General features: G+C 36.5%; 4 protein-coding genes across 7 annotated transcripts in view; all 4 read left to right on the top strand.

The window, feature by feature from the left end:
• The window catches only part of si:dkeyp-72g9.4 (uncharacterized), a 7,563-nt gene extending 7,236 nt beyond the window's left edge, over positions 1-327 (top strand). For both annotated transcript variants that reach the window (XM_051876689.1, XM_051876688.1), the window contains exon 2: positions 1-327. This exon is cut by the window's left edge and continues 1,713 nt beyond it. The gene's annotated coding sequence lies outside the window, so the exon portion shown is untranslated.
• Positions 328-5,839: 5,512 nt separating this feature from the next.
• On the top strand, positions 5,840-14,620 carry kiaa1191 (KIAA1191 ortholog). 3 transcript variants are annotated; one of them, XM_051876686.1, is made up of 9 exons: positions 5,840-6,049; positions 6,545-6,666; positions 10,064-10,172; positions 10,373-10,566; positions 11,300-11,411; positions 11,776-11,900; positions 12,014-12,117; positions 12,201-12,361; positions 13,632-14,620. In XM_051876686.1, exons 3-9 carry the CDS (start codon positions 10,145-10,147, stop codon positions 13,841-13,843), a joined length of 936 nt encoding a protein of 311 aa, XP_051732646.1. In that variant the 5' UTR covers positions 5,840-6,049; positions 6,545-6,666; positions 10,064-10,144; the 3' UTR covers positions 13,844-14,620. The 3 variants fall into 3 exon arrangements, with proteins under 3 accessions (XP_051732646.1, XP_051732644.1, XP_051732645.1); XM_051876684.1 differs by having other exon boundaries at positions 12,201-12,382; XM_051876685.1 differs by lacking the exon at positions 6,545-6,666 and having other exon boundaries at positions 5,870-6,049; positions 12,201-12,382.
• Positions 14,621-29,626: 15,006 nt separating this feature from the next.
• Positions 29,627-54,130, top strand: gfpt2 (glutamine-fructose-6-phosphate transaminase 2). Its single transcript, XM_051876653.1, has 19 exons — positions 29,627-30,200; positions 31,232-31,339; positions 31,688-31,783; positions 31,900-32,025; positions 33,978-34,036; positions 36,007-36,141; positions 38,153-38,214; positions 44,103-44,182; positions 45,844-45,961; positions 46,223-46,386; positions 46,662-46,757; positions 47,133-47,230; positions 48,648-48,768; positions 50,404-50,561; positions 50,677-50,791; positions 50,896-51,023; positions 51,127-51,294; positions 51,908-52,069; positions 52,978-54,130. Exons 1-19 carry the CDS (start codon positions 30,194-30,196, stop codon positions 53,020-53,022), a joined length of 2,046 nt encoding a protein of 681 aa, XP_051732613.1. The 5' UTR covers positions 29,627-30,193; the 3' UTR covers positions 53,023-54,130.
• An 11,843-nt stretch (positions 54,131-65,973) lies between these two features.
• mapk9 (mitogen-activated protein kinase 9) overlaps positions 65,974-72,089 on the top strand; it is a 23,888-nt gene continuing 17,772 nt past the window's right edge. Inside the window, exon 1 of the mRNA XM_051876678.1 lies at positions 65,974-66,250. The gene's annotated coding sequence lies outside the window, so the exon portion shown is untranslated. The remainder of the gene's footprint in view (positions 66,251-72,089) is intronic.

Below are 72,089 nucleotides of genomic sequence, written 5' to 3'. Positions count from 1 at the left end.
AAAAGGCCAACGTAGAACTGCACTATTATCCTGTTAGACTGTTTGTACACATCCAGAAAATCTTGTTTTCTCTGCATTAATTTGGTGTTTCAGTATTTTGAGATTGTCTTACTGTTAAAAGATTAATTAGTACGGTTGCATGTGAATTTGTACATTATTTTGTATTCATGCATAAGAAATTTCTTTAAATTATTATTATGGATGTGATGATTTGAGAGAAACTGTATATTACACTATATGAGAAAAGAAAATCTGTTGTTTGTAAATTTTCAGCAACCTTTTACTTTTTTTCCCACTTTTTTAAATTAATAAAATGTCTGTGTTTTATGTATGAATTTTGTGTTTTTTTTCTCTGTTCCATCAACTAGATTAAAATTACAGTGAGTCTTCTGAGACAATTAGTAGTCTATTCCATTAGCTATAATATTGATCAGACAAACCTGTTAAACTGATGATTTTTATAACCTATTATTTATATCAATACATTTAAATCAATTTTATTGATCAACAGAAAAAGTCAATGAGCATTATGGTTTAGCAACCCATCAGCAATACCATAATGCAACCACAATATGATGTTTAATACTAATTATTGTATTAGTATATCTAACTTATTGTAAACTGCTAAAACACAGCAGTGAGCTGTTTCTTTTAATTACAAGATAGTATGACAATGCTGTGGCAAAACTATCCTTACTGGTGCAATAAATTAAAAATTATTTTTAAAGCACATTTAAATACAACACACGTTGTTCCAAAGTGCTGCCAGCTTTAGTTGCAGTAAAGGTGATAAAATGGATCTAAATGCAGCAGTTTTTATTTTATTAACCAAAAACTCAAAACAAAACACTTAAGATACTGGTACATAACAACGGTTAAATCAGAACAGAGAGTGCACTAAAAGAAACACGGGACTTAAATAGCCAGGCAAACTAATCAATGAAATGATCAACAGGTGCACATGATAATCAAATAAAAAAGAAACCATAGAAACAAATACAAACCCAGGAAACAGTACTAGAATATGTGCAAAGCCAATACAGGCAAGATAACACATGACAAAACCAGAACTCAGGAATCCATTACAGCTGCACAGATGCAATAAACCAATAAATCCACACAACATCAATCAATGATAAAATTCAAGAGTAATAGTAAAGGAACAGATGAGCTAACGTGTAACAGAAGACTGTTCCACAAACTTAGAGCTGTAACTGCAAAAGCTCAATCTCACTTAGATTTGTATTTAGACTAACAGAAGATGAGCACATCCTAGCCTAGACAAAGCCTTATGCAAACAACAGAATCTTAAAATCAGTTCAAAACTTCAGTTAAAGGAGGCAAGAACTAATGTGCTCCCTCTTTTTGTCCCTGTTAGGACTCTAGCAACAGCATTTTGCACCAGCTGTAACCAGGCCAAGAGATTAAACAAAAAATGTATTGCAGTAGTCAAGCCTTGATGTAATAAGGGAGTGAATCACTATTTCCAAGTTCTTCCTGGATAAGAAAGTGATAGCCCTAAGATGGCTAAAAAAGCTCCCTCTAAGCACTACACTGATTTGCTTTTTAAAATAATAAGGTGTTGAACAAGACACTAAGGCTTTTTACATGGGACTGAGCACTAGATGAGAGGGCTTTTAAAGGGTTAATTCACCCAAAAATGAAAATTCTGTCATTAATTTCTCACCCTCATGTCGTTCCACACCCGTAAGACTTTTGTTCATCTTCAGAACACAAATGAAGACATTTTTGATGAAATAAGAGAGCTTTCAGTCCCTCCATTGGGAGCAATGCAACTTACACATTCAAGGCCCAGAGCGATAGGAAAGACATCATTAAAGTAAACCATGTGACTCCAGTGGTTTAAAGGATTAGTCAACTTTCAAATAAACATTTCCTGATAATTTACTCACCCCCATGTCATCCAAGATGTCCATGTCCTTCTTTCTTCAGTCGAAAAGAAATTAAGGTTTTTGATGAAAACATTCCAGGATTATTCTCCTTATAGTGGACTTCAATTGGCCCCAAACGGGTGAAGGTCAAAATTACAGTTTCAGTGCAGCTTCAAAGGACTTTAAACGATACCAGACGAGGAATAAGGGTCTTATCTATAGAAACGATCAGTCATTTTCTAAAAAAATATAAAATTATATACGTTTTAACCATAGACGCTCGTCTTGAACTAGCTCTCTTCTTCTCTTCTTCTTCTTCTCTATTAGAAGTGTATTACTGCCCTCCACAGGTCAAAGTTTGAACTAAATTGTCATCTACAAACCCGATTTCAAAAAAGTTGGGACACTGTACAAATTGTGAATAAAAAAGGAATGCAATAATTTACAAATCTCATAAACTTATATTTTATTCACAATAGAATATAGATAACATATCAAATGTTGAAAGTGAGACATTTTGTCATGCCAAATATTGGCCCATTTTGGATTTCATGAGAGCTACACATTCCAAAAAAGTTGGGACAGGTAGCAATAAGAGGCCGGAAAAGTTAAATGTACATATAAGGAACAGCTGGAGGACCAATTTGCAACTTATTAGGTCAACTGGCAGCATGATTGGGTATAAAAAGAGCCTGTCAAGGACAAAGACTCTCAGAAGTCAAGATGGGCAGAGGATCACCAATCCCCCAATGCTGCGGCGAAAAATAGTGGAGCAATATCAGAAAGGAGTTTCTCAGAGAAAAATTGCAAAGAGTTTGAAGTTATCATCATCTACAGTGCATAATATCATCCAAAGATTCAGAGAATCTGGAACAATCTCTGTGCGTAAGGGTCAAGGCCGGAAAACCATACTGGATGCCCGTGATCTTCGGGCCCTTAGACGGCACTGCATCACATACAGGAATGCTACTGTAATGGAAATCACAACATGGGCTCAGGAATACTTCCAGAAAACATTGTCGGTGAACACAATCCACCGTGCCATTCGCCGTTGCCAGCTAAAACTCTATAGGTCAAAAAAGAAGCCATGTCTAAACATGATCCAGAAGCGCAGGCGTTTTCTCTGGGCCAAGGCTCATTTAAAATGGACTGTGGCAAAGTGGAAAACTGTTCTGTGGTCAGACGAATCAAAATTTGAAGTTCTTTTTGGAAAACTGGGACGGCATGTCATCCGGACTAAAGAGGACAAGGACAACCCAAGTTGTTATCAGCGCTCAGTTCAGAAGCCTGCATCTCTGATGGTATGGGGTTGCATGAGTGCGTGTGGCATGGGCAGCTTACACATCTGGAAAGGCACCATCAATGCTGAAAGGTATATCCAAGTTCTAGAACAACATATACTCCCATCCAGACATCGTCTCTTTCAGGGAAGACCTTGCATTTTCCAACATGACAATGCCAGACCACATACTGCATCAATTACAACATCATGGCTGCGTAGAAGAAGGATCCGGATACTGAAATGGCCAGCCTGCAGTCCAGATCTTTCACCCACAGAAAACATTTGGCGCATCATAAAGAGGAAGATGCGACAAAGAAGACCTAAGACAGTTGAGCAACTAGAAGCCTGTATTAGACAAGAATGGGACAACATTCCTATTCCTAAACTTGAGCAACTTGTCTCCTCAGTCCCCAGACGTTTGCAGACTGTTATAAAAAGAAGACGGGATGTCACACAGTGGTAAACATGGCCTTGTCCCAACTTTTTTGAGATGTGTTGATGCCATGAAATTTAAAATTAACTTATTTTTCCCTTAAAATGATACATTTTCTCAGTTTAAACATTTGATATGTCATCTATGTTGTATTCTGAATAAAATATTGAAATTTGAAACTTCCACATCATTGCATTCCTTTTTTATTCATAATTTGTACAGTGTCCCAACTTTTTTGGAATCGGGTTTATACAATATGCTAGTGCAAGTATTTAACAATTAGTTCAAACTTTGACCTGTGGAGGGCAGTAATACACTTAGCAGCATCTACACTGCCGGAATTCTATTAGAGAAGAAGAAGAAGAGAGCTAGTTCAAGATGAGCGTCTATAGTTAAAACGTATATTATTTTTTATTTTTTTTTAGAAAATGACAGATCGTTTTGCTAGATAAAACCCTTATTCCTTGTCTGGTATCGTTTAAAGCCCTTTGAAGCAGCACCAAAACTGTAATTTTGACCTTCAACCGTTTGGGGCCAATTGAAGTCCACTATAAGGAGAATGGTTAATAAAGTGGTAAATTATGTTTTTTGTGCAAACAAAGCACTCGCGTCACTTCATAAAATTGAAGTCAAACTACTGGACACAAATGGATTACTTTTATGATGTCTTTACTACCTTTCTGGACCTAGAATGTGTGAGTTGCATTGCTCCTAATGAGGGACAGAAAGCTTTCAGATTTCATCAAAAATATCTTCATTTGTGTTCTTCATTTTAAGGTCTCGTGGATTTGGAACGACATGAGTGTGAGTAATTAATGACAGAATTTTCATTTTTGGGTGAACTAACCCTTTACCTGAGCTTTAAAAAAAGCTGAGGCAGAGCTACCCTGTTGAAAAAAACAGCATAAGGTGGTTAGGTACGTTTTGACACATGGCAGCTGGTTTGAGCTGGTTTAAGCTGGTCCTTAGTTGGTCATGAGCTGGTTTAAGCTGGTCAAGTGCTGGTCCTAAGCTGGTCCTAAGCAACTAGCTCCAGCCCAGGACCAGCTTATAACTATCTCAATACCAGCTTAAACCAGCTCAAACCAGCCGCCATGCTTCAAAAAATACCTAACCATCATGTGCTGGTTTTTTTTCAACAGGGTGAGCAGAGCCTAGAATCAGCATTTTGGTTTTGGATTTATTAAGCTGCAAAAAAGTTACTAGCCATCAAGGTTTTAATTTCCTCAAAGCAATCCAGCATACCAGTTACAGCGGCATTACTATTTAAAGGGATAGTTCACCCAAAAATGGAAATTCTGTCATAATTTACGCACCCTCAGGTTGTTCCAAACCTGTATAAATTTCTTTGTTCTGTTGAACACAAAGGAAGATATTTTGAAGAAAGTTTGTAACCAGGCTGCTTTGGGGCACCATTGACTTCCATAGTAGATAAAAAATACTATGGAAGTCAATGGTGCCCAGAACTGTTCAGTTTCCCACATTCTTCAAAAGAAACGGATCCCTGATGTACTGCGAAGCACACTCAGATATGAGGCAACGACACAAGGATCATACCATATCCGTTCTGTTATTTTATTATGCCATTAAATATATTTGGAATTATTAATGTTCTTTGTAAATTACTGAACTGTTTTATTATGTTATGGCATAATTTTAAGAAATGTATGTTCTTTGTTATTTTGAATGTGTTGTTGTGTTTTTTTTTTTTTAACTTAGGTTTATAGCAGGTGCTAACAGTAACAGCTTCACTTGGTTCCTTGGGGGTCCTTTCTTATGTGAGTAAATGAGGCTCTATAACTCCACAGGGTGTGCGTGAAGCCGGATGCCAATGGAAAGGAAAGCTTCTTATTAACTAATCACTGAAGAATCACACACAATTTGTCTAGTTTGGTGCCATTACTGAATTTTGGCGATGATGTGTGTGTATGCTCATATATACAGTAACAATCTGCTAATTCATTAAAAGCAAAAACAGAGGGAAAACAGAGTTCAGTGTTTGTCTCTTCATACAGCTTACTGTTGAAGGTATTGTATTAAATGAGAGAAAGTCGTGTAATGCTGAAAAAGTACAAAACTACGTTACTACGTCATGAACGTAAGAAAATGATAACTAACATTTATGTTTGGGTGAATGATCTGGCACAACAGCTGTGTATTTAGGTCTTTTACTGCCCCGTGCGGCTAGCTGAAGTACTGCAGCAGTTGCTGTGATAATAACAAACCAAAGCATCGCGAGATTGGGGAATTGCAGCTCCAGTTGTGCTGTCTGGTGGTTGGTTATTGTCAGAGACCTAAAGGAAGGGGAAGTGATGGCGGATACAAAGGCCAACTTTTGTCAAACATATGTGATGTGTAATTTAACCATTCGGTTAAAAGTGTCCTCAGTACTTCGGCTGGACTGTTAGCTGCTGTAGGGGAGGCGCGGGAACACTTCAGCAGGTAAAAACAACTGATTTCCGCTCTCTTTAGCTCGCCAGCGCGAGCGCATCCCTCAAACCGGTTTCAGGTCGCCGAAACTGGATTGAACAGCTAGTCCTCTCATTTACATACCATTCAACAAATATTGTCGTATTTGTTAAAATGGTAGGTGTTATTCATTGTTTCAGTTATTGTTCCTTTTCTACTTTCAAACTTATTCGAAATAATATTTGATAACAAACGCGGGTTGTTGTGTTTAACGCTAGTGAGTTGGCTTTTGACGTAGCGGAAACTGAATATCATTACATAACATCATCCGGACAGTGTAGTCCCATTCCCACTTCCCAGCATGCTCGGATTCTCACGACACTGCTGCTCAGTGTTGCGCTATCACTTAAATAACAGTATTATAGACCGTGTTCAGATGCACATGTGGTATCTTTTCAGACAAAAGGTTTGTCTTGCAGTTAGTCATACGTTCCTCATGTTTTAAAGTCACTGTTGGTTCTTCTCCAGCTTTTTCTGCCTTATACTGGCTGTGCTTGTCCTGGTGTCCCACAATGCTGATTGAGCAAACTTCAGCTTGTCAGCAAGATCAACCTGTGCTATAGCAGTGGTGCTTCAGCCGCCCTTTGCTGGTAAGAGATCGCCACATTTCATTTAATATAATGAAACACGCGTGTGTAGATATGAAAATAAAAAAATGCGTTTGATATAAACATATATGTTACGCACTCAGCTAGAAAAGACGTTTGTTTATAAGAAGTTTGATTTTTATAATGCTAAATTAAAGCCATATTGTCTCAGATAGATTCATAGTACCTCCTCCATATGATCTACATCTGTTCATTTAGCAGATAGCTTTATGCAAAGGCTTTGTCATTGAAAAAGTCATTAAAAGGAAGATATAAATAGTGTCTTAAATAAGGTATCATTATCTTGGGCATGGTAAGAGTTACCATATGGTTAAATAGTGGACAGCACATGCAAATGTTTTGCATGTGGTGTCCCATGTTATTCTATATGCATTTTTGCACAGTTCAGTTTCAAGCTTCAAGAAAGGTTTTTAAAAAATCTAGTGTAATGCATATTTTTGAGTCATGAACAATGTGTTTAAAAAAGTTTCAGTTGTTAAATAACATTTCAAAGTGTTTAAATTATAATTTTTTTTTTTTTTACTTTTTATGTCAGGCGGTACAACCAAATTAGTTGTATGTATATACTGTAGTTGTGCCACCTGACATGGAAGGTGTGCCACCTGACATGGAAGGTGTACCAACCTGCCCAGTACCCATACTTGAAATGAGCAGTTTTTACCAGTGATGGGAATAACTGCGTTATAAATAAACGGTGTTACTAACGGCGTTACTTTTTTCAGTAACGAGTAATCAAAGGAATTACTTTTTCCCCCGTTACAACGCCGTTACCGTTACTGACAAAAAAATGCCGCGTTACTATAATTGAGCTCACTGAAGCGGTTTTGAGTAGGCTCTCTCTCAGCCATAGGACCTGCAAAGTTTTTTTTTTCTGGTGTGTGTGTTGGGGCGGGACACATGCTAACTGATGACGATTGGTGTGTGACTAGAGATGATAGACCTGCAAAGCGTTTTGTTGTAAAGAAATAGTAGAGGTTAGTCATACACAAATATAATTTTAAACTGATAGCCTAATAATGTACGATGCTCTGTATGTGTGTGTGTGTGTGTCTGTGTCAGAGCATGCGAGCAGAGTGCGAGCTCAAACCAGAATACCCTTTGTGACATGCTGGATCAAAAATATGTGAAATGTTTTTTCTAGTCGACTAGTAGTTTATTTAAGCCATTAGTTGACTAATCACATTTATATTAATTTAATTTCTTAAATACTGGAGAGATTAAACCAAAATAATGAGTGGTTACGTAATATAGGCTATATAGCACTCAAGCGTAAAGCTTGCCATAAACTGGCAAAAGTAACGATTATGAATGTGACAAAAACAGCAAGGAGACATTTTAATTGTTTATTAATAAAGTAATGTTTTCTGAATCAGTGTCGGCTGCAAAGATGAAGTTGACATTGCCGACTCTCATCAGCTCCGCATACTGGGCGCGCCTAAGAGAGAGAATGCACATTTCATTCGGATTACATAATCAGGGTAGCCTATTTCTTTTCATTTTGAATTATTTAGTTTAAAAAGTAGACATTTTAAGCTTTCTATAGATAAATTTCTCATGTCTGTGAGGCAAGCAGCCTATACGCTAAGTTTCGGTTCATTTAGTCTATAAGACGCGTTCCAGTTCACGTGCAAGTGATCGCGCCGGCACCTCCATGTCATGATTATATTGTCTGCTATATTTGCTTCTTATTTATTAAATCCAGGCAAGTGGTTGATGAAACATTGATTAAAATTAAGAATACAATTTGTACAAAACAAAATTCACTTTAAAGTAAGGCTTTCTAAAAAACAAAACTTAATGAAGTGGTCAAAATCATGTCTGACCCACTCCATGTCTCCCGATATATTGCGCATCTTATGATGTATTCGATCTTACTCGTGCTGTTCACTTTTCATAATTCAATAGATAAATTTAAAACATAACATAGGCCTATTTAAACATAAATATGAAACTACGTTTTCTTTAATGGCTACCAACACCTAGTACAGTACAGAGAAATTTCTTGTCGTGAGCAAGAGCGGATCATGAGTCACGAGTCGGATCAAGCATAATTTATTTTTTGACTTCTATTTAATATTGGGGCATCCAAGTTATTTTGCATATTTGAATGTTTTTTTTTTTTGTTTTGTTTGTTTTTTTAAAGTAACGCAATAGTTACTTTCCCTGGTAATTAGTTACTTTTATAATGATGTAACTCAGTTACTATTTTTGAGAAGTAACTAGTAACTATAACTAATTACTTTTTTAAAGTAACGTGCCCAACACTGGTTTTTACCAGTATTTGCGAGAGATCTACAAACCTTTTTACTCTGCCACAAGGATCAGTTGGGGTCCTCTGAATTTAATTTAACCATTTTAAATAGTTTTCTCATCTGTTCATTTGTTCGTACAGTTGCACCACCTGGCATTTTGGGGGTTTGGGATAAAACAAAATGGTAACACTTTACGATAAGATTCATTAGTTAACATTAGTTAACTACATTAGTTAACATGAACTAATGAACTGCACTTATACAGAATTTATTAATCTTTGTTAATGTTAATTTCAACATTTACTAACACATTATTAAAATCTTGTTAACATTAGTTAATGCACTGTGAACTAACATGAAAAAAAAATGAACAGCTGTATTTTCATTAACTAATGTTAACGAAGATTAGTAAATACAGTAACAAATGTATTGCTCATGGTTAGTTCATTAATGTTTTAACTAATGAGCCTTATTGTAAAGTGTTACCAACAAAATAATATGTATTATTTAAAAGTACTAAGAATGAATTCAAACTAAATAGGTTTTATAGAATAAAGCAATATATGTCACAAATTTATCAAATTATTTTAAAAGGAAATAATGCACTTGGACACAAAAATATCATGTCATTGTCAAATATCATGTCAAATATCATACCATTAATGGGCAAAGTAATGCATTCCACATGTTTGCTAGACGTCGAGAATGAATGTAATCATTACTTGTTTGTCATTTACAACAAAATATTGCATTTTTATTTTTGTCAAATAAGGTGCTGCACAATAGAATTTGTATACTTACTTACTATGTAAATTAAAACATGAATAAAAAAGTCATGGTTGTATGATATTCCTTATATGTATACAATTATAATAATACATGACACATTGTATTCATATAATATCAGGGGTTTTTGAATTTCAGCCACTCATTCATCTGTGATGATGTTGTGTTGGTCACTTTCACAGTGATGCGGGGGGCGGGTCAATTGAACACAGTACCAGAGTATTGCAGAATTGTGTCTCTTTAATGATTAATCTAAGGCTGTTGGATGGTTCTTTGGCCTTCAAATCAAATATTGCTTGGTTAATATGTAACTTGTTTCTTTCTCTTGATTTCCTCTATAGTTTTGATCCAGTCTCCTTAGATTGGGTTTGTCCAGGCTGTCTTCACTTTTTGGTCTAACAGAACCACTTCATTCAGTAGCCATGGTGTCCAGACCTGGAGACCTTCCAGGTAAAGGAGAGATTTAGACCTGTTTATGTTACACATTACAGTGCATAAAGTGAACTTTTTAAAGGCTTGTCAAGGGTATTAACAAACATTAACCTACATTTTCATTACGTTTAATAGATATATCACAGCAGTTTCTCCTTTTTAATTCATTAAATAGTGGCTGTTTGTTCATATGTTGTTGCTTTGCTCTTTTATCTCAGCCCTGGAAGCAGGTCCAGGTTCCTCAGAGGGACTCCTCGGAGGGATGTCCATCCCCGTCGGGATGACCCGTCGAGCTCTCAGCTATGATGATAATCTTGAGCGGCCAATGTCTCCACCTCCAACTGACATTAATATTAACAACCTGTGGAGGCGACCTGTTATACCGGAGAGGAAGTTTGCACGACTTGCTGAGGTTTGTGTGCATTGCTTATTCTTTGACCGATTTGCCCGCAGGAACATGCAAATTGAAGGTCACAGTAAACCATTTGGTTGTATAATGTCTATTCATGTATATCTCAATTTTAACTTGCCCTGCCTTGATTGAGAAACTATTAAGTACAATTCAATACAAAGTCACTGCTGTGTGTTTTGATGTTGGTCAGTGCTTCTCACACTTTGTTTTTGTTTTAATTATATATTAATTTCCAGTGTTCATTTTTACAATTTATTTTATTCATCTTTTAATGAAAATATAAGTCTAATATAAGAAATGCAGTCTATTTCATCATGTCATTCTTTGATTTTAGTAAAAGACTGTAAAGGACCAAACTTCAACCAAATTGTTCAGCATTAAAAAAAAAAAAAAAAAAAAAAAAATATATATATATATATATATATATATATATATATATAAATAAACATTTAATGTAAGTTTGTCACTTACTGACATAAATGCATAATTTGTAAATTGTCCAGAAAACAGTGCCAATTCAAGTGCATATTCATTATTCAACATAAATCATTAAAATGTGGGCTATGCATAAAGATGTTAAAATTGTTTTCAGACATTAGAATTAAAAGATGGAGCAATAACCAAATACGACACACACACACACACACACACATATATATATATATATATCATTTCCATACCACAATTAGTCTATATGCTAACAATTCTTCTGATATCTCCTGTATATATTTAGGAGGATGAGTCAGAAGGAGGGGTAAAACAAAGTGCTACTTTTGAATCCACTAGACCTCCAGTTCCTGTGGTGAAAGCCAAGGCTTCGTCTGTCATGAACTCCCTCATTATCAGTAAGAATGTTATGATGACTGCCTCATGCATCAAATTTCACAGTGTTAAAGGGATAGTTCACCCAAAAATAAAAATTCTGTCATCATTTACTCACCCTCATGTTGTTCCAAACTCATAAGATTTCATATGGATTAGTTTTACGAACTTTTTGAAGCATTAAAGTGGTGGTAGTTGCGTAGCTGACAATGGAGGGACAGAAAGCTTCATTTGTGTTCCGAAGATGAACGCAAGTATTACAGTTTTGGAACAATGTGAGTATTAGTAATTAATGACAGAATTTTCATTTTTGGGTGAACTAACTCTTTAACTGCTGTTTAGTAAAAAAATAGTGGTCTTAATTGGACCTGTTGTGTTGCGTTACAGAGCAGACCCAGGAGAGCATGCACAAGTTCGAGAAGCAGGCAGGACTGACTGACACAGGATACACTCCACACAAAGGCCTGAATGCAGAGGAGACCCGATACCATCGTCTGGCAGAGTCAATGCATGTAGGCAGAGATCCTCCTAACGTCAACTCCAAATGTCAAAGGATAGATTTTGGTCTGACATGTCCAAAACAGTTTTTTTTAAAAGCATAAATTGTGTGTATTGGATGTTGTAGAAGCTTCAAATGCAGAGTGTGGATGCCAAAGAAGAGAAACAGCCATCATCTACTCAGTCAACGCCTTCTGGGACCCCTCAATCCTCACCCAAGCAGAGACGCAGGTGCTGAGCGAGTCAGAAGCTTCACACCCTTTGTTTTGCATTAATCATTTTGTGGGTGCTAATTTTGTGTGTGTGTTTGGCAGGGGCTGGTTCACTAGTCAGGGCTCCACCGCATCTCTCACAGGCTCTGAGATGAGCATGAGCTCCAGCTCCAGTGTAGATCTGGCTTCAGGTGATGGACCTGTAGAGCGCTGGGGCGCATATGGACCTAGGCCTCAAGTCAGCAAGTCCACCACTGACCCAGGTACAGATCCAGCCGCAACAGGTAAACCACACGATGCACTTTACATGTACAAAATCCTTTCTGCATACACTCTTTTTTTAAACATCAAAATGATCCTACTGACTCCCACTTGCATTCAAATAATCCATTCTAGCAGCATGAGTTGATCAGATATTCCCTTTTTATCATTCCTACATCACAAGGGAAAAAATAACAGTAGTTTTTGGTGGTTTTTGTCACACATTGCTCCCAACCTTTAGTTTATCTACAGTCTACTCATAATTTAAAGTAGGGATGCACCGATACCACTTTTTCCACAATACTTTTATTTTTAGTACTAGATACTGAGTATCAATACCTGTATTTTCATTGCATTTTTAATTTTTAAAAATATTGGGTAGAGAAACCAAAAGAATATGAATCAAATTAGTTGGCTTAGCTAATAGATATTTCCTTCTGTTATTTTCATGCCTAATTATGCCTGTTAAAATGTTTTGTATGGCTACTGTTACTTTCACTGTTCATATTATTGCTCTATCATATAACTTCGCACACAGAAATCAATCTTATAGAAATGAGATCCATCAGGAAAACCCACTCACTTCATTACACTTGTTTGCTGGAGATGAGGTAAATAGTTGCACAGTGAATCCATGATTTAATTTTTATCAAGCTATCATGTTTATTTTTCCTATCCACTGGTCACAATTGAAAGCCTAACTCAGAAATAACTTGTATCCATCGGGCAGGCAATAATATAAAGTATATAACTAAATAAATGAATCAAAGTAGCCTAATGGAGCAGCAGCCAAATCAGTCAGCAGGACACCGGGATTTTTCCTGACTGACAGCAGGGCTGCAGGCTGTGCACACGTCAATGCCATTTACGTTCTGGTCCAGTCAGGTTCGAAAAATAGGCTACATGTGGTCAGGTCAGACTTATCGGTTCTTTCTCGAGTCGGGTTTTTCTTTTAAGAAAAAAAATTCATTTATGCATTTTGTGTTCGAGTAAGAACACGATACGGGTCGATTCGGGTCAGGTACAGATCTTAGGACCTGAGAAGACTCTAATTTGTACTAACCACTGCAGACTGAGACTAACTCTGTTCTACTACATATTAACACTGCTTGACCAATCAAATTCAAGGACCAGAACTAACCACTGTATAAAAATGTGTAGAGCTCTGCAGGCAGCTTTTTACACATGCAGTGCTTCAGATGTTGGAAGTTCATCGGACTTCACCCTCTAATCTGTGTAAACACACCCAAAGTCATTCCTGTGTATTCACAGGGGGCTTTGCCCTGCAGTCCTATAAGGGAGCTCAGAAACCCACCCCTATGGAAGTGATGAAGGCTCAGGCCACCCGCTTGGCCGAGGACCCCACCAACTTCAAAGCTCCCCCCAAGATGGAGATTCCCACCATGGAGGGGAAGAGACAGGTGACCCGACCTCATAAACTCAAACACAGAGACATGAACGTCCTGACACCCTCTGGATTCTGAGAGAACTCCCTACATCCACCTCATCTGTACACATAGTGAACCTGTAGCTGGTCTACCCTCTCTATTTCCCTTGTGCTGTCTTGCTGTTGGGTCACTGCAGTAGTAATTGCTTTTCCCCTTCACAGGCGCATCATTTTGCTAGTGTCTAAAGTAAATGTTCGTCCTCAGATGTCGTGTGAGTGTGTATGAGCACTTTTGTTGGTGCCATTGTCTTTTGTTAGCCTCCTCTTTGCTTTGCCTTTTAATTTATCCTTTAAAGTGTTACTTTAAGTTAGTATGTGTGAGGGTGTGCGTGCCTTGATGTTTTTGTATATACTGTGGTTTAATTATTCATGGCTTACTTTAATGCTATAATGAACAAAAACAGTGTTTCTATGTGTTGGATTTTTCGTTCCATCACAAAGCAACAGGTTAGAGAACTTTGTTGTCTGCCTAGAGCAATTGTTATATATTCCGTAATCATGTTGTGATTTACTGTGTAACATCATCAATACACAATGGGTTCAGTGATAACTTAATTCTTTAAGTCTGTGCTGTTGTGTATTATGACGTTGTCGTGATACGGTTGTGTCGAGGACGGTCTGACAAATGATGAAGGCACTAAATTGAAAAAAACTTTGGCTGAAATTTTATTTAATGTAACAGCTCTGGACAGAGAATTTCTTATATTTTTGTTACAAGTTTAAAATTGTTTAATTTTCCCAAAAAATCAAATGTATGTACTTTGATCTTGTTGGATCTGTTAATACATGAATAAATAAATGGACTTAAACGCCATTTTTTTTTTTTTTTGCTCTTGATTTTCATTCTTGCAATTCCCTGTTTAACCTTTTTGGTTATTGTAATGTAATGATAATACAATGAGTTCAAATAAATCTCATATGGGCACATACAAGTTCTTACACATTGGCTTTTACTTTGTACACACATTTTTCTTTTGTAATCTTTTCAAAAGTTTAATTAAAAAAAAAAAAATTCTTGGTTTAATATGATGCAAAATTGTCTTTCAAAAACAGTACAAAATCTTACCAACTTTTGAACAGTCTTTCTCTGTGTGTGCGTACAGGTTTGGCTACACTTGTGAGAGCCAAATATCCTCACTTATATAGTGAAATATTATGACAACCAACTAGTAAGGACATTTTACTGGTCCTCACTAGTTAAAAAGGCTTATTTATCGGTTTTTATTCAAATCTAGTGTTTTGCACGTTTCTGTGATCGGTAGCCGTTGGGTTAGGTGATAGAAAATATCATTAAGCTGATATAAAATCAGTGGAAGTCTATGCAATGTCCTCACTAATATGGTGAAACAAACGTGTGTGTTTTCAGTGAGACCCCAGAACAAATGTTCTACTCTTCTTGTGACATGTTCCCTTCCCTCCCTCTTGAAATATTTTGATCTGCCACTAGGTGGCAGTGGCCTCCCAAAAGTGTTGTCTTTTAGTGTTGCAACTCATCTCAGATATATCACAGAAATAAACTTTCATTTTGTGTAGCAACTCATTTCGGATATATCATCATAGAAATAAACTTTGGCAAGGCAAGTTTATTTATATAGCACATTTCATACACAATTGTAATTCAAAGTCCTTTACATAAAAAAAAGGAATTAATAAAATAATCACAACAGATGCATAAGAAATAAAAATGACAATAAAAGCAGAGAATAAAAATGATTAAAATGATTACTAAATTCGGGGCGTTCCTTATCTAAAAGGAAGAGACTTGTGAGTTTCAGTTTGTGATTTTTGCTAAATTTAAATGCAAAAGATTATCTTTGAAACAAAGATGTCATCTTCCAACATAAGTAATCAATATTCTTTAATGCCAGTATACTTTACACAATATCACATCACACACACACACACACACACACACACACACACACACACACACACACACACTACACTACTAACATCCAACATCTGCTTCATCCTTCAGTGTTTTCTGTGTGTTTCTCTGCTGCTTCATTGGCAGTCTCCTCACATCTAATGCTGCCATAGTAAACACGCTTTCCTGGAAGTCCAGCCCCCACCAGCCTCCACCCAATAGCACACTTTCTCTCTCTCACACACACACATACAGACGCTCACCTTCTCCCAGAGCCCTTTTTTAATCCCTCTGTGACGTTGTACTTTTGCATGCTGACACATCGTAGGTCATTTCCTACGTTTGGCAGTCCCACTGGGATGTCTGGATTTAATATGTAGCCTGGCGGTCCACCCAGCTCAGAGTGTGAGGGCCTCTGTTTCATGTGAGTCACTGTGATAGAGCTATGAGATCACAGTCTCACCACAACATGTGGACATGGCTTCAGAGCTCATGGATAACACACTGTGTCATGTTCATATAAAGTTTGATTGCATTGCTGATGTTACTCATAAAACAGCCACAGTCTGCTATGCTGTGATTCAAGAGCGCAATCATGTTTATGGTAACATACACTTACGATGAGATCAAAAAGCGAGTATGTGTAATACTCGCTGGGGTCAGTGAGTATTTGGGGGGAAAAAGTTACTTTTATTTTTAATACAAAGTTATTAAACCTATAAAGCACACATTACAATAATAATAATGATAACTATGCTATGATAACATCTTATATCAACAAAATGAACTTATCCACCTTATTTCTACACCCCATTATGCTTTGCACGAATCATGGGTGTATATTCCGTTAAGCTGTAAACAATCAGTGAAAGGCTCGCTCTATGAACGCAATAAGTTTAAAAAAAAAACAATGAGATGTCATTATTCTACTCACCCATCAACTAGCGAACATTAAAAGAATTATTAAGTCTTTCCACAGCAATAATAGATGGGTTAAATATCACTGTAGTAATATCTGTATTATATACCATGTTCCCTTATTTAAAAATTTTCATTAACTTTAGCATTGCGTGATACTATTTCAAAGTGATATCCTTCATTTTGACAGATAATAAATTGAATTTACCTGTGAAAACAAACATGCACTGTAAAAAATATTTACAGAACAAACACATTTACAGAACAAACTGTAATTTTTACAGTATAAAACTGTAATTTACAAACAAGAAAATTTGAATGTAAACCAGTAAATTCAACAATGCACATTACTACTAAAATCTGTTTTGTACCTTTAACTTATACTGACAACCACCACAATTGCAGGTGGTAAAAGAGAAAGCCACATGAAAAATCAGAGTTCATCACAAATAGCTTTTCCACAAGCTGAAGTATATACTGATATAAAGAAGGTGCAAAGAATCACACAACACTTACATAATGCAATAAACATTCATTAAACAACAGAAGATGTAACATAAAACCCTAATGTACATAACTGATAACAAAAACTATTAAGAAACATGATTTTTTTTTTTTAAACAAAATACTTTCAAATGTGGAGTGTCACACAAGGAATTGTGGGAATATCAGTTTACAGTTTTTGACTGCAAATTATACATTTATTTGTTCTTTTTTACTTCTAAAAAATTGTCAAATTTACAGCATTTTACTGTGAAAATTACATAAAATATCTGGTAAGAGCTTTTACAGTTTTCCCCTGTATACGGGAACTTACTGTTAACCTATTTACAATCTGTAGCATTTTTACAATATTTTACCGTTAAAATCACATTCATTTTTTACAGTGTGGAAAGACGTGAGGATTTGAGGAGAAAAAAACGAGAGATTCTTCCTGCATATCGTAAAATAAATCGAGAGAACAGACCACAAATGTGCAGTATTGTTCTTTTTCATACTATTATAGCAGAATGCAAAAGGAAAAAAGAAAAAATCATGAGGAAAAGAATGAAGCGACTGAAAAGAGCTCTTGCCACAGATATTCTTGTTATAACATGTCATGTTAAAATACCAAGCATTACGTTATTCTCATGATATCTGATAATAAAACGAAGGAAATTTGATGGATTCAGTCAAGCTGACAGATAAGCTTTATTTGTAGGGCAACCTTATGATTTGAAGTGATTCGTTCCAGTCTTTTTGAATGGAAGTTCCCCAAACCTGAAGTGCCACCCATAATTCAAAGTGCAGTAGGCTCCTCAGCAATAAGGTGTATAAAAATATTGGTCCAAAGATTACCACAATTAAAGGGTTAGATCACCAAAAATGAAATTTCTGTCATTAGGTAGGCCTACTAACCCTCATGTCGTCCCAAACCCGTAAGACCTTTGTTCATCTTCGGAACACAAATTTAGATATTTTTGATGAAATCAGAGGGTTTCTAAACCACACATAGAACCACCTTTTGAGAGCCTGAAAGGTAGTAAAGAAATAGTCATTCCATGTGACTACAGTGGTTCAACCTTAATGTTATGAAGCGATGACAATACATTTTGTGCGCAAAACAAAACAAAAATTACGACTTTATTTAACAATTTGAACTGTTGTCATACGCAGTTGACGTAGTGAATGCAGTGCATTTATGTTTGTTTGTTTTTTGGTAATTAATCCCACTGGTAACATTTGTGGCCAGATTTTACTTTTGAAATGTACTTAATTTGTACACTGACTCTGTAAGATAATATCCATGTCCAAACTCCAATAAGGAAGTATGTCATAATACAGATCATTAGGATTTGCCTTCACAATTGCCTCCACAATAAATAAATCACTTTTTAACTATCAAGTACTCACATAATGAGCCTTTATGTACCTTTAGGTACAATGTGCTTATTGTGTTCATGTTGTATTGCAAAACACTTTTGCTCCTGGGATATATCTTTTAGGTTAGGGACAGGTTTCGAGTATTGGTTTAAGGTGGGTTAAGGTGTAAGAGAAGGGTAAGCCATTTAATTATAGGTGAAATTACAGAAATTAATTACACATGTATTTACATGCAGTTGTTTTTGTTTTTTAATTCAAGTACAATGTAAAAAAACATACAGGTACACAGATTAACTGCAATGTTAGTACATACTGTAGTTGAAGACACTTAATATAGAGTGGGATCAAAAAAGCATGCCATATGGTTTTATTGGACTATCCAAAGAGTAAAATACAAGTGCTCACTTAGCTGAGAATAATTTGAGATTTAATGTATTCAGTTCATATTTGAAGAATGAGTTGAGTGGAGGGGCTGGTGGTTGTGGGTCTCCCTAGGTAGAAATCGTGTTCTGGGGGAGAAGATATGGGAACGCGCGGGCACCGCAATGCGACCACAAAGGGCACTTTCACTTTTGCGATCAAAGAGGCAGGGGCTCAAGACCCCCCACCCCCCCCCCACCACCACCACCGTGCACGCCACTGCACACATGACACTAAAATAATGCACTAAACATTCATTAAATAACAGAAGATCTAACATAAAACCCAAATGTGCATCTTTTTTTTTTTTTTTTTTTTTTACTTCTAAAAACTATACATTTAACAGTATTTTACAGTAAAATCACAAGAAATGTCTGGCTAGATCTTTTACAGTTTTTACCTGCAAATAAGGGAACTTATTGTTAACCTATTAACAATTTTTTTTTTTTCCCCATAACGTTTTTTCAATATTTCGCAGTTAAAATTACATTCATTTCTTACAGTTACTATATATGTATTAGTTATGGTTTTGTTTATAAGCTGTTTTCTGCTAATAAGTTTGTCATTTTGCTCAAGGAAGTGACTTTTTATTAGGATTACATATTTCAAAATGTTTTCCCTCTGTTTGCATGAATTCACATTAGTAAGCACCTTTGATAGTCAACCTGAACGACTTGTGGAAAAATGGAACTAATAGTAATTTTCATTAATGAGCACTCAGCGTGTGCTATAATTGGATAATATGCATTAATGAGAGGATCTTGTGAAGTTAAATCACTTGATGTACATTCCAATGTCACATGCAGACGCTCTGAGCATTGAGCCTTTCAGTTTGATTGGCACTGAGCGAGAGAAGTCAAATCCAAACTCAGTGGTCCGGTACCACAGCTCTTGATTTAATCGTTTGCACTGCAGCGGCCAAATGTAATACTGACGCCAATCCAAGTTTGTGAGCAGTGAACTATTAAATCCATGGTGCTGTATTCAGGAAATACATAGAGTGGGGAAAACCTCCATAGAAGAGGAAAGAGGAAATCTTTGTGTCATAATGCAGAATTCTGTATTTCTAGGCATTAAAGTGCAGAAAAAGTAGTTGTATAGATTCATAAAATAGTTGAATTTTGCATGTACATCTTCTAGAGACTAATTTATGGAGTCCTATATTCAAGTACTTTATAAATAATGTTTAGATGAGTTAAAAGTTTATTCAACACATAATTAATCAGAAATGGCTTTTTTTATTTGATTTCAGTATGTTCTTGTGTTTGTGTTTAAAGGGTTAGTCCACCCAAAAATGAAAATAATGTCATTTATTACTCACCCTCATGTCGTTCCACACCCGTAAGACCTTCGTTCATCTTCGGAACACAAATTAAAATATTTTTGTTGAAATCCGATGGCTCAGTAAGGGCCTGCCATAGCCAGCAATGACATTTCCTCTCTCAAGATCCATTAATGTACTAAAAACATATTTAAATCAGTTCATGTGAGTACAGTGGTTCAATATTAATATTATAAAGCAACGAGAATATTTTTGGTGCACCAAAAAAGCAAAATAACAACTTATATAGTGATGGCCAATTTCAAAACACTGCTTCATGAAGCTTTGGAGTGTTATGAATCCTTTGTGTCGAATCAGCGGTTCGGAGCGCCAAAATCACGTGATTTCAGCAGTTCGGCGGTTTGATACGCGATCTAAATCATGATTCGACACAAAAGGTTACACTTACGGGTGTGAAACGGCATGAGGGTGAGTAATAAATGACATTATTTTCATTTTTGGGTGAACTAACTCTTTAACTTTTGTTTACGATTGAATGAACATAGTGATTATATTATATTATATTATATTATACTACCATCACCACTCAAAGTAGAAAAATAAATCTGGCATTCTTTCTAAACATTGGTATTAGTGACGGCAGCAAGTCAAAGTCTATTTGGCTGGACTAGAAAGTCTAAATGATCTCAGCTGCTGTGCTGCTTTGCACGACATCATTTACCTCAAAGGTTTGAAGTGATGGAAAAATCTAACTCACCCACAGGGGTTCAGTGTGCCATGGAACATTAATGACCATATTTTCAAAAATTCCTTTGGATTTTCAAGACTTTTTGTGTATTTAATGGTAGTGCTGCATAATGACATTCATAATGTTCTTTATTAGGTAATTAACAAACATATGAAGCTTAACAGATCACTCTTTTTGTTTCACATATGAATGTCCATGAACTACTGATCTGTTAAATCTGTTACTGATCTGTTAATGCATTATTTTGTATCTTCTGAACTGATGCCAGATTGATACACAAGATAATAAACAGTAAAATAAGGTAGTAAGATTATAATAAACTGATAACAGTGAGCTGGGTGCTAAAAAGGAAAAGCAATTGCAGCACAGCCGCCACTGGAACTGCACTTTGGCTTAGTTTGAGAATTATTTGAGGGTGTGACTGTTTGTCATCTGTACCACCCTTTTAGTGGTCACTGACTGCCCACTCATGACACTGGTCATCTTTGACGGAATTTACACAATTCAAGCATTTACTGTAATTCACGCCACATATTCAAATATTAACAACTTGTTTTTGTTTATTTATGTTTTGATTTGATAAATTATAGGATTCTGATGTGGCTTAAAACTACAACTATGAAATACGTCTGTTTGTAATTTACAACTCTTTCAAAACAGTCCTCCCTCCTTCAGTTTATGAATCACTTTAGGTCATCTTGGATGATACAGAATATTGTATATGTGGATATCAATAAGCGCAAATGGCGAGTTGGTCCATCTTTACAGCTTCCACTTTTGCTCTAAATATTAAATCATGGATGTGAGGATCAGTGAGGTCTGGTTTCACGTCCTCCATAAACAGAGGGATTCTGTATGGGACATTGTTGTGCTGGAACAGGAAACTCTTGCCACAAAGTCAGAAGCACATAATTCCATATAAGCGTCATTGTATGATGTAACATTAAGATTGTTTTCACTGGAATTAGTTAGACAATCCAAACCCATTATTTAGAAGGCTGTCCACATACATTTTCCTGGTAGCACCTGTTTACCTGATCTTGGCGTAAAAAACCAAAAGGTTAAAATCTATCAATCTTTCGGCTTCTGTCTGTAGATATAGTCTCACCTCAGTTCTGCTCACCTTGAATGGCTTGAGTAAATTCATGAGTTTGAGGTCCCTTGGGAGTCACTGTGGTGGGACGGATCCACAAATCTTCACAATAACCCCCCCCGCAGGGTGACCACACAGGGCCCGTGTCTTATTCAGCTTAATATGACACAGATGTCTAGACAAGAGAAGCTTTACAGTGTTGTAGCTGCAACAGGACCAATTGTTAAAAAGTGGAAACATTAACACAGAAATCAAAGTTCTCTATAATAGGGTCCTTAAGTCCTGAAATAGACTTGACATGGTCAAAAAAAAAAAAATAGACAGACAGTGTTTCAAATGCATATTAGCACTAGAAGCCTACTTTAATGCTAAAATGAATGCATTTACTCATGTCACAAAATATCAACTTTTTCCAGTGTGGCTACAAGTGAAAAGGACCTTTTTACTTGTAGCCAACCAAAAATTTCTAGTAAACACAATTCAATTCCTAAATAATGCTCAATTCAAGCCTTAATTCTATGAGGTACAAAGACATTCTAGGAAATTCTGTGCTTCCAAGTTTGTAACAAAAGTCTGGTGAGAGTAATTTTCTATTGTAGAGTGACAAAGTTTCTTTTCTTTTATGTTCCACTGAAGGAAGAAAGTCATACAGGTCTGGAATGGCATGAGGGTGGGTAAATTGACATAATTTATGTCAAACTATATCTTTAAGTGCAAATTGAATGTAATGCTTTTTAGTTGCAATTAAATAAAAAATATTATAGTTTAAATTTATATTAAATGCAATTAGTTGAACTTTAGAGTGCTGACCCACTTAAGTGGGACTTAAGTAGGCTACATCTTTATGTAATGAATGTAATGACATCTTTATGTAATTAATGTAATTTCATAATGACTTCTATTGTTTTTGAAATATGAAAATATTCTACCGATTGTATTGACAATTTATGGTAAACTAAAATGCAATGTCATTTCTATTGAAGCTAGTATGTCATTTAAATATATTTGTAATTTTATATTTTTGATTATCTTAAAATTTAGTGCATTTAAAATATATTTAATTTAAATGTAATATTGAAAAACACACTACATTAAAAATTTTAAATTAAGTACTTTATGTGCGCTTTAAAATGTTTGTCAACACATCAAAATAAGTGTACTTCTTTAGATTAATTTGACACTATTACAAAGAGTGTTAAGATACATAGTCATGAAAGTGTACTCTCTTTAAATTACACTTAAGTGGCCTTTAATTTCATCAATATTATATTATCTGTAAGTATAGTTTATTTAAATATACTTTTAAGATTTGAAGTACACACTTTTTCAAAAGGTATACCTGAAACTCAATAATGCTTTTGTGTCTAAATGGGATCAGATCCCTGTATACATTTTAGTGTCTTCACAGAAGCAACTCTCCATTAATACCAGTGGTTTTGAAATTAAGTGCTTAACAAACTCGTATATGGGTGTGGTGTCCACATACTTTTGGCTATACAGCGAATATATGGGCGAGTCAGGTGACTGAGGCTAGTTGTCACATTGAGATGTTTTCTTATAGGAGTAGGGTTGTGGGTTGTTTGTTTGCTATACTCAAAAACACTAGAAGCATGTGGTCAGTCCTCATTTACACAGGAGTGTGTGAATATATGCATAGGCTACTCATCTCTGTATTCTATTTTCTATTTTTCATTAATTTATTCATTTATTATATACATACTGTAAAGTTACTTAAAGGGTTAGTTCACCCAAAAATGAAAATAATGTCATTTATTACTCACCCTTATGCCGTTCCACACCCATACGACCTTTGTTCATCTTTAGAACACAAATTAAGATATTTCTGTTGAAATCCGATGGCTCAGTGAGGCCTCCATAGCCAGCAATGACATTTCCTCTCTCAAGATCCATTAATGTACTAAAAATATATTTAAATCAGTTCTTGTGAGTACAGTGATTCAATATTAATATTATAAAGCGACGAGAATATTTTTGGTGTGCCAAAAAAACAAAATAACGACTGATATAGTGATGGCTGATTTAAAAAAACTGCTTCAGTAAGCTTCGGAGCGTTATGAATCTTTTGTGTCGAATGATGATTTGGCGTATATCAAACCGCCAAACTGCTGAAATCACATGACTTTGGCGCTCCGAACCGCTGATTCGACACAAAAGATTCATAACGCTCCGAAGCTTCATGAAGCAGTGTTTTGAAATTGACCATCACTATATAAGTCATTATTTTTTTAATTTTTTTTGGTGCACAAAAAATATTCTCGTCGCTTTTTAATATTAATATTGAACCACTGTACTCACATGAACTGATTTAAATATGTTTTTAGTACAATTATGGATCTTGAGAGAGGAAGTGTCATTGCTGGCTATGCAGGCCCTTACTGAGCCATTGGATTTCAACAAAAATATCTTAATTTGCGTTCCAAAGATCAACGAAGGTCTTACGGGTGTGGAACAGCATGAGGGTGAGTAATAAATGACATTATTTTCATTTTTGGGTGAACTAACTCTTTAAGGTTGTTACGATAAAATTACCATTCTATAGTATAGTATAGTATACCATTTTTAAAGGGGTCATGAATTGAGAAATCGAATTTTCCTTGATCCTTTGACATAGAAGAGGTCATTGTAGTATAAAAATATCCTGTAAGTTTCAGAACTCAAAACTTCATTGTTAGTCAGAAAACAGCTAAAACAAGCTCATTTTGGATTTTGTCTCATTATTACGTCATAATGTGACAAAAGACCGATCAGCGTGTACTTCTACGTCATTGCGTCTTTAGCTTAGCCCACCGATTCATGCATGCCATGTAGTAGTAAATACATAATTACTCCAGCAACAAAATGATCGAGATGCCTCTGAGGAATACAAGACGTTTTGAAGTGGCAATTTGTGGAAAAACACATTCTTTGCATTGCCATCCTTGATCCTAAAATTAAGATAGCATGGATGAACTTTATTATAATAAAGTTCCAGTCAGATTGCGTCAGTAAGACACTGTTCGTTGATCGCTTCATTTTACTGCAGATTCGTTTTTAAACAAGACACAGTTTGATGCAGGCTTTTCAGAGACACTGAAAATAAAAGATAATGCAGTGACAACTACATTGGATCCGACAGTAATGTCACAACACACAAGTGTAAGTAACAGTGTTTTTACCATGTGTCATTGCTTTGTCTGTTACACATTGTATGAAATGTACTGAGTAGTGCTGCAGTCAAACTGAATAGTTGTGATTTGCTGGTCTTTCCTTTGCTTTGGTATTTATCGGGTTAATGCGTTGGATTATCGGATACCGAAGAAAGCACGTAGAGAATGTCTCTGGTTAGTGATGTAATTTCGGTTCCCAACATTCCTCAGACTGAATATGCAAAGCTAAAAAGGGGCTTGAGCAAGTAACATGGCATGATTGCAACATCTCGTTCCTCTCTCAAGGAACCAAGGTTATGTGAGAAACCGGAAACATTCCCTTTCAAGATGGTCTCTCGACATTATGTAGAGCTAGCTGATGCTATGGGGAACGTGTACTGTGAAGGGCGCTCGACATAAGCAGAGACATTAATAGCGCAATGTTGCATAAGCAGTAACTGCAATACATGGTACATCCACTGTGCATAAGTAGCATAAGCAGCACTTACCTGACAACAGCTTCTTACCAGAGCTATACACACTACAGGGGTTCAGACAGACACAAAGGCCTGGGGATCCGTTGTGTTACAAAGTTTTTTTTTTTTTAGTGTCAGCGGACCTAGTGGAACCCCAAACTTCCGAGAGAGAGGTCAGGGCCTACTTAGCAGCTGTGTGCTTTTACGCAACAGCAAAGATAGAAAGTGGTGAACTCAGCGCTTACAGCTGCCAAAGACAACATCATAACAAATGCATCAACAAGTGATGAACCAGTTGCTTGGTGTACACTATTCGATGATCCTTAACACTGCAGCCTTTTAGTAGAACGGAATCAATGCAGTGAACATATTGTTCAGGGGCCAGCAGCCGCTGAAGCTACAATGCAAAACGTGGTGAAGTTCTGCATTTAAGAGGGGATCATAGACAGAATCTAACATCACTGAGTGCTCTTTGTATTGAGTGCATAGGTGGTGAGGGTGTCGGCGCCGTCACACAATGACGTAAGACCCTAGCAGACTTAGTAGAAGGGTTTACCATCTGCTCTAAGTTCATTGCAAACAGCAAATCTAAGATGCATATGCTGTAGTAGAAGCATTAAAGAATGTAAAGAATGTAAGCAGTAAAAAAACGGGCTTACCATAGCTAGCCTTCTTGCACTGATAGGACTTGAGAAGCTAGCGAACAAATGTCCAAGTTATAGAACCTGGGAAAAGTGTTGTGTGAAGCCCATCCTGCTGCTGAGCAGATGTCCTGGATAGACATACACTTTGCCCATGCCCATGAGGAAGCCACACTCCTTGTAGATTGGGCTCGCACACCTATGGGGCACGACACATCCTGTGAATCATAAAATTTAGCGAGAGGTGCATCGAACCCGAGTTCCATGCGCGGATGGGGATGCGCGCTTTCAGCAGTAGTTGAAGCGGCCATATGTGAAGCAGTCCCAAGTGACATACCACTGAGGCAGCTGCCATCAAACCTAGCTTTTTTGCTTTTGAAAGCTCTTCAGAGGAAAAGACCTGCCTTCTTTGAACATCACGAGTGAGTTCATGATAGTCTGAAAACGCTCCAGTAACAGGTGGGCTTGCATAGCAATAGAGTTCAGACTCACACCTAGAAATGGACAACATTGCATGGGCTGAAGCCAGCTTTTCTGCAGGTTGACGCAGGTTGATTGTAAGCCCCAAACACTGAAGGTGTTCACTGAATGAGCCAAACCAATCGTCCAAACAACACCTATTTTATTTAATCTGTCTTAAGTTTTTCATTATTTGTTGGTACGGCAATCTTAATGTAAAGTTGAGCAGTATAGTTACAATATGCAGCAAGATAGTGGGTACTAACTTAAGGACTATCACTCAAATTTATGAACATAGGGTGACTAGGAAGGGCCTGTTAGTCCTTTCCGATGTCACCCACCCATTGCGTACTGAGTTTCCTCAGGCCAGATATTTAAACTCCCTTCAAATAGATATAAGAATTCGTTTATACCTGCTGCAATCATGTTTTTAAATGACTTATTATAAATTGTGTTATTTTGTGTGTGTGTTTGTTGTGTTGCTGTAAATATGTGTATGTATATTGCTGTCTACATAAAGAATTGCGTTCAAGGACAATAAAGTTAAGTAAGTAAATAACGCGCACAATGCGCACTCCACTCAGACAAAGGTGGGAGATATAGGAGCTAAAGACAGACCGAACAGGAGAACCATAAACTGGTAGGCCATGCCTTTAAAGGCAAATCTCAGAAAGCACCTGTGTCGAGGGGCTATATGGATATGGAAATAGACATCCTTTAGATCCACAGACATGAACCAGTCCCCGGGTCGAACAAACGAGAGGATCTGTTTCAGCGTGAACATTTTGAAAGAACGCTTTGCAAGAGCGCGATTCAGCCAACATGGGTCTAGAATAGGGTGAAGTTCGCCGTCTTTCTTGGAGAACAGATAATAGCGGCTGTTAAAACCAGTCCTGCACTCCTTGAGAGGCACAACCTCCATGGCTCCCTTGGCTAGGATGTTGTGAATCTCTGCCCTCAAAACCAGGGAGTTTTGAGCTTGAACCTCCGACTCTACTGCGGTTGTCTGCGGGAAGTGTGAAGTGTGTAACCGCTTATGATCGTGTTTTGCACCCACCTTGATATGCCTGGAAGTGCTCACCACGCCTCCGCCAAACTGCGCAAGAGGTTTCAGCATGGCTCGGACTGACAGCTTGCTGCTGAGTGGTGGTGAACTGTGTGAGACATGAGTGTAAGTAAGAGAGGGAAGAGAAGTACATGTGGAACAATCACACAACAACATTCTTTGTTGTCGTCTTCTGCAACAGGCGGGGAGGTGAGGGGAACCGGCAGAGCAGTATCCGAACGGGCAGCCTTTGCAGTTGGACCATCTCTGGTGCTGCGTTTCAGACTCCCCTTCATTTTGGGCCCGTCAGGAACAAGACTGAGTGTCCTGAGCCGATGAACCGAGGCCAAGAGTCCTTGGGCTCCCCGAAAACTCTGGATGAGAGGGAGGGTTTGGAGTGGCCGTAGCACGTGGTCTGAAGGAAGAGCGCTGACCGGATGATGAGCGCGAGGAAGGAGGCTCTCCTACGAGCTTCAACATAAAGTGTTTGATGGCCCTTGACTGCCCAGTGGGGCTGACAGGGGAGTTCAGGATGACGACCATCTCTGCGTCCTTTATATCTGTCAAGGTTAACACAGTTCCTGTTTAGCACGACTAGGCTACCTATGGTATGGCCGATGGACTGTACCGTCATCTTCGTGGCTTGGTCGGTGGCGCTGCGAAGCTCTTTAAAAATTTCTGGATCGGGACCCTGCTCAACAAGGTGCTTGAGCAGACTTGCAGAACAGCCATCGAGTGAAAGTCTAATGCTGCCTGGCCCGCTGCCACGTACGCTGTCCCAGCAATTTTAGTGGTGGTGCGACACGGCTCGTTGGGGGGGGAACTATGGGTCCTGCGTAGACCTCACAATGCTTGAAACCCATAATGCAGATCTCGGCAAAACACTTAAAGGGTCTTTTTTTTTTTTTTTGTGAAATAACCTACTTTCTGTGATGACTTGACAATGAAGGAGAGATTTCTGATTTGGAATTTAAAGAACAACAATTTTGAGAAGTGTTGCTCAGCGCCGCCTTATATATAGGTTGCATTCCCGCCTCCTTTTTGTGCACTTGAGCACCATTGGCCATTGCGGGGAAATTGCGTTAAGCCAGGGGTGTCAAACTTAGTTCCTGGAGGGCCACTGTCCAGCAGAGTTTAGCTCTAACCCTAATTGAACACACCTGAATCAGCTAATCAAGGTCTTCAGGATAACTAGAAACATCCAGGCAGGTGTTTTGGAGCTGGTTGGAGCTAAACTCTGCATGAGAGTGGCCATCCAGGAGCGGAGTTTGACATATGTGTGTTAGGCGAATCAGGCTTCATCATTTCTAGGAGAAAGGTGTTAGTGCATAACTTTAGCTAGCTGTACGCAGCGTCGAGATACCATCTTGAAAGGGAAAGCTACTTTTGTTATCTATTTTTTTTATCTTAGTCATTCGCTAATCCTGAAATAAAAGCTTCAGTGAGCGACATCTTTTGTTTTGTCATCAGTAAGACATTACAACACATTTTATTTTATTTAAAACAGGACACTGCAAATGACAATGTGTACGTTTTTCATTTTATTAAAAAGGTTGAACTATGAATAGTTTTTAAGAAATGTGACAAACAATGGTACATTCATTCATAATTCTACATGAAACACTGCAAATCATCCTTTGTCAATTATAACTGTGGTAACTCCAAGTACTTAAAGTTTATTTGCCACAACTAAGACTTATAAAGCATATTTAATACACATGAAAGTTTCACACTGTTGACAAATGTTTCAATTATATAACAAGATATTTTCATCATCAAGTTTCCACACTTGTAATGGTGGGGACATTGAAAATGATTTTAATAGGTTTAATATGTTTTATTTTAATGTTACCCAATCATAGCAGTGGGCGTTTACTCCCAAGTCTGTGGCACGCCCATCAAAACTGAGTGTTGAAAGAGAGGGTCAAAAACAGGATAGAAAATAGCTTATTTCTTCTAAGCTACAATGTTTTTTTATGTGAAAAAATCTTGAAAACATTATAAGTGGACCTCAGAGAACATTATAAAAAAATGCAGTTCATGACCCCTTTAAATCTTTGCTTTGTTCCTCCATTTTAAAGGCATAATTTGGATAAACACATTTTCTATACGTGGCACAGCACACAGTCTGTAATAGTCTGTAATAAATATATGAAAAACTAGGTTTACAAACAAAAACATGATCAAAAACAGCAATCCTTAGTATCAAGCAAGAATTAAACACTCAGTCCTGTCAGTCAGCCAGCGGTGGGCGGGGCTGACGTTGCCTTGGGAACCAGAGGTGGAGCAGGTTCTAAGTTATAAGTCGTGGCGGCTGTAAGTAATTCTTCCTCGAAGTCTTTGGATCATATTGCGACTTGCTCTGCTCCGCTCCGCTGCACCACCAGAACCTCAAAACTACCTTCAGCTTGAAAGAATACACTTGAACGATGTGCGGTAAGTTCAGCTTTTTATCATTATACAGGAATAGGAATTGTGTATATGAATCGCTTTGATAAGATACATGTCTTCTCATACTCTTAGTTTTCATGTAGTTATTGTCTCTATTAAATTATTAGTAGCACTGTGTGAACGTGAATAGTCGAATGCCAGCGTCATCTTTCAATGTAAATATTTGGTTGGTCTTGTCATCATTCACTGGAGCTGACAGATAATGTGACAGAGACAGATCCGGTTTGGAGTGCGACAGCGGTGGTGATTCAAAACCTACTAAACTGCCTACCTAGATAGCATTTCAGGATATCAAAAGCGCTACGGTCGAACGCACCTACAATGGCTAAATATATTGCCTGTTTTTTTTTTTGGTTTCGATATGCATGTGACGCACAATAAGTGTGTATATGTAGCAGCACAAACTCTGTTTTAAGACACGTGATTAAATATACTATCAGGATCTACCACTTTCAGCTCGACGTGGCAAATGTGTTAAATGAACTTTATCACTTTGTCTACCATTATTAAAAATAATAAGTATATTTAAAAAGAAACTGTAGGCTACTTGCAGATAATATAAAATTAATTAAATAAAAGGCAGCTTAGACATACTTAAAGAGAGTACATTTTTACTTTTTTTTTTTTTTTTTAAGACTATGTTTCTTAAAGTACAGTGATGCACTTTGTAATAATGTCAAATTTAAAGTTTTACTTTACTAAAGTACATTTTGATGTTTTAATTTTTTGTCGTGCTTTAAAGAAGTGCCAATACTGTCATTTTGATGTGCTGACACCGATATAATAAATCACATGTAAAGTATTTATAATTTAACTGTAGTGTATTGTTTGATGTATAAGGGTAATATATGTTAAATGTTACAAATTATCTATCTATCTATCTGTCTATCTATCTATCTATCTATCTTTGTTTCTTTCGTTTCTATTTGTCTATCTGCCAACAAGCATCTTTTAGTTAATCCTCCACTCTGTTAATGTCATAAGGTCTCTAAGCCTTGCTACCTTGTATTTGGCAGGAATTTTCGCCTACCTGAATTACAGAGTGCCACGGACAAGGAGGGATATCATTCAGACTCTCATAAAGGGACTTCAAAGACTGGAGTACAGGGGTTATGACTCTGCAGGTAAGACTGCCACTCCCACCTCTGCGAGGGTAATGTCAGTGTGTTCCGCAGGTAACAGATACGGCACAAGAACAGTGGCCTCGTTTCTTGTATTTTGGCAGTGCAGAGGGCCTGGAGTGTCAGTTCTTTTAGCTGAAGCAGTCAGTTGATATTTGTGTGAAGGGGATTATTGTACAGTTAATCTTGTTTTTGTTTTTTATATGCTCAGGCCCTTCTTTCTCATCTTATGCACTCATTCTGTTTTTATCAAGTCTTTAAAACAGAGACAAAGAGAGGTAGTGACCATAAATTATGTTGTTCTTTGATGGAAATTGCGTATTGTGTTTATTTATTTTAATTTTTGGTCAGGTGTTGCAGTAGATGGCCCAGGAAAAGATCACACAGCTAATATCAGCCTCTATAAGAAGACAGGGAAGGTGAAAGCTCTTGATGAAGAGATCTACAGTAAGTTAACCCACTTTATTGTCAGTCTTCTTATCTTTTCTCTTTAAAGTGCATCTATAATGATTAATTTTCTCAATTTTTTTTTTCTTTTTTTTTTTTCTTGTTTGTATCATCAGAGAACAACTCCATCGATCTTGAGGCGGAACTAGACACACACTTTGGCATTGCACACACTCGCTGGGCCACGCATGGAGAGCCCAGTTCTCTCAACAGCCACCCTCAACGATCCGACAAGAACAATGGTAAGACATCGAGCGAGATGGCAGACAACACAAATTAACTGACCTCGTGATGGTCATCTGGTTTATATCCGGTCATTAGTAAACCATCTGTGGTTGCTGTCAGTTTATGTGCTCTTTATCCAGAAAAGACAGGACTTGGCAGCCGAAACAGGCTTAAAAGCCATTAGGTTTTGTTTGTAAATGAAAGGCTAGTGAAAGCTGTAATACTGTGAATGATGGTTCAGATGTGAAAGTCCACCTCAGAAAATAAACACCTAAGTAGGGGGTTGAAACAAGACAGCAGGAGGTTCCTCTCGCCACACAGTTTGCTGTGCTACTGATTCTGGGTCAGCTTTCTCCTGTAATTCATTAAGGACACTAAAAAGAAGTTTTTTTTGTTCCTTTTATATTTTACCTGATGAGCATGTTATCCAGTTTGATTTGAGAATGATCCAAAGAGCATCTTAAGTTAGATGGACGCAAGAACATCTGTACAAAGCAGTGCAGATGATCATTGTCACAAGGTTACCTACATTCGATTTGTGACTTAGAAATAGTGTATTCCAAAATATTTCTGATGAATTTTATGTTATAACTTTTATTTTAAAAATTTTAAAACTTTTTAAATTCTTAACTTGTGTGAAGGGTAATTATTCGTCTTGATTTAAAGTTAAATTTTATTAATATTAAAGTCATCAAAACTAGAGCTACCTCTCTCTCTCTCTCTCTCTCTCTCTCTCTCTCTCCGAAAATTGTTAAACAAATCAAAACTTTTTTTTTATTTTATACCTTTTACCTTAAGTACTGAACACTGGACATTCTCTCAACCAACTTCATTAGGTGCATCCTGGGATGCTTTCCCAATATTATTGAATGAGTTCACATGTATGCTGAGCATGTTGGATGCTTTTTCTTTACTTTTTAGTCCAATTCATCAATGAAAAAAAAGCAAATTCTTGCATAGACACAATTTATATTTACATTTTAAGTAAATTGTTAAACTACAAACTGGTAGACAATTACACTGTTGTGTAGCATTAAAGTATAAACCTGTAGGTCTTTAAGATCATGAGAAAAACATGGGTGTATCTAAACTTTTGACCAGTATTGTGCATTCAATGATGACAAATTGTTATGAACAATAGTACCTATATAAAATTACTACACCACACACAGATCATGAACAGTTTGTCAAACAGCCATTCTTCAAGTCACTTTGAAATAGAAACATTCATGAATGACTTGTGAAAGTGACAGCCATTGTTGTTTATCAACTATTTTGATTGTTGAATCTGACAGATGGCACATTTTGTAAGTGAGAAGGTCATAAAGAGGAATGTGGCCCTACTTACTGTTGTTACATTAGTACGCTTACAAAAGTGCATAACATGCTTTAACTCAGAGGCCTTTGTAATTTTGCCAAATATGTTTAATTAAGTGCATTCCAGCAAGATTTTTGCTCCAATTTGCTACATTATTTTACAATGAAACACACCTGAACCTACGGAGCCCCGGACATGACATGCAGGAAAAAAAACAGTATGCTAAATCGTGCGCACGATTTACTAATTCATTCCCTCGATTCACTAAAACGTGCGCACGATTTACTATTTCGTTCCCTCGATTTACTAAAACATGGGCACGATTTACTATTTTGTTCCCTCGATTTATAAATCATGCGCATGATTTATAAATCGAGGGAACGAAATAGTAAATCATGCGCACGTTTTAGTAAATCGTGGGCATGATTTAGTAAATCTAGGGAAGGAATTAGTAAATCGTGCGCACAATTAATTTTTTTTCTTGCATGTCATGTGCAGGGCTCCATATGAACCAGCTAATCAAGGTTTTCAGGATTATCAGCTTGGAAGGTGGCAAACAGGATTGGAAAGCCCTGTATAATTTGTTTCCTTATGTATTTTAACCCAAGTTCTCTTTAATTTATTCATCCTTCTTTTTACATTTCTCTCCAGAGTTTGTTGTCATCCACAACGGCATTATCACAAATTACAAGGAGCTGAAAAAGTACCTGGTGAGCAGTATTTTTTAAAGACCTCTTTACTGGAGCCATTGCTGTGAAATCCATTCAACTTTAATGAGAAGAAGTGCAGGGCGGGGATCATTTTGAATGTAAAAAGGAGGCACTACCTACCAGAAAAGAATAGAACCAGTTTGCTTAAAGAATGTCAAAAGATCTAGTAACCCACACAGCCTATACTTGACATCAGTGGAAAAGTAAAGTCGTTTCAGAGAAAGCTAATACATTTTAATGAAAGATTATGAATATTTTTCTTTTGAAATAACATGCACAGATGAAACGTTCAAATTAAAAGATGTTCATTTCAGAATTAAAATATCCTGATAATTTACTCACCCCCATGTCATCCAAGATGTTTATGTCTTTCTTTCTTCACTCGAAAAGAAATTAAGGTTTTTGAGGAAAACATTCCAGGATTTTTCTCCATATAGTGGACTTCAGTGGGGTTCACCGGGTTGAAGGTCCAAATTACAGTTTCAGTGCAGCTTCAAAGGGTTCTACATGATCCCAGCCGAGGAATAAGGGTCTTATCTAGCAAAACGATCTGTCATTTTCAGGAAAAAAAAAAATATATATATATACTTTTTACTCATCTTACTTTTTACTCGTCCACAAATACTCATCTTGCACTGTTCTGCTATGCGCCACGCATTACATAATCACGTTGGAAAGGTCACACTTGTCATAGGCGGAAATACCAATCCAGTGTCTACAAAGCGAATATGCAAAAACTAAGTCAAACGGCCTTTACAAAAAAAAAGGTAAAACAACGATGCCGGATGATTTTGAAGTTGGAGGAGAAAATGAGATGAGTTTTTCACCCTACCGCGGTATGTGACGCATGACCTTTCCAACATGATTACATAATGTGTGGCGCAGAGCAGTGCAAGACGAGCATTTGTGGTTAAAAAGTATATACATTTTTATTTATTTTTTTTTTTTTACAAAATGACCGATCGTTTCGCTAGACAAGTCTCTTATTCCTCGTCTGGGATCGTTTAGAGCCCTTTGAAGCTGCATTGAAACTGCAATTTGGACATTCAACACGTTGTACCCCGGTGAAGTCCACTATATGGAGAAAAATCCTGGAATGTTTTCCTCAAAAACCTTAATTTCTTTTCAACTGAAGAAACAAAGACATGAACATCTTGGATGACATGGGGGGTGAGTAAATTATCAAGAAATTTTAATTCTGAAGTGAACTAATCCTTTAAGCCCAGGAAAATGTTTTGATTTCATAATGATTTTAAAGGTGCGTCACATTTCTGCAGAATTTCATGAAATTTCCTTGATTTATTGTCAATGGTGTTTCACTCACACAGAAGTCACTCTCAAACCAAGCAGCTTTCTTTTGGTCAACTCAGCGAATTCCCATGACCAGCTGTTGAAAATTCTGTGTGGGGAAATCTTCCTAATCGCGCAGATTCCGTTTGAAATGACTGGATTCTGCTTACGAAATTTGCATAACAGCGATAAATGTGACCACACAGAGTACAGAGCATGTGCATAGTTGAGACATAAAGAGAAAATGCTGCATGCCTGGTCTTCTTACATCATAACTTTTGTGATAATCACTTATTAGGTGTGGACCTTAAGGCAAGATGCATAATAGGACAAAGTGTAGAAAATATGTGATTGTTCATGACATAATTGTCATTTTATCTTTTCAAATGAATTTGTTTTACAGATTGTGTCTTTCTCATTTTAGTGGTACACATCACGTCATTTATTGTTAGTACAATCTCACAGTAGTTCATTACACAGTATCCCATAAAACAAGCAATGAGGAAGTGTTTAAAACCAATTTAAGTTTAGTATTTATCTCTCTCTCTTTCTCTCTCCCTTTCACATTCATTCATCCCTGATTCCTTCATTCTGCCCCTATTTCACAAAAGAAAAACATGTTTTGTTTTGCCGCTGCTTGTGTCTGTAACCATGGCTTTTCCATCCCAACCCATTGATAGGTTTCCAAAGGCTATGAGTTTGAGTCGGACACAGACACAGAGGTCATCCCTAAGTTGATCAAGTATCTCTATGACAACCGCGAGAACGATTATGTGTCCTTCTCCACCCTAGTGGAGCGCGTCATTCAGCAGCTGGTAAGCATCACGAGTGTGTACGTGTGTGTGTGTGTGTGTGTGTGTGTGTGTGTGTGTGTGTGTGTGTGTTTGAGGTGAGGGGGTGGTCTTACTCATGCCTCTGGGAACCCCATTCTCAGATTGTGAAAGTTAAAGGCCAGTTCTTGCTCATTTTCAGCCCTCTTAAAAACAAAGAAAAGAAGTTCAGAAGTTCTGCTCTGTTTAAGGGGTAGTTACATGATTTTCACCATGATATTTGTAGTCATATTCTCACTGATACATCAAGTAAGGCATAAATAAGGACTATTTTAATGTTTTTTTTTTTTTTTTCTTTGTAAGTATCTTCATCTTCAACAATTGATCACGCAGTCAAAGTTTGGTCTTCACTGTCAGTTATATAACCAATAGTAATATTTATCAGCACATAATCGAACAGCTCTTCCTCGTCTCTAAGTGGCTAATATTACCTAGATTGTCAAATGTGGACAGCCAGACCTTGTTTTATGAGTCATTTATGAGTCAGTACCTTTGGACAACTCTCATGGCCATAATATTCACTGCTGGGAAGTTCAGCTCTATGAGCGAGGGAGGTGCTCTTTGAGATATTCCTGACAGGAATCTAGTCTTTATCATTGGTTTATAAAACACCCTACCTTCCTATCAGCATAACGACTGTGTGACATTCCCCGTTTTTACCATATCTATGGTACTCTGCCTGTTTTATGGCATCTTCTGTAAATTGATTACACAAAATTTTGATTACTCTCTATCTAAACAGCTTTGGCAGCCATCTTAGTGATGGAAGGCTGAGAGATAAAAAGATGATAACATTGACGTCTTGCTTAAGGGGCGGCTGCAAGTTTCTAAGCAACCTCTTCACCTAAAGGACATTAACTGACCTGCTTTGAAAGGGACGAGAAAAGAGAAACAAGTCTTATTCGGAGACTACTTGAAAACAGGCTTAGGCGCTTTGTGCATTTAACTTCACAAAGACATGGACACTTACAACAAAGATTCCTGATAAAAAATAAAAAAAGGCTTTACAGCAAAATCACTAGCAGGAAATAAGTAATAATGTGCTATAGAAAGTAAATGAGGCATATTTTTAAGATTTGTGCATTGTAATATTATTTATGTTATATTATTTAATATTACATGACAGTTAATGACAGTTTTCCCAAAATTCTCATTATTGCAAAATGCTAAATAATTATATATGATTTAAATTATTGTTAAATTAAAATATTACATATATTTATACATCAGGACTGCATTTTTCTACTGCCTATAATTTTAAAAATGTCTTTTTGCTGTATTACTGATGTGTTTAATTGTCATGAAAATGTTAAAATGTAAAAAACGTATGAAAAAATTTTTTGTGAAATAATATTTCAGAATATTACTATTTTTACTTTATTTTTGATTAAATGCAGTGAACATTTTTTGTTTTTTAAAGAAGTTGAGAGACTTTCACAAACATAAAAAATTGCACTGACCTCAAACTTATATTTAGTTATATAAATGTTATATACAGCTATTCTGTATGTGTGTGTAATAAAATGTGTCTTGTGGGAACAAACTGTGTATATAGAGCAATTTAGTAAAGGCTGCATGTGTTGAAGCACGTAGACATAAAATGTGAGTTGTGTGTCAGTGTGTTATAAATTTGTGGACTGGAGTCTGTGTGTGTGTGCTTTCCTTTGGGCAGTGAGTCAGGAGAGGCTCATTGAAGAGGTAGGGGCAAATAAGTTCCCTCAGCACACAGAGAGGGCCCCTATTCCCCTTAGTTCAACCCTCACTGTGGGGCTCTGTTCCTCTCAGCTCCCCCGTGCCCCTCCACCTCACTGGGCCTCCGCTCCAGGCCTGATCCTCAGCTGCGCTACAGAGGTGGGCTGACGACGAAACGCGAGAACCTACCTTTGCCCGTTCAACAGAACGACGATGTTTCCATTTAGATCTGTATCATAGCTGTTCCTGTGCCTCACCAATGAACATTTGTCTCATTCACTGTTTTTTCTCTGTCTTCCCTCAGGAAGGGGCATTTGCTCTGGTTTTCAAAAGCATACATTTCCCAGGAGAGGCCGTTGCCACCAGGTCAGCAAGAGCTATGGTTTCTCTGAATTGTAACACACTCAGATTTCCTCATTCCTTTCTTGCTCTTTCCATCTTCTGAGATGAACTCCTTCCCATTATTTCTCTTCGTGCCAGTGAACAGGAGCCAGAAGTTTACAATTTGCTGTCGCCAGATAAGATTTATGATGTTCACTTACAGTTTGCACATTTAAAGACAAGGAACTAGGATCCTTAAAAAGCTGTGGCTGTCCAGGAATCAGGGATATAACAAAGGTGTTTATTAAGGGTTATTTCACCACGCTTGGTTGGTACTCTGACCCTGTATATATAATTTTGAGTCAAATGAGGCCAAGACCAAAGTTAATTATTCCCATCTGCCCAGCGCTGATTGTGAACGAATGCGTTGTTGGTTTTGGTCAATTCTGTCCTGCTGTGAAGGGAACATTTTAAGACAAGCCATGTTGCAAGACCCATCAATGTGGGTTTCTCCGTAGACACTAAAATGCTGTTGTTGTTTTTGCACCATCTACAAGTAAGAGACTTTTTGGAAAGGTTATTCATGGAACTTTAGAGGGGGGATGTTGCTTGGAATATTTGTGAGTGGTGTTTGCCAAGGACTTTTCAAACTCTTTAATGCCAAGGACCCCCAAATATGATGAGAGACCCACTTCTTAAAATAAATGAAAGTCAATGGTTCTAATGGTGCTTTCACACTTGGTTCAATTGCCTAGTCTGAACCCGAGTTTGATTGCCCCCACTGGATTGTGTTCACATTGTATTATTTGGGTCCGAACCGCATCATCAAAGCTTGGCTGGTAACGGTGATGCAGGAGGATGCGACAAAATGCATAGCACTTTTATATTTTGGTTTTTGAACCTTTTTTTTTCAATCTGCTGCGAATGTACTGCAAATGTTCTAAAGAAAACCGAAGTCCGTTTCTGCTGAAGGCGAACATAAATAAGATATATATTCTCTCTGCTTTCAGTGCATCAGTTGCGCTTGTCAGGAAAGTGAGTGAGAACACAAAAAATGTGGACTTTAATGTGGACTCAAGTACGGTTTGCGGGTGCACTCCCTTCTCAGGAAGAAAGCGTTCACATCATCCAAATGATCCGAACTGACGTCAATCAAACCTGTGTGCGCACTAGAAGTTCTAGTTTGAAAAACAACACTGACCCCATTGATTTTTATTGTGTGGACTAAAAAAAACACATTTTAACTTTTATAGCCCTAAAAAAACATTTGTACAGTCTTTTTCACATTTTTCATGGACACACTGATACCTTCTTGAGGCCCCTTAGCAACCATCTTTAGACTTTAGATATATCAAGTGCACTCATATTACTAATGGGAGAAAGTACAACGCGAACAGATTGCAACAGTCGGGTTCCAGAAATAAAAACTCCATTCATTTTCTCCATAGGGAAATTGATTTTTGACAATAACTTATAAAGCTTTAAAGACAGCCTTATTGTGAGCTACAAGGTTGTTAACTGATAGTATTTGCTTCTGTTGAAACCGTCAGCTCACATCATTTCAACTTAGTTTTAAAATAATCGTGTTTAACGGCGGAATTCTTTGTGAAAACTACATTCCACCAATCAGAGTCAAAACCATCAAAACGTGCCAAAAGATCCCACCCACTCCCATGGAACACTACGAATGACGTAATCAACTCTCTATGCGCTCAAAATAATTCAATATTTCAATGTATATGCATATTTTGCAATAAACTTAAAAAAAATAATAAAATAAATACATAACACATCCAAATCAGCCGAATAAGTGAGTGTTGTAAAATGCAGTCTACTGTTGCTAAACTGCGGGATGTGCTTGATATTAAACAGTGTTATTAAAAGCTCATTAAGCTGGCACACTGTTCCCTAAGCAGTTTTCTGTGTGTGCGCTCCGAGACGGAGCTGAACTGTATAAGCAAAGTATACTGTGGGCTTCGGATTCGTGGCTAAACGGTCAAATAGCCTACGCACAAATATGTTGAAATGCCGTTTTGGTAAGTATCCTTGTAAACACAGTCGGTTGTGTCTTAAATGAATGTAAACAGTTGAAAACGAAAATGTGTGTGTAACAGTATATTGGATCTGTGCAGCTCTTAAAGTGACAGCAGCCTAATAAATCTGCTGCAGTCATTAGTCAATTCAAGTCATCTTCGTTTATATAGCGCTTTTTATAATACAGATTGTTTCAAAGCAGCTTCACAGTGATAATAGGAAAATAAATGGACAGAGATTATTTTGGCTTTACAGGAGCTCTAGGAAAAAGTTATTATCGAGCTAAAGTAAGGTTTTTATTGAATCACTTCCGTTGTAAAAATCATTAATTATTAACTTAGGGGCCGCTTAAATGACACCTTTTTAACTGAAAACAAAAGACTTGTAATGCGTTCTTGCCGTTCATTTACGTGTTTAGTCTATAGGTATGCGTGTTTGAATGTGTATGTGCAGAGATGCTTAGTCTTTTTTACAAAGTGACATTGCCAAATGACTTGTCTGGCTCGCATAATACAAAATTATTAGTCGGTCCCGTGGATCCATGTGAACTGGAATCATTTTGATAACGTTTTATCTATACATAGGAAAAGGAAAGGGAAGGAGGCCTTCGCAGGGGATAGTTTAGTTGACATTTCAGGTCTGCATTGTCGTCGTGTCTAGGCTTCATCTCAACTGGATACAGCCTGGATCTGGCAGACTACGATTAACCTCGGAATAAACAGAGAGAGACTAATATTAGCGTAGACGCCATTCTTCTTACGATGTAGCGAGTACATCAGGTGTTATGAAAAGTGTTCCCAGTTCCGGCTGACCTAATTTATGCAGCCTAACAATTTACATTTGAATTATATTTGAATTATTGAATTATTGATTTGAATTGATATGAATTATAGAAGTAGATAATGTGTCATGTGTATTCCGGGTTAAAGAGATGTGTTTTTAGTCTAGATTTAAACTGACGGAGTGTGTCTGCTTCCCGAACAATAGGAAGACTGTTCCAAAGTTTAGGAGCTAAAAAGGAAAAGGATCTACCGCCTGCAGTTGATTTTGATATTCTAGGCATTATCAACTGGCCAGAATTTTGAGATCGCAATAGACGTGAAGGACTATGATGTGTTAAGAGCTCGCTCAAGTACTGGGGAGCTAAACCATTTAGTAATTTGTAAGTAATTAGCAAGATTTAAAAATTTATGCGATGTTTAATAGGGAGCCAATGCAGTGCTGACTCTAGCTGCTGTGTTTTGTGCCAGCTGGAGTTTGCTTATTAGGCGGGCAGGGCAACCACCCAGTAAGGCATTACAGTAATCTAGCCTTGAGGTTATGAACGCATGAACTAACTGTTCTGCATTTGTCATTGAGAGCATATGTTGTAATTTAGATATATTTTTAAGATGGAAGAATGCAGTTTTACAGATGCTAGAAATGTGGCTTTCAAATGAAAGATTGGTATCAAAGAGTACACCCAGGTTCCTAACTGACGACGAAGACTTGACAGAACATCCATCAAGTGTTAGACAGTATTCTAGGTTATTACGTGCAGAGGTTTTTGGTCCAATAATTAGAATCTCTCAGGAAATGTCTAGTCATCCAATTTTTTATATCAGCTATGCATTCCGTTATCCATATTTGTAACCGGGAGTCGGATTTGCAGCCTTGGCTAAATGAAGTTTACATGAGGCTAGATAATGATCTGAGATGTCATTGCTCTGCTGCAGAATCGATTCGATTCCATGTGACAATATTAGATCTAAAGTATGATTACGACAATGAGTGGGTCCTGACACGTGTTGTCCAACTCCAGTAGAGTTTAAAATGTCTGTAAATGCCAATCCCAATGCGTCTTTATCATTATCTACATGGATATTAAAATCATCAACAATAAGGACTTTATCTGCAGCCAGTACTAACTCTGATAGAAAATCAGCTAATTCTTTGATAAAGTCTGTGTGGTGCCCTGGTGGCCTGTATACAGTAGCCAGCACAAATGTCAAGCGGGATTCATCACGTACACTAGATAACGTTACATAAAGCACCATTACTTATCTGAATACCACCAATACTTTAGTTTTTGCTGAAGTATCGATAATTGTGAAATTTCACTGACATTTAAAGTTACTCATATCATGAAATAAGTCTTTGATCATATATCACCCAACAATAATCGTGTTAAATAACCATTATTTCAATATTGACCAGAATAATTGTGATTGTGAATTTTCCCATAATCGAGCAGCCCCAAATTCTCAATTTTTTTCAGCATAATTTAATAATGCTGTTCGCAGTGCTTCATGGGATTGTAGTTCTTTCCCTCACTAAAGCCATTAAATGCACAGTCTTGTACCTTTGTATTTTTGTCTGATTTTCAAATACTTTTTTGCTTCAAATCAACTTTTGTAATGTTATTATTCACCTCATAGCTGATTGGCTTGGTTCATGGCTTATAGGGCATAACTTTGGCATAAGATGGCATAACTTTTTTTTAAACCCCTATGGAAGAAATTAATGGAAAAAATATTTACGGAACCAGCACAGCTGAAAAAGTGGGCGGGCACTGTTGCACTCTATATGGTGAATAAGTTCCACCTTCAAGAGCCAATCACCAGTTAGAACATTCATTGCATTACTGCAGCTGCCATTAGAAGCTCTGGTTGCCGTAGAAAGAGTCAGTGTCCTGACTCCTGAGATGCACTGTTACGACTACACATGGCTGGACCAACCTGATATTTAAGCTTTTCAAGCATAAGAAAGAACATTTATTGGAAAGTTTATGCAGATTTTGTTGCTGATTTAAATGTGAGTGTGGCAAGCAGTTTTTGAGATTTCAAGATTTCACCATTCAAGTAGATGGAACATGGTCTTGGATGCCCAAAATAGCTGCCTGGAGGTGATGCCTGAAATAAAGCTGAAATATAAATATTAGATGAAGTCTTAAACTTAAAAAAAAAAACTTAAATGAAAATGATAGAAATATTGCTTTGGCAACTAACTGAAATAAAATAAGTTCAAAATTAAAATAAGAAATTAAATTGAACTTAAAAAATTAAGTTCAAAATACTAAAATGATTGAAACTAAAACCGAAATAAATAATAAATTAAAGCTAAATAGAAGTATTATTCATTATTAATTTTAATAAATACTTAATAGTGTATAAATAATAAGACTAACTACAAAAATGTAAATTAAATTCTAAATTCCAAGTTTATTGCTCTGTGTAGAATCCATCCAAGAATCCACATCACTTCCAAATTCTCATTCTTCCTGTCTCACCTTCATTTGATTATCATTTGACTACACATGACACCAAAGCTAAATTAGCTCAGTACTACTGTGTTTTGAATATGAGCATTGTTTTTGTTAATGGTTCATTGACAAAACTTTTAACCGGTGTGGAGTTAGAATCCAAAATTAATGGTATAGTGAACATTTGGCTTGTTGTGTACACTGAAATGCAACTGCCCAACCAGTTCAAACAAAGCAAGCACTGAGAAACCGCTCCAGTGTGAACCCATTTGGCACGTCAGCATAAGGGACTGTGTCTGCTCCAAGCAAGATAGGTGGTGCATGTAAAGGACAGGTCTGAAATATTTCCTCAAACAGGGGTGAGGGGGTGGACCTAAACAAGGATATGATGAAATAGAGAAAGAGTGAACACAGGTATCCTGTTTACAGCAGGGCTACGCTAACACCATTCACTCAGCCAATGGAAGAGCAATGCCACTGTACATTGAAACCAGGGCAAAGTCCTGCAGGTGTGCTGTTGTTCCATAGAAACAATGAAAGAGTTTTTTCTTAGTAAAAGGAAATTAAATGTCATTGTCCTTTTTTACACACAAAGTATGCTTTGCATAAGCAGTCAATAGCAAAAATGTATCCCTCTTTCTCATCTTGTTTCAAACAGGAGAGGAAGCCCGCTGCTCATTGGCGTGCGCAGTCAGTATGAGCTTTCTACTGAGCAGATCCCCGTCCAGTATAACTCTGGTAAGTTCAGTCCACGTCATCCTTTCTTCTTATCCATCTGTACATCTCCCCAAACCAGTTCTGGTACTTGGAAGTGAGATTGTTGTCTTACACTATATGGGTATAAATTTGCAAACACCCAAACACCACGCCCATACTGAATGTATGTGCTTGTTGAATGTTTAATTCCGAAACTATTTGCATCTATATTGAGATTGTTCCACATTCCAGGGGGGAAGAAATGGGAACGCGGGGGCACTGCGATGCAACCGCAAAGGTCACTTTCGCGATTAAAGTGGCAGGGGCTCAAGTCCCCCTGCCTCCCCCCTCCGGAGCAGGGTTATATAAACCCGGGTAAAAAGTGGTGCTAACCCCGCTTCTACATTACAAGTGTGAAACGTTCCTTTACCCGGGAAAGCAGTGTTTAGAACAAAGATATGCGTAAGGGTTACACGCAGTGTGAAAAGCCCTAATATTTCTATATTAAATAAATGCTGTTCTTGTGAACTTTCTATTCATCAAATAATCCTGAAAAAATAGGTTCCCACAAAAAATATTAAGCAGCACAACTGTTTTCAACATTGATAATAATAAGAACAAATGTTTCTTGAGCAGCAAATCAGCATATTAGAATGATTTCTGAAGGATCATGTGATACTGAAAATTCAGCTTTGCCATCACATGCAATAAATAAAATTTTAAATATATTAAAATAGAAAACAGATATTTTAAATTGTAATGATATTTCTGTAACATGTAGTTCTATGTCTGTTTTGATTATTTTCTGTCTCTTCTGGTTTGCCTGAGTTCCCTGTGCTTATTAGCTTCCATAGTTCCTAATTTACGCACCTGTTCTGTTTTAAGTTGATTACTCAGTCTGTGTATTTAAGCCTTCTGTTCATTCAGTTCTTGGTTCGGTCTCGTTTACGTCTTTATGTGGTTTTTATATTTTTACTCCTGAAATCTCCTGCATGTTCTTGTTGGATCCTATTCAGACACTGAGAATCAGTCCAATTCATCCCAAATGTGTTCATTGTCATGCTAGAACAGAAAAGACCCTACCTAAACTCTTGCCACAAATTCGGAAACCCACAGTTCTCTACAATGGCATTCTACATTGAGATTTGCCTTAACTGGAATTGAGGAGACTAACCAAACCGTTAAGGGGGTCTTGTCTTACATACTTTTGGCCACATTGTTTTGCCACAAAAGTATATGCTTCAAAAAAAGACAAAAGGCAGTACTGCAGTCATTTGGACCTCTGGCATATTTTAGGCCGAGTTATTGGAAAGACGTGTGGCATCCAGCTGAAGCCTGACTTGAAATACGGTATTTTATGATGGCAGTCGCCATCATCTGTTTGCGATAACTGTAATGCTAAGATACTATCTTTTTATGTGAGCATGTGACATGTTATAAAAGGATGATTACATCAGTGGAAGAATAAAACACACTCTTGTCTTAAACATTTTAAACATTTAAAGAACATCTATTTTTCAATCTCAGTTTAAGTTATTTTTAATGAATATTTTAACTGTATGCTAACCGAAATGGTCAAATAATTGTATAATATTAAATCACCTGACTTTGTTTATTGCTTTGAGCAATAATTCTCTGTTAATATTTCACCGAATGTACTTTTAGATGTTAATACGTGTGATTTTATTTCCATTTTTCTTAAGGTGATTCCAGGAAAGATGAACGGGAGAAAAACTTACTGAACCAAGAAGGCAGCACCAATGCATTGCACTCAGTCCACAAAAGATTGGCGGTGGAGTTTTACTTTGCTTCTGATGCTAGGTAACATACATACAAATATTACACTGTAAAATCTAAATCTATCATTAACATAATATTTACATTACGAACCTTCTTATTGAGAAGGCTATACACAGCAGACATCCAAGTTAAACAGGTCATACCAGTTGCTACTGTAACTGAAATGGTGATGGCAGTTCAGCAATGCACCCTGATGGCCAGTGGCCACAAAACCTCATTTCAAACGTGATCGTGACTGTAAAAGTAAAGTAAACCGTGATTACTTTTATTTTTCTCTCTCAGTGCAATCATTGAGCACACCAACAAGGTGATTTATCTGGAGGACGATGACGTCGCCGTGGTGGTGGAGGGGAAGTTGTCTGTGCACCGTGTTAAGCGTAGAGCAGGGGAAGACCATGTCCGTGTCATTCAGACCCTACAGATGGAGCTCCAGCAGATCATGAAAGGTCCCAGATCACACTAACACCATCGAAACAATGTTTAAAAACACCCTACCACTTAATAAATAAAAAAAAAAAAAACACTTAATTTAAAAAAATATTAGTAAATAATAGAAAATTAAAATTGAAGAAAGAAATAAAGCAAAATAACCCAGGATTCCGTTTACCCAGGGTTTAGAATGACCCAGCGTTAACTATTTCAAGTGTTAAAACCCCTAATTTTTTTACTTTTGTAATTCAGCAAATTTTGTTTTTGTGCTAACAACATTTCATACTTTTAGGTAACTTCAAGGCTTTCATGCAGAAGGAGATCTTTGAGCAGCCTGAATCTGTCTTTAACACCATGAGAGGCAGAATCTGCTTTGACAGCAACATAGGTACAACATGACCTTCCACTTTGCCAGAATATCCACGTCAAATTAAATTAGACTACTTCTTGTAGCACATCCCTGAAAGTGCTGCCTGATTTGATGTAGTAGAATTACAGCCATTCTCAAAGGTGAAGTGTGTAGTTTCTGCACTATTAACGTCATCAAATGGAATTGCAAAAATAATAACAGTCCCGCCCCAAACAACACTTTTCCTGGAAATCAGCCTACGAATAGGAAATTGTATATTTCACCTTTAACTAATAGTTATTTAACATATAATGCAGCAGATGTGTTTAGTTGCAAAGAATCTTATAACCAGAGAATTTGAGCCTGGTTTTCTTTATGTTTTGGATCAGTTAGCATGTCTATTTTTGTGCACAGTTCTTCTTGGTGGCCTGTCCGACCATCTGAAGGAGATCAAGAGATGCAGACGTTTGATCATGATTGGCTGTGGAACCAGTTACCATGCTGGAGTGGCAGTGAGTTTTTGTATTTTTTGTCTGGAGCATAATGTAGGACATTTTATTGCATTCATAGATGAAAATGATGAAAGAATGAGATTGTTTTTTGTATATTTGCTATATAGTTATCCATTTTCATTACAAGACTCTCTGCTTTAATTTCAAAACACTAGCTTTTTCCAAAAGTTGATCATCCACACTGAAACGTTGTAAAACGCACATAAATCATCTTACTGCACATGCGTAAAATGTAATAAAAACTCACTGAGATGATACCGAGAGACTAGACATACGCCACTGATTTAAAAAATATGGACATTTTCAGAGACAGGAGAAGAGATATTCTAACGATTACTGTGTAAAGAATTTTTCAAACTCAACGGAACATGAAGTTTTAATCCAACCCAAGCCGATCTGAAAAAGCAGCGGCTGGTAAACATGCATGATAATTTCACCACAGGGTATCAGTGCTCGTTTAAACTAATGACCGTGATGAATACGATCAGTAGGAACCTTTGTTTAGTTGTATTAAATCACTATTCTGTGTTATTTTTCATTGTCATTCATTTCACTGTATGTAATTTACATGTTTATGCCAGGAATCTTAATTAATATTCAATGTAGTAGCGCTGTCAGCACGTTACTGTGTAAGATTAATTCAATATTTAACATCATTAAATTTATTTAAGGCATGTACTGCACATTAATTCATTCAATTCAACTATTTTAAAAGACTGGAATAAGAGCACCAACGCACACAAGCAATCCTTTTCAAATTCATTTAAAAATGTAAACTTAACAGGTATGAAATATGATCAGTAAGAGAAAAAGCACTGTTAATGAGAAGACGAGCACTGGACTGCTGCAGGTTATATTTATTTATTATTCAGAATGCGCAGTTGGAAAGAATATATGTTTATAGGAACATTTCAGCAGGTTCAAGATAATTCATGTTAATGCAGTTTTAATCAATTGACAGCCATAAAACATAGTAATAATCTGTATTCTCATGAGTAATGTAAAGCTGTTACTGGAAACTCCCAAGTACTAATAAGTAGAACGTGGCAGTAGTTGTCCATATTCGTCACATGATTAAACATGTGTTAAACATGTAAAAATGCACTTTTATAATTCACACTACAATGCGAAAACGACATTTTCAAATGAATCCACTTGGGAGAGCATCTTCAAAAAGCTCAATTTTCACAGGACAAAATGCAAACTCAGTGTGGACGTAAGGCCAAAACATTGAGAAAAAGATGCATTTTCAAATGTATATGTAGCCTAAGTATGTCAGTAATTTTTTTTACTGTATATTGATCATTAAACTGTCCGATTTCATATTGAAGGACTTCTTAAGAGGATTATTTCAATGACCAGCTGGCTGTTCCTTTCCCTTACATGATCACAGCATTATCTCTGATTCTCTCTGCAGACACGTCAGATCCTTGAGGAGTTGACTGAGCTTCCTGTTATGGTCGAGTTGGCCAGCGATTTCCTAGACCGCATCACGCCAGTTTTCAGAGATGATGTCTGTTTTTTCATCAGCCAGTCGGGTAAAGTGCAGCTCTTTACCCTCAATCTCATGATTTATATTCCAAAAAGGGTTGATAATAATGACCTTTGAACTGATATGACACTGAATTACACAATAAGCGCATGAAGTGATATCTCAGTTGTTTCTCCCAGATGCTAATGAGATTAAATGAAAAGTATCTTACCTCCTTTTTTCTCCCAATAAAAAAGCCCCCATGAAAGAGGTCTCAGGATGTTTCAAACTTTGCTCTGCTCAAAGTCTGCAATCAAAAGTCAGATATTTGAATATGAGTGCAAACATTTCTGAGAACTCAATTCTCTGCTAAAAGAGCATCCTTGGAGCAATAAAATATTCTTGTAGTTGTGGCACATTAATAAAACTCATTGATTATATTGAGCAAAGTAAAATATTATCAAAGTTATACAGTATATTACAGTTATATATTATTATATTATATTATATTATATTATATTATATTATATTATATTATATTAAAGGTGCAGTAGGAGATCTAGGAAATGCTAACGTTAGCCTGCTAGCATTGAAAGCATACGATCCCATAGGGTGACCATATGTGCCATTTTCCCAGGACACGTCCTGTCCAGGATTTCTAAGTTGCATAAAATGTCCCAGTTTTGTTTTTGTTTTCATATTTGCGGAAGGTAATGATGACTGAAAAATAATCTGACCAATAGCATGCATTATACATAATCAACCAATCGTGGCTTGCGAAAAGGCTGGATCTACAGAGAACGGTCAAAGCATTGCAAATACGACAACATTTTAATGCATTGCATGAAGACTGTCAATGAGAACAGTGGCTTGCACAGACCTCCGTGTAGAAATCGCGTTCCTAAATCGCGTTCCGGGGGCACATCGATATGACCACTTTCACGATTAAAGAGGCAAGGGCTCAAGCCATTTTAGGCAATTTAGAAATCCTGGACAGGACGCGTCCTGGGAAAATGGCACATATGGTCACCCTACGATCCCACCCTCCCTGCAAATCGCCGTCCAAAGCCACGCCTCCTCCAAAACACATGAATGCGCACACACTGCTCTCGACAAAGCGTCACAAGAGACGCCGTTAAACTACCTCATGTCTTCAAGCACAAAACATTACAATAATAATTAACTTAAACAACTTACAGAGCTTGAAAGTCTTACTGAACAGCTTCAGTTAGAACATCACGGGTTGCCAACTCTTAAGTACGGTATTTATGGCGTGAACGCAGCATAAGCGTGTTCTTTTACAGTTCGGTGGCTGCTGTTTGTTTGCGGTGCTCGTGACTGAGTATCTGTCTGCATAACATGAAACATGATGACATATGATGTCTGCGTGAACACGGGTGTGCAAGGGAAAGTAAAAACACATGCTGACTGATTTCATTCAGACCGAATATAATAATTGGATGAACATGGTCCTACGCCTTCCACAGATGATATATTTCTAAAAATACATTTAGACCATTTAACATAGTGATTGCTATCTGGATATGAGGAGACTTTCAACCAGTATCTAACACATATTGCACCTTTAATGTTGTATAATACTATTAATGCTGTTTCATGTTGATGACACTAACACATGCATGTCAATGCTGCTGATAAAGATAGTAGTTCATGATAATATTGATGATATTATTTTGGTCAGGTGAGACAGCGGACACTCTGATGGCTCTACGCTACTGTAAGCAGCGCGGGGCACTGACTGTGGGTGTCACCAACACTGTGGGCAGCTCCATCTGCAGGGAGACCGACTGTGGAGTTCACATCAATGCTGGGCCTGAGGTCGGAGTCGCCAGCACTAAGGTAATAAATTAACATCTTAGACTAATAATAAATAAACAATATGTAGTATTATATTATATTGTTGTTTTTGTACAACACATTGCTTATGTATTGAGTGTGTTACAATCATCTGCAGGCTTACACCAGTCAGTTTGTGTCTCTGATCATGTTTGGCCTTATGATGAGTGAAGACAGGCTCTCAATGCAGAAGAGAAGACTGGAGATCATCAACGGCCTCAAAAAACTGCCAGGTGTGTGTGTGTATTACGTAATTGTCATAATGACCTGTATATTTTTTGCAGTAGCTCATTATTGCTTTGAGATAATATTAACTTGGACATTGTCTTCCATTCAGAGTTGATCAAGGAGGTTCTGGCTGTTGATGACGTTATCAAAAGCCTTGCAGATGAGCTCCACCATCAGAAGTCTCTTTTGGTCATGGGTCGGGGCTACAACTATGCCACCTGCCTAGAGGGGGCACTGGTGAGTACAATGCAATATATAGGCAGAGAAGAGCATTATAACCAAGCATATAATCAGAATCTGGTGTAGTAAAGCACACTTTTTTGTTCTTTGTGCACTGTAGAAAATCAAAGAGATCACGTACATGCACTCAGAGGGCATTATGGCTGGAGAGTTGAAGCACGGCCCTTTGGCGTTGATTGACAAACATATGCCAGTCATCATGATCATTATGAAGGATGCCTGCTACCAAAAGTGCCACAATGCCTTGCAGCAGATCACGGCTAGACAGGTAACAATCATCAGACTCTGTGATAATGTGATATATGCTACTGTTCAAAAGTTTGCGGCCAATTGGATTTTTCATATTTTTGAAAGAAGTCTCTTATGCTCACTAAGACTGCATTTATTTGATCAAAAATACAATAAAAACAGTAAAATTGTGAAATATTATAATTTTAAATAACTTTTTTTTTTTTCTATTTTAATATATTTCAAAAATGTAATGTGATGGCAAAGCTGAATTTTCAGCATCATTACTCCAGTCTTCAGTATCACATGATCATTCTAATATTCTGATTTGGTGCTTGAAAAAAATTATTAATAATGTTGAAATCAGTTGATGTTTTTAATATTCTGCTTAATATTTTTGTAGAAAACATGATACATATTTTTTCAGTATTATTTGATGAACAGAAAGTTCAAAATAAAAGACTTTTGTAACATTATAAATGTCTTTGCTGTCACTTTTGATCAGTTCCTTGCTGAATAAAAAAATTACACAATAAAAAAAAAGAATCGTACTGACCCCAAACTTTTGAACTGTAGTGTACGTCTACAGATTCTGAAATATCACCAATCATCCAACATTTAATGATGACTAATATCTTGTGAATATCTTTCAGGGCCGCCCCATCATCATATGCTGCCAGGATGACCCAGAGATCAGTAAAATGGCATATAAGACTATTGAACTTCCTCAAACGGTGGACTGTCTGCAGGGCATCCTCAGTGTCATTCCACTGCAGCTCATGTCTTTCCATCTGGCTGTTCTCAGAGGATATGATGTACGTTTACATTTCTATTAATCATTTATTACAAGTTTTTTTTTTTCTTTAAATCGGTGAAAACAGCGAAAAGGGGCTATAAAAGGGGCTATAAAAATGAGGAAGTACGATCTGTAGTTTTCAGAAACAGCTGGAGCTGTCAAAAGGATGGATGACGTAAAACACACATGCACTTTTGCTGATAAATAAACGTAGATATCTTGGTGCCGATAACAATGGACCCTTTTCATGGACTATGATGAATCGTTTCCACAGTTATCAACATCACAAATCTAGTAAAGTTTTCATATTTTCATTTTTACAAAATGTAATTGACAAAAAAAATAAAATTAGCGCTGCTGCAGGGGTGTTTCTAATACAATGAATGAGGGAGTGATGGCGAATTTGACATCTTTCTCTCTTCTGACTGCTGTAATCAACCTCTATATTTTTTCCCTCTTTTAAAAAGCTGCAGAAACACTATCGCAGATTTTTTTTTTTCTTGCTATTAGAGCAAATACAAATACAAAATTGTATTTGCTGTCATATCCCATTCACCGCTATAGACGTTAACACAACTATGATGACTTCCGCTTCTGAGAACCCCCAAAATGTGAAACGGATCTATAAAAAGCTAGTTGAAAAGTAGCAAACTTACCATTTAAATATCACTATTAACTATAAAAAGCATTTTGCTAGTTCTTTTGTAATTAAAATAATACTTTTGAAATAGAATATTGTATTTATTTTTATTATTATTATTATATTTTCTTTTTAGTGACATTTTATTATAGTATTATAACATTTTTTTAAATTCATTTGCCACTTTGCAATACCATTTACATTAAACTATTGATGGGAAAATTATCAATACATTATAATTTTTGTGTATTTTTATTACATATTATTGTTTGTTTCGTTCCCATCAGGTGGACTGCCCAAGGAACCTGGCCAAATCTGTGACAGTGGAGTAGCTCCTTACAGGAAATGTGAACTAATCAAGGTAGAAGAGGAGAATACTGACCACCAAAGTGCAATTACCATTGTGTGTGTTTATGTGTGTTTGCAACTGTGTGAATGTAGAAGTGTGGGTATTTATGAATTATGATCAAATCCCTAAAGGCCACAAAACCTGAATGGATCCATTGGGTGGGGGTGGGGGGTATTTTATTCTTGTAAGATAGTGATACGTAATACCTTTTGCTCCATAAGTGCCTCAGCATCCAAGTGCAAATGAAGGGAACCCCTAAACTGTGCCTTACACTATCTTCTCTCAGCTCTTAACTGAGCCTGAAGGATCACAACTAAGTCAAATGTTTACTTCTGACAAACCAAAGTGCAATACTTTAATCTGCACAATGTCTAAGAAACGTGCCACCAATCGCAGGAACTAAAGATCTTCGTTATGTTGAGAGGATAAGGAAGTGATGTGTAGATTTGGAAGTGCATGAATGTTCAAGCCAAGTATGAATTGTTTTTAAATGAAGTATCATTTTCAGTACTAGAAAACACTATTTGTCATTATCGTTATTACATTGCACACATACTCTGTGCTATAGAAAATTATTATGATAGCAACAAGTGTTTATTACATGAACTGACATACAGCATTCAATCGCTTTAGAGAAAAAATAATATAAATAACTGGGTTCCACTGGAAGATTTACTGTACTGTTTGCGTTTACTTTGACTGTGAAGCACTCATTGTGGGAACAATCATTGTGTTGTTAAAAGACATGCATTTTATGTTTTTTTGTTTTGTTTTTGTTTTTTTATGAATGATTTCAGTGATTTTTTTTATATGATCTATATATGTTGTGCCGAAATGAGATTTCAAACCCTCAGTGTAACTTTTTTCTTTTATAGCCTTGCTGGGACAAAATCCTTTGTGATAGTTTCAAACATCATTTCCCTGGTATACATAGTTGTCATATACATCAATTTTAAATCAGTTTTATATTTTTAAAGTTATGGGTTGAGTGTTGTAACATGAAGAGCAGCTGTGAAAAAAAGGGGATTTATATTTCAGTGATCATTAATAAATAAAATAATTAAATAAATAAAATGAAGTACAACCAGCAACAGTGTCAGTCAGTTCAATCATTCTGTGAGACTTTATTGTCTTTTGTTTATTCATTTCCCTACAGATACACTGTTAGAAATAAAGGTTCAGTGTGGTTCTATATAAAACCCTAGGGTTCTTGGCTTTTAAAAGAGCCCTTTATGCCAAAGAAGTTCTATAAAAGGAGAAAAGTCTTCACAGATTGCATAATACTTGTTTACCAGGTCACATTTAACAGATGATTTCAATTTTTTCTCATAAAGTCAAAAAGTATGTTTACGAGCTGTTTAGTTCATTAAATTTAATTAAAATTAAACATGGATTTAAACAAAATTAATGAAAACTAAATCCATAAAATTATCCCATGATGGGAACCCATAAAAGGTTCTATAAGTGCCTGAAGGGTTCCTCTTTAAGGTTCTATATAGAATTATATAATTTTATGATTTATAAGATTTGAAAAAAAAAAAAAAACATTTGAATAAATTCTATGGAATAATTTTATAAAATTATAGAGCTGTTGTATAGACGACAAGTTATAGAGTCACTCAAAGTTACAGAAACATAATCGAGTGGTTGTCCATTTTGAACTGGTTATCCATTTTAAATTGGCTTATATGAATACATGGCTTTTCTGTGATCATGTTTCTCTAGTCTGTGTAAGTCCGTCTCTAGAGTTCAACGTCATACTGCCATCTGCTTGTTAAAATGAGCTCAGCTGTTTCATTATGGAGTTTTACTAGCTGGAGGAGAAGGAGGACTGTTATTTGGAAATGTGTTAAGATGCGTTTTGATCACAAGTAGACGAGGGAGACACATACGTGTTTACATCTGGTGTTTTAATCCATCTCTTTTGTCCACTTTCAACCACTCCTGTCCTGATTTCTACAAGGGGAGGGTTTATGGGCGGGTAAATGTATGTTTTTTTTTCAGATCTTTCGATCTGATGGACATAATAAGCTCGCACAATTTACATATGAATGCGCCCGGAGATGGCGGAAAAACATACGGAGAGCAGCAGTTTTCGTTTCTGCTCTTTACAGCCACAAGACTGCACCGAATTGCTGTGTGTGTGTTAGAAATCAAGAATGGTGAGAGAACATTGTGCTTGGTACATTTTTCATCTTCAAACCAAACTTGGGTCTTCAGCCGACAAAGTTTAAATCTTGTCTGGCTAGCGTGCTTCCCATGATGTTTATGCATTAGGTCAGTAGGCAGAGGTGGTCTTTTGTGGCTGTTCGAACACATTCGATCACATGAGCGTTTACACTACGAAAGCAATCTGGTCAAACGCGTTTTCGACTACCTCTGGAAGATCACTGACATGATGGTTATTGTAGTTTTAAATATGAACATGCATTTACTCATCTCACTTGGATGAAAACATTCAGTATTAATCCTCACAATGAATAAAAACTGAAATGCAATCTCAGAATTTTACACAAACTAACTATATTAAATTACACAAATATACTTATGTATTTAATCTCACTTTATTGTCTTTGTTGCTGACCTTCAATGACCTAATTCAACCATACTAATAAGCAAAAATTACTTTAGATTAGATTTATTAAATAAGAGTGTTGAACTTCCTTCTCCTGCATCCTATTCTTCTTTCATTCAGAATGGCAGTACAGCTGAAAGGTTTGTTTGAGTTGCGCCCTCTACTGTACAGGCGTAAATATGCATTTCAGGCTTATTCATTTCACTTTGGATGTGAAAGGGCCTTTACATTAACCAAAAATATAACTTTTTTTGTTGTTATTAAAAAACAAACAAGCAAGCCCAGCCCAGGTGAGAAAAAGTAAGGCAAAAGTAATGTAACATTCCTTTTTTAGGGAGTAACGCAATTTTGTAATGCAGTACTTTTAAAAGTAACTTTCCCCAACACTGGTTTCAGTCTGATTTGGCACAAAAATTATCAAACAGTTGGGAACCGTGGGATCTTTCACTTCCCTGTAAATCTTCAGTCAGCTCTCATGTCCAGCAAACCTTTGGACATTTTGAGCAATCCTCGCTTTGTGAGACATACTGTATGTGTTCATTGACCAATGTGATACATAGATATACATATTGCACATGCAAATACATGGACATTTCTCTTACAGCAGTTATCATGGTTTCAGTTGATTCAAGAGTACTTGGAAGAGCTCAGTCTTTTTAAAAGGATTGTAACCACCAGAGGGAAACCACATCATTGGGGATGCTGGTTAAGCTCCTCAATCTCCCTTATCATGCTGTACAGAGAGCCACTTACAAATCCAATTCAAGTGTGTTCATTATCATCACTCAGAAGGTCAACAAGCATAGAAAGGTCATTTGGCAGTCTAGACGCTTTCCCTCTTTTAAAGTGTAAATCATGCTTTTCAGTCGAGGTCATTGCTTGTTGAGGTCAATATCTGCATCACAAACTGATGTTATGGACTCAAGACACAGAACAATAATACTAATACTAATAATACTAATAAGCAAAAATGACTTTAGATTAGATTTAGAAATAAGAGTGTTGAACTTCCTTCTCATGTATCCTATTCTTCTTTAATCCAGAATAGCAGTACAGCTGAAAGGTTTGTTTGAGCTGCGCCCTCTACTGTACAAGCGTAAACATGCTTTTTCTTCAGCTTGAGGCTTATTCATTTCACTCTGGATGTGAAAGGACCTTTACATTAGCCAAAAATAGAACTTTTTTGTTGTTATTAAAAAACAAACAACTAGTATGGAGCCCCGGACATGACACCAAAGTCCCTTTAAGACAAGTCATTTCACTCGGTGGCCATCTTTGAAACGCCTCTCGGGCATTCAAGTGCAGCTCCTATCTCTTTGAATGGGGAAACATCAAATTCTTCAAAGCTGTTTGCCAAGCTTTCGATTAAATTTCATATTTGAAATTACCAATGAAATCTGACAACAACTGTCTCATAAATTTTTTCTAAACGCTCGATTCATGACAAAAAAAAACAGTTTTTTTTTTTTAGGCTGGATCAAGACTATGCGCATGCGCAGTCCTAAAGTGCGCGTCTCTTGTGTCTCATTTCGGAGGCGCGCGTCTGACTGTTTCTATAGGAATCGGAGCTTCTAACGGCCACTGCAGTGACGCGATGACTTTACCAATCGGCAATTGGCTCTTATTTAGAAGGCGGGACTTATTGCGCGTTGCACTCTCTCCCATTCAAAACAATACGAATGACGCGTCTTGTTATTCTATAGTCTTTGATGACACGCAGGAAAAAAAAAAATAGTAGGCTAAATCGTGCGCACGATTTATTAATTTGTTTCCTCGATTTACTAAAACGTGCGCACGATTTACTATTTTTGTTCCCTCGATTTATAAATCATGCGCATGATTTATAAATCGAGGGAATGAAATGTAAATCGTGTGCACGATTTAGTAAATCGAGGGAACGAATTAGTAAATTGTGCACACGATTTCATTTTTTTTCTTGCATGTCATGTGCGGGGCTCTGCACAACTAGCCCAGCCCAGGTAAGAAAAAGTAAGGCAAAAGTAATGTAACGCATTACCTTTCATAAAAAGTAACTAAGTAACGTAATTAGTTACTTTTTTAGGGAGTAATGCGATATTGTAAAGCCGCGGTCACACTAGACTTTGAACGTGCAAAATTTCTTCGGATGCTGTAACGATCGTGATATGATGTCACGGTCTACAGCGTCTTTTTTATAAACATGAATTCAACACATAACTTAAAGTAATACATTCAAAATGTAAAAATATAGAACCTACTCGACTTTACTGCCAAAATATCATTTAATTCAGCCAAGAGGTTATGCCGTGACGAATCGATCTTCTACTGGTCGCACGTTTTCACGTGATGCGAATTCGCAGGTCAGAGTTCACCAAACTTGAACTTTGGAACGCAGCGAAATGCGATATTTTTCGCGCGAGCTTGCGTTTCCGGTCTAAAGCATTCGCATGCGTTTGAATGGAAGTCAATGGAACGAAAAGTGCATTGTGACCGCACCTTTACTTTTAAAAGTAACTTTTCCCAACATTGGTTATTACATATTATAAGTTTAATAATTAATATTCTTAGTTCAAATTAGTATTTTACTTTGAGCACTATACTTACTAAATATATGAAATATATTTAAAATCAAGTTTAATTGTAAATTGAAATTAACTCATTTAAATGGAAATTGTTCATTCTAATTAATAATCCATTTTTAGACTTTTATTCTGCAATCTTTGCTGACAGAGGCCCAGGATTTCTCCGTTCTCATCGCATTCCGTCATGTCTTGTTCATTTTCCACTGGAATTGAGTCAGAATTGTTCCTCTGAGTCTGATGAGACAATTAGGGTGGGGGATGGATGGATGGACCCCCACCTACTGGCTCATTCATGAAGTTGTTCCTCTTTCATGATGAAATATCAAGATCAGTCAGTGGGTTCATTTGACTTAATTTCAACCTCAGTGGTTGGCTTCTCTCAAAACTGATTCTTACTCATATAATCTTATGACTTCACATCAGTGCAACCCTATTTAGTAAAGTTGTTATTGTTTTGTAGGTTTTGGGCAGGTTAAGGTTTGAAACCTTCATTTCAGTTTAATTTACTGTCAACATCTGTATGTTACATTATGAATATAGCATGAATATAGCTTGAAATTCAAAAATCAGTATGTGATTAGATTACACAGACATTATAATAAAATGTATATGGTTCAACAGAAATTTAAATAAATAATACATATCAGCCGCCTAAGTTGAGAAACACCAGAGGGCATTTCAACTTCATTTTCCTGCCTTTCCCTTATTACATTCAAAAAAAGGTATATCATATTGAAAATAAATAATTGCATAAATGTTATCAAGCACTTTTCACAAACAAGGCATGTCAATGAATGGACCTTCAGAAAATGATGATTGTCAACGTCAGGAGGTCAAATTAAATTTTATATCATATAACATACAGTAGTGGCCAAAAGTGATGTCCGGGGGGGATATTTGTTTTTAATGACACAATTTTGATTAAACCATCAAAATATGAGGGGAAAAATATATATGTGTATAGTATGCTATATATAATAGCTGTATTACAATATATATATATATATATATATATATATGTTTTATTTTACAATGAAGGAAAAAAGCATATACATCAACTACAGCATAATCAATATTTCAAAGGTTCTCTCTTGTTTTTGCATGTGTTCATACTTTCTTTGTATGACAGCCTGGCCAAAAATGATGTAAGCACAATTTTGCATGTTTCATTGCATTATCACAAATAAAACAATTGACTCCAAGCAGAACTACACAATATGCTTAAAAAATCTTTAACAAATTTTAATAAATATTTCAATAAAGGGTGAAGATGTAAATTTTCCTAGGCTGGATATCCCTTTGGCCATACGGTATATATTATTTTATACAGTATAATATACATGTCATATTCATCTATACATGAAGACTTCAGATGCAAAAGTCTCAAAATGTCATCTGAAATTTTCTTCTAAAATGAAAATAACTCAACGTAAACATACAAGTTTGATAAAAATGCTCATTTTAGAAGAAAATTTCAGACGGCTCTTAGAGGCTTTTGCATCTGAAGTCTTATATATATATATATATATATATATATATATATATATATATATATATATATATACACCAGTGGCGTGCAGCGGTGTTCTGAAATGAGGAGGCATATTTTTTATTTATTTATGAATCAATGTAAATTCATGTGCATTACTCTTAACGACACATCTTCTTTGTTAAATGAACATTACTTTACATCAAAAAAGAAAAAAAAGAAACCGAATACAATTCTATTTTGTAATTTTAATTAACAATGTATTGTAATAGATGTTCTACTTATCAAAACCAAGTCAATCTCATCAAGTTAGTGTTTTAAGCATTTCTACATTCATTCCAAAATAATAACTAAAGGCAATAATAATTTAAACAATATATTTTATTTGTGTATTGATGTTTTTCATTTTAATTGTCAACTTAGGCTATTTTGGTTCATCAGTCATGCTCCATAAACACCGTCTGTCACAGACACGAATTGTATTTTTAATTTCACCAAGCTGATTGCATTAAAAAAAAAAAAAAAAACCCGCAGTCATCATGCTTTCAGTCCATTTCAAGTTTGATTTTGACGTGACAAAGCGGTGATATCTAACTGGGTGATCTTTTTACTTACTTTTCAATTAGTCTTCCCATTGACGCCATCATTTGTTCATTCAAACTGACGCGCGGAACGTGCACGTAAACAAGAGGCGGGATTTATCGCACAAACCAATCATATCCAATCATAACCAATTACATCCAATCATAGCGCGATGGAGACGTTGCCTCCTCTCACGTGACTTTCCCCCATTCATTCTCAATTACCCCCTACAAAACCCACTGCACGCCGGGGCTCTAATGTTTTTCTATGGTTTTCTATGAGTGGAAAGGGAGGCATGACTCCAGCTGTAACTTTACCTGCGGGTGTCGCTGTTGGACACTGCTCCTTAAGAAATACGAGTGACTTGAGCTCTTTTTAATGTCATAATTTGTAATATTTGTGTTGTTTTATATCTAATATGGATTATTTTCTCATTTAATTATTCTCAATTTTTTTTTTGAGGAGGCACTGCCTCCCTTGCCTCCTCGGAGGAAACGCCCCTGATACACACACACCAGTCAAAAGTTTGGAATCGGTAAGATTTTTAATGTTTTTAAAAGTTTCGTCTGCTCACCAAGGCTGCATTAATTTAATTAAAAATACAGTAAAAACAGTAATATTGTGAAATATTATTACAATTTAAAATAACTGTTTTCTGTTTGAATATATTTTATAAAGTAATTTATTCCTGTGATCAAAGCTGAATTTTCAGCATCATTACTCCAGTCTTCAGTGTCACATGATCCTTCAGAAATCATTCTAATATGCTGATCTGCTGCTCAAGAAACTTTTATTGTGTACAATTGTACAAAATATTTGTGTACAATATTATTTTTTCAGGATTCTTTGATGAATAGAAAGTTCAAAAGAACAGCATTTATTTGAAATATAATCTTTTGTAACATTTTAAATGTCTTTACTGTCACTTTTGATCGATTTAATGCATCCTTGCTAAATAAAAGTACTAATTTCTTTAATTTCTTTTCAAAAAAAATAAAAATAAAAATTCTTACTGACCCCAAACTTTTGAATGGTAGTGTATAATGTTACAAAAGCTTTGTATTTCAGATAAATGCTGTTCCTTTGAACTTTCTATTCATCAAGGAACCCTGAAAAAAAAAATTACACAACTGTTTTCAACATTGATACCAAAGGCGGATTGGCCATCGGGCAATTCTGGCAAATGCCAGAGGGGCCGGACCTTTTTTTTTTTTTTAAATGTGGGCCGGTCAGTTTTATTTTTAATATATATAAATAAATAGTTTTAACAGGCCGACAGCGCATATGACAGGTTTTTATTGCTTGCACGATTTCACTATTGTTATAATAATATTATTATTAATAAATGTAAGCATTTATTCGGCAACGGCCGGCCCGGTCTCGAGATGGGCCGACCGACCCGCCCCCTTTAGTTACCGTTGCTATGTATGACATGCCATGTCGCTCTCACGCCACACATCATGTTTTCTCAGAGTGAAAAATACATTGGAGCAAAGAGGACACTGACAATGCGTCGACAGAAGAGAAATTTAAACAATAAATACCACAATAAATACCGTTTTGTAGCTCTTTAATGTGTCTTGACAGATTTCTGTAGCACCCGTGGCCCGTGACACTACACACCATTTTTCAAGTTCAAGTCCACGACGTTAATCTACTTGCTTTGTCGGACATAAATGTGGATACGGCGTTATGATTGGTTAGATCGCCTGTCAATCAAACTCCCTGCGAAGGACGTTCAGTCAAAATCAAGCAAGTGATCAGAGAGAGAGCGCAACACGAGCAAATTGTCAGTAAAAGTTAGATGATGGACCTTAAAAAAGGAAAGGCGATGCAGAAAAGGTTCGAGAAAGCAAAAAACTCTTTAGTCCGACGCTGCCAAATGCCTAAAATTAACCGAACTCAGTAACCGAACTCAGTAGTGCCGTAAAGGTAAGAAAAAAACAGAAAATACAGCTTTTTTTTTTTTTTTTTTATTAAACCCCTGTATATTTTAAAATGCCATTGCTTTCGTGACAATTGGTTACAAGTGTTAGCTAGCCTGTTACTGACATGACTGAAATATCAGCAGATAAGGTGGGATTTAGGGTAAACAGACTGCTGTAGGCTACTTGCAGTATAGTCTAACACGTCAAAAATGTATAGCAACCCAAGTGAAAAAAGTACACTTCCATAATGTACTTAAAGTGCTCTATTTTCGCGCACTAATTTTGTACTTAATATACAAAAAAAATCTTCTTTAGTAGGCCTACTTCTTAAGAAAATCTTAAGAACATCTAAATGTACTCAACTGTGCTATTTTGAGACACAATGAATATGAACTAAAATGTGCTTTTAACATACTATCTCTGTATTTGTATGGGTTCAAGTGTACTACAAGTGGTAACTAAATACATTTTCATGGTGTCTCAAAATAGCACAGTTGAGTACACTTAGATGTTATTAAGATTATCTTAAGTAGTAATAAAGAAGAATTTTTAGTATATTAAGTACAAAATTAGTGTGTGAAAATAGAACACTTTAAGTACATTATGGAAGTGTACTTTTGTCACCTGGGAATGCTGCGTGTCCGTGGATGGGGCTTGTGGGTGTGCCGGTGTGGTAATGTGGGCTGGTGTGGCTACAGTGCCAGGGCTGAATTTTTGTTCCAGTCCGCCCCTGATTGATAATAATCATAAATGTTTCTTGAGCAGCAAATCAGCATATTAGAATGATTTCTAAAGGATCATGACACTGAAGACTTGAGTAATGATGCTGAAAATTCAGCTTTGCCATCACAGAAATAAATTACTTTATAAAATATATTCAAACAGTTACTTTAAATTGTAATAATATTTCACAATATTACTGTTTTTACTGTATTTTTAATTAAATAAATGCAGCCTTGGTGAGCAGACGAAACTTCTTTTAAAAACATAAAAAATCTTACTGATTCCAAACTTTTGACTGGTAGTGTATATATATATATATATATATATATATATATATATATATACCGTGTGCAGAATTATTAGGCAAGGTGATTTTCTGATCATATTTTTTTCCAAGCACATTTTACCAATTCCAAATCACATCAATCTTAAAAAACAACTATTAATTTTGTATTTAATGATTTATAAGTGATATATAATTGTTCATGAAGGCTGGAAATGAAAAACACCTTATATTCAGGTGTGCATAATTATTAGGCAGGTTTTCTTTTACAGGCAAAATGAGACAAAAAAAGATATAACTCAGACTGAAAAGTCAAAAATTATTAAATGCTCATGAGAAGGATGCAATAATGCAATACTAGAAATTGCAAAGTTAAGGCATGACCAATGGACAGCAAGGCCATACAAAAACAGGTGGAGAAGAAAAGACACATGTTAACTACAAAAGAATTAAGAATTAAGGTGAAGAATTAAATGTGAAACAATCAGGAACCCTCTTAGTCTCTAGCGCTACCATTTTCCAGAACTGCAACCTACCTGGGGTCTCCAGAAGTGCAAGGTTTCAGGATCTCATAGACTTAGGTTAGGTAAAGAATCCTAAAAAAAAAAAAAAAAAAATGGCCCCCACTTAATAAGAATCTCAAGCTAAAGTGTTGTAAAAAACATGAATACTGTTTTTTTATAGGCTTTATAGACAAACAGATTGAGAGTGACTCTTGAAGGACCAGCAACACATCCTCTTGTACCACTGTTTGAAGAATTTATCTTCCAGAATCTGGCAGTAAGGTGTGGGAGTTCATTTTTATCTCCTATCCTGAAAAGTTTGTCTTGCAGATATGGAATACTGCCAGATTCTGGAAGATAAATTCTTCAAAAGTGGTACAAAAGGATGTGGTGCTGGTCCTTCAAGATGTAATGTAAATGTAAAATTAGTGAATCATCAAAACTTATAGATCTCACAGCAACACATGGATTTGTGTGTCTGATGCTTGAAAAAATGTGGGAGACCAAAGTGTACTGTACTCATGGAAAGCATCAGGAACACCTTAGTTACAGAATGTTTTTCAGCAAAATTTCTTTGTCTTTTTCCAGTGAAAAGCCTCATAGGGTTTTTATGTGGTACAGAGATGTTCTACTCTGAACCAGGCTTAGCATAAATGTTCTTAAGGCTCTATGAATTACGCCCTGCACTGCACAAAGCTAATTTCATTGAATAAGGAGAAGAAAATAAGTTTATTCAAATAAAGATCAATGTCTTCATAAGGATTTATATTTTAAAGAAAAAATACATTGTGCTGTTTAATATCAATGGTACAGGCTGAGGCAATAGACAGCGAATCAATTGTCTTTGAGACACAATCTCGATTTGACTGGATATGGTGCACTTTAATCCATCTGCAGACATAACTTGTTTATACAAAAATATAAAGTTGATATGTTTTGTGTATAATAAACAAAATTTAACACAATACACTCAATGTAAACAGAATATAGAGGAAAAAATTTAGTCAATAATAATTTGCTAATACAGAAAAATATAAATAAAGATAGGAGGGAAAAGAAAAAAAGAATATTTATTTATAGCCTACATCAATACAAATTAAATGCATTGCAAATTAAAGTCATTCTACTTGCTTTCTTATTTACTGAAGATGAAATGGTGTTGAAATACTTTTTAAATTCTTTCAAAAAACAAGAAAAATTGTTGTTGTTGGTGAACTTACATTTGTGGATATAAAATTTGCAAAAAAGGTAAGTTTATAACAAAACAAGCATTGTCTTTAGTAGAGTCATAATCACAGTGTTTTAAAATACTGTCTTTAAAAGTTATGGTTACACCCAAAAATGAAATTTCTGTCATTAATTACTCACCCTCATGTCGTTCCAAACCTGTAAGACCTTAATTCATCTTCAGAACACAAATTAAGATATTTTTGATAAAATCTGATGGCTCAGTGAGGCCTCCATTGCCAGCAAGATAATTAACACATTCAAATGCCTAGAAAGGTAATAAAGACATTTAAAACAGTTCATGTGACTACAGTGGTTCAACCTTAATGTAATGAAGTGACGAGATTACTTTTTGTGTGGCAAAAAAAATAGCGACTTTATTCACCAGTGTCTAGTGATGGGTGATTTCAAAACACTGCTTCATTAAGCTTCGAAGCTTTATGAATCTTTTGTTTCGAGTCAGTGGTTTGAAGCGTGTATCAAACTGCTACGTGAAGTCACGTGCACCATTGAAATTTCGAAACGTTTCGAAACACTTATGATGTAACGAAGCCTCGTTTACTGAAGCTCCGAACCACTGATTTAAAACAAAAGATTTGTAAAGCTTTGAAGCTTCATGAAGCAGTGTTTTGAAATCGCCCATCACTAGATATTGTTGAACAAAGTCGTTATTTTGGGGGTTTTCTGGCGCACAAACAGTATTCTTGTCACTTCATAACATTAAGGTTGAACCACTGTAGTCACATGAACTGTTTTAAATAAGTCTTAAGTACCTTTCTGGTCATTTGAAAGTGTTAATTATCTTGCTGTCAATGGAGGCCTCACTCAGCCATCGGACTTAAAAATATTTTAATTTGTGTTCCGAAGATGAACGAAGGTCTGTGAAACGACATGAGGATGAGTAATTAATGACAGAATTTTCATTTTTGTGTGAACTAACCCTTTAATAAATGTCTTCCTGCTGCAACTTTCAGGCTGCATCAAAAGTTACAACTTGACCTGACGAGTGCGCCATTACGTCATCCCTGCCCAGCGCGCGAGAGCGAGCGAGCGAGCCAGCGAGCCAGCGAGAGAGAGAGAGAGAGAGAGAGAGAGGCGTCGAAAAATAACTGTCCCACCAACCTCCGCCCCTGCAGTCATGCCACACTCTGGACTTCACTGTCAAGCCTCTTAAAAGAGAGGAAAATCTGACTTAACCATCATCCCGGCTGACGGTGTTTAATGTGGAAGCGATAAACGCCGACACTTCCGCGGTCCAGAGGATCTGTTTGCTGGCGTGCCTGCGTGTGTATGTATGCATGGGAGTGAACTGGAGAAAGCGAGGAGAAGAAGAAGAGGAGGTAAGCACGCAGCGAGCTAGCGAGAACTCATCCACCTCAGACAGTCGATTATTTCATTTAGCGACCATGAACACGTGCATTCATGTTTCACAAACGAACGACTTGAACGCGCGTGTTTGTGCGATCGTGTTGTCGCGAAGTGGCAGTTTGCCGGGAGTTTGACATGGAGTTAGCGCGCGACACATCTGCAGCAGAGCTCTGGCCTCGCGCTGGATCAGGCCGAAACAAGTGTGACTCGCAGCCACGCAAAAGAGCCTAGGACGAGCGTCTGTTACTGTAAATACATTTGTTTTATGCGTGTCAGTGATTAACTGGTGTATGTTTTGCTTAGATGTAGCTATTTGCTATTGGAGGACTAACTAGCTTGCTGTGATGGAGCGAGTGCAACCTGGCAGCAGCCTGACCTGACTTGATAACGTGGTAGTCCACTGCACTCTGTGCTACATTGAAACTGAAAATTTAGTATTCATAAATTGTCAAACAACTCAGTATATATCATCTAAGAAGAGGGCAGGTATCTGAATGAGGTCAGTAGAAGTGTTGTGATTCATGAACAGATGGAATGTGTTGACATACTGTCAGTCAAGAGAAACACGTTAATTTAGGGTTAGTTCACCCAAAAATGAAATTTCTGTCATTAATTACTCACCCTCATGTCGTTCCAAACCTATAAGACCTTTATTCATCTTCAGAACACAAATGAAGATATTTTTGATGAAATCTGAGTTGTTGTTTTTTTATCTCCCATAGAAAGCAACAAAATTACCACATTCAAGGTCCAGAAAAGTAGTAAAGACCTTCTTAAAATAGTCAACGTGACTACAGTGGTTCAATCTTAATGTTATGAAGCGACGAGAATACTTTTTGCGTGCGAAAACAAAACAAACATAACGACTTTATTCAACAGTTTATTCTCTACCCTGTCATTCTCCTATGCTGTTTGTGTTGTATAGACTGTGCTGCGCTTCCAGGTTTTACATCAGATCGCTGACTCATTATTGGCCGGCTCACACGCATACGTCGTGGTGCTCACGTGAACAGCGTCGACCAATACTGAGCGGCATTCTGACGTAGAACCTGGAAGCGCTGCACTATCTATACAGCATAAACAGCGTAGGAGAATGACAGGGTAAAGAATAAACTGTTGAATTATTATATCTATTTTGTAGATGCATGTTATTGATCTTATTGTGAATTATTTGTCCATGTGTATGTTTTTTTTTTAAATTTTTTATTTAACCTCGTAATTTTTAATCAGAATGTCATACCTAGATCTTCTGGTGAAAACGTAAGTCTTCCTTCTGGTGTTGATGCCAAACTTCTCCATTCATTTAGTCCACTAAGGGTTATTTCACCCAAAAATGAAATTTCTGTCATTAATTACTCACCCTCATGTCATTCCAAACCCGTAAGACTTCGTTCATCTTCGGAACGCAAATTAAGATATTTTTGATGAAATCCGAGAGGATTTTTGTCTTCCATGTGACTACAGTGGTTCAACCTTAATGTTATGAAGCGACGAGAATACTACTTTGTGTTCAAAAACAAAGCAAAAATAATGACTTTATTCAACAATGTCTTCTATACCCTGTCAGATTTCTACGCAGTTGACGCATGCATGTGATGCTGACGCAGGAGCCGGGCAATACGGAGTCGGCGTTCTGACATAGAACACGGAAGCTCTGCAATGTGTCTTCAACGTAAACTGCGTAGGAGACTGACAGGGTAGAGAGGAAATTGTTGAATAAAGTCGTTATTTTTGTTTTGTTTTTGTGCACAAAAAGTATTTTCATCACTTCATAACATTAAGGTTGAACCACTGTAGTCACGTTGACTATTTTAACAATGTTTTTACTACTTTTCTGGACCTTGAATGTGGTAATTTCGTTGCTTTCTATGAGAGATAAAAATATCAAATATTTCATCAAAAATATCTTAATTTGTGTTTTGAAGATGAACGAAGGTCTTAGGGGTTTGGAATGACATGAGGGTGAGTAATTAATGACAGAAATTTCATTTTTGGGTGAACTAACCCTTTAAACCCCATCCCTCCATAATTCAAAATCCAGTCACTGATGAATAGAACCAGGTCCCTACACTACATTTTATTTTTATTTTTGCGATAATCCATTACACTCGGTTTTCACAATAAAAAAGAAAAGATATGCCACAACTTCTTTTTCATCACAATTTTAAAATAAGCTAAAAAGAAAAATTCACAAATTTGTAAAAGGTTTCAACATTTAATTACACAAAAAATTGTGCTCAGCACATGTATTTTCTGCCAGTTAACCTGTATTTCCTTTGTTGAATTTTCTTGTACCTTTTTTGTACCTGTAGATTTGTTCATTGTTTTTTAAAGGGATAGTTCACCGAAAAATGAAAATTATCCCATGATTTACTCACGCTCAAGCCATCCTAGGTGTATATGACTATCTTCTTTCAAACGAACACAATCAGATATATATTTAAAAATATCTTTAGTCCTCCAAGGTTTATAATGGTTGTGAATGGGTGGCTGTGATTTGAAGTAAAAAATAATGCATCCATCCATAAAAAAGTAATCCATACAACTCCAGTGGTTTCATAAAGGCCTTCCGAAGCAAAGCGATGTGTTTTTGTATGAAAAATATCCATATTTAAAAGTGTATAAATTCAAATAACTAGCTTCCGGCGGAAAACCGTACTCAGAATGCGGAAGAATGTGCAAGTCGATTTGCTGTATTTTTTTTTTTTTTATATATAAATATCTCCTATTGTGTTCATCTGAAAGAAGATAGTCATATACACCTAGGATTGCTTGATGGTGAGTAAATCATGGGATACTTTTCATTTTTGGTTGAACTATCCCTTTAAGATAATTGTCCAAGTCGTACAATCTGTCCATGTTGGTATCCACTTAATTTGACTAGCTTCAATCAACTGACAGATGCATTTGTGCTGAAATACTGTTGAGTTTGATATAGAATATAGGAAACATTTGCTTTAAATGTTGATATGCCTATTTATTTTTTCATCCTAATAATGTGCAAATATAGAACATTTTATTATTGCTATTGTAGGGTTGTTTTTCTTTGCAGTCTGTGGCTGTGTGATGATAGACCTGCTGTGACCCATTTTCAGGTCACGGCCCACCAGTCACTACTGTTATAAAGAATATGCCTCTTATTGTATCTAATTTGACTGACATATGCATTTGTTATTTTGTAACCATACAATAAAATCACAGAGAGCCTGGCAGCACTGCCCTAATGAATGCATTTTAACAGCAACCTAGTTAGAGAATTAGTTACATGTATTGCTTATGGATCTAAAATACTGATACATAGTCACTCTCATCTTATCAACATCCAACCCATTTTGTCTGGATCATATCTCTCCACAGCCGTCCTCCCATTTGCCATGTTTATCAGGATATAGTTCAGTTGTAATGGTCAGGGATGCATTGACAAAATGCTATTTTGTCCCATATGTGGAAACATGGCCCTGAAACAGCTTTCGGGCAGAGATAAAATTCAGGCTAGTGGTCCTGTCGGCTGCAGCATGCTAAAACAGGCCAGGCCGTTTTGCCTGTGATTTAGCACAGCATGGCCTAGCAGCATGACTGTAATTCAGGCTGGGCACAAGCTGACTCATGTACCACTGAGAGCCGTACGGCTGTGGAGTCTGTGCGGACGGAGAGTGTTCTAGCACCATGTTGCTCAAGCTTTTTCATGTCATACACCACAAGATCAGCCGAATACATTAGCTGGAGCAGAGATTAGGGTTGTGCTGATAGACGATGATATTGTGTATCGACAATAGCCGTAGATATCATTAGAAACATCAGCTTTTGACGATATCAAAGATGATTTCCAATTAATATATTAAATTATTATTATTATTATTAGGCTACTATTGTTATTAAATTAATATTCCAATTCATTTGCCCTGCCATAATTTCCATCACCGTAACTGATGCGCTGCGAGGACAATAAAACATTAGATAGATCAGCCTACTTCTCATTGAAAATGTTTTAAAAACACTTAGATCTATAATGCAATGAATTCTATAATTAAAATTATAATATAACAGTCTATAATATGTCCGAACACTACAATAATCAGGCTTCAATGAAAATTAAGAGCAGCTTTATTTCAGACACCGACTTTCAAAAAGAATTTGTTTAAAGGGTTAGTTCACCCAAAAATGAAATTTCTGTCATTAATTGCTCACCCTCATGTCGTTCCACACCCGTAAGACCTTACATCTTCGGAACACAAATTAAGATATTTTTCATAAAATCTGATGGCTCAGTGAGGCCTCCATTGCCAGCAAGATAATTAACACAATCAGATGCCCAGAAAGCTACTAAAGACATATTTAAAACAGTTCATGTGACTACAGTGGTTCAACCTTAATGTTATGAAGCTTCGAAGCTTTACGAATGCTTTGTTTCGAATCACTGGTTCGGAGTGTGTATCAAACTGCCAAAGTCACGTGATTTCAGTAAACAAGGCTTCGTTTATGTCATAAGTGTTTCAAAATTCAATGGTTCACCACTGAGGGGCATGACTTTGGCAGTTTGATGCATGCTCCGAACCACTGATTTGAAACAAAAGATTCGTAAAGCTTCGAAGCTTCATGAAGCAGTGTTTTGAAATCGTTGAAATTTTGAAATTGTTGAATAAAGTCGTTACTTTGTTTTTTTGGTGCACAAAAAGTATTCTCGTCGCTTCATAACATTAAGGTTAAACCACTGTACTCACATGAACTGTTTTAAATATGTCTTTAGTACCTTTCTGGTACTTTAGTACGTATTTGAAAGTGTTAATTATCTTGCTGTCAATGGAGGCTTCACTGAGCCATTGGATTTAATATTAATATTTCTCATTTTTTCACTACATATGGGCCACAAGAGAAATATTAAAATAAATGAAGGCAGTTTAATGTTATCAGCATATGTTGAAGTATATTCATCTCTTGTTGTCTCTGAGAGAATTTGTGCTGTTATTTCAGCGTCAGATGCCAAAAGCTCTGTCAGTTTCTACTTTCACTTTCTGAAGTGAATAGTTCACTGTGGTTTGAAACTTCTTCACTGGCATAACTTTTGCACAATGTTTGCACATTGCTTGTGTGATATCCGCTAGCTCACCTTCATGGTTTAAAACCGAAATATTTCTAATATTGCGACGTGACATTTTTCTTTATTACCAACTCTTTGTTCGCAAAATGTACAATGATTCAAATTTTGCCTGCGTCATTTCCCGTGATAATAAAAGTAAATAATTGAATAAATTAGTAAATATGCCTAAGTAAAAAAGGTCCCCCCACCCCCGACGATAATATTGTGTATCGGCGATCGCACACGCTGACGATAAGATGATTTGACTTTGAGGAGTATCGCCTAACACTAGCAGAGATGTTTATGTCTAAGAGTTCATGTTTGGGGTGGGGGACCTTAAATTCCTTCTTTCAAAAGGCTGATTGTAAATTTAATCACTGTTATTGTCATAGCTGCATTTCTCAAAACCGGGATCTGCATGCAGAAACATGAATTGTCGACTTGAGAATATCAGGAACATCCAGTTTGTAACAAAATATACTACTATTTTCTTATTCACCTGCTTGTTTTGCTCCTAATGCTTGCTCATTGCACAAGATTTTTCAAATAACTGATTTGTGCTATGATTCTGTCAGTCTGTCTAGTCAAGTCTTTTTGATTTGTGCCACCAAAACCAAGCAAGAAAAGCATTGCGTCCAGTGACATGACCAAGCAAAATAGTGCTATTGCTAATTACATAGATAATCACTATTTATATTTAGAGATGAACTGCTCGACTGTTCTCGCGCTCTTCT

Source organism: Ctenopharyngodon idella, chromosome 21 (genome assembly GCF_019924925.1).
Source record: "Ctenopharyngodon idella isolate HZGC_01 chromosome 21, HZGC01, whole genome shotgun sequence".
Taxonomy (NCBI): domain Eukaryota; kingdom Metazoa; phylum Chordata; class Actinopteri; order Cypriniformes; family Xenocyprididae; genus Ctenopharyngodon; species Ctenopharyngodon idella.
Note: the sequence above shows the minus strand (reverse complement) of the source record. Positions and strands in the feature narration are given on the sequence as shown.

Excerpts from the sequence above, each read along its gene's own strand:
- kiaa1191 (XM_051876684.1), top strand. The coding sequence starts at position 10,145 with ATGGTGTCCAGACCTGGAGACCTTCCAG. Across the intron at positions 10,567-11,299 it reads AGTTTGCACGACTTGCTGAG|GAGGATGAGTCAGAAGGAGG; the intron begins GTTTGTGTGCAT and ends GTATATATTTAG. Across the intron at positions 12,383-13,631 it reads TACAGATCCAGCCGCAACAG|GGGGCTTTGCCCTGCAGTCC; the intron begins GTAAACCACACG and ends GTGTATTCACAG.
- gfpt2 (XM_051876653.1), top strand. Across the intron at positions 48,769-50,403 it reads TTTTTTCATCAGCCAGTCGG|GTGAGACAGCGGACACTCTG; the intron begins GTAAAGTGCAGC and ends TATTTTGGTCAG. Across the intron at positions 51,295-51,907 it reads AGCAGATCACGGCTAGACAG|GGCCGCCCCATCATCATATG; the intron begins GTAACAATCATC and ends AATATCTTTCAG.